Source organism: Triticum urartu, chromosome 1A, assembly GCF_056163025.1.
Source record: "Triticum urartu cultivar PI428250 chromosome 1A, HENAU_Tu73, whole genome shotgun sequence".
Taxonomy (NCBI): Eukaryota; Viridiplantae; Streptophyta; class Magnoliopsida; order Poales; family Poaceae; genus Triticum; species Triticum urartu.
Window position 1 is genome coordinate 14487899 of NC_141873.1, and position 72089 is coordinate 14559987.

Consider the following 72089-nt stretch of genomic DNA (forward strand, 5'->3'; position numbering starts at 1 on the left):
CGAAGGCCATTGTTCTCCAAATCTTACTGGTGCATCGTTCAAGTGATCTCTAATTAGTTCGTGATCCCTTCGTTCTCATGTATCTAGATTGTCTCAAGTATCTCCCTTCATTCAATTCTTCCCGGTTTTTCTTTATCTTCTCTTCGTTCATTTTCAATTCTTACGGTGGTTCATTCAACTTTTCTCTTCCTTTGTTTATCATATCAATTCATTCGTTCTTTCCAATCCTACCGGTGGATCATTAAAGACCTCTTCAAGTTTGCGCAATATCTATCTTAATCCTTTCTAAGAGAGTAAGTAGTATTCCAAATCCATTGTTTGTCATCAATTTAATTGGTGAAGGATACGCATAACGTAATTCTTATTTTTGTTTCAGCCAAGTGATTAATTCCTTATTTCGGAGGTTCATCAAAATTCTTGATCTCAATTATTCATCTTTCTTTTACCGGAGTTCTGAGTTCTCCCAATTATTTCATCACGAGGATCCATCTAATCATTGCAAGGATTAACCTTGTGTTTCCAACTTTTCTTTCCTTTTGTTTGATCATTCTTTTGTTTACCGGAGTTCTTCAAGAAGGTTATACATGATGGTTCATCAAAGAAATAATTCCTTCTCCAAGTGTTCATTGAGATTCTTTTCAAAGGAGCTCAAGCTTTCTTCATCTTGCTATCCAGAGTGCAATTCTTTCTTCCATATTATCGGAGGTGGTATTATGTCATTCTTGATAATTTGAGTTCATGTTTCATGATTCACATGTTGTTAAGAATGAGGTATTTTAAATCCATCAATCTCTTCGTTGGAGTTATCTTGGGTTATATTTCACCTAAAGCTCTTCCCTAAGGATCGTGCTAATTATGGTGCTCATAAAGGACCCAAGTTCTTCTTTATCCTTCCAGTGAACAAGTTTTCTCGTCTCCTTGTTCTTACCAATCCAATTCTTTTTTCCCGTGAGTGGCAGGTTGTCACCTCATAATAGAGTTGTATTCCATAAGACCATATCAAGCTTATTCTTTTCGTTGTTGGTTTCCAACAACTCGGTTCTAGCATTTGTTGTTAGTGTGCTCCTTCGAGATCTTGTTCCCTTTCGTTCATCCCATTCCATTTTTACTGTTGTTCCGGAGGCTTTGTGATGTTGCTCTCCTCTACCCTTCTTCTTGTTCTTGTCAGAACCTTGTTCTTTTCATGATTATCCATTTAACCGGAGTGTTGTGCCCTTTTTGCTCAAGTTCTTTTCGCCTTATCAAGCCTTGCATCTCTTTTCAACCGGAGTGCTGTCTGAGATTTTTCTTACCCCTTGTTCCATTCATTCAATAGTTCCGGAGGCAGTATGTTGTGATTTCATCAAGTATCTTCTCATCTTACCAAGTTCTTATGCAACTCCTTTTCCTTTTCAACCGGAGTGTTGCCCGAATTTGTTCTTCTTTGTTCCTCCTTTCTATCGGTGTGTTTTCAATTTTGTTCATCTCCGTTGTATTCTTTTCTCGTATTTGCTTAACCTCTTCAAGGTTCGTGGTTTCACTCGTTTGTCAATGAAGCAACTTAGTTTTACCTCTTCTCTTTCTCTTCCGTTTTCCCTACGGTGCCATTCTAGATCTCGGGACGAGATCCTCTCGTAGTGGTGGAGTGTTGTAACGCCCCAAGACCGGAGCTTCAGATGCCTTCCAGGGTTTCCGAGATTCGTTGTTGATTTGTTTCGTCGGTTGCATTCATCTCTGCATCTTGTGCATTGCATCATGTCATCATGCCACCCATTTTAAAGCTCAACTAAATAAATGGCATGGATCTTCGATCCATTAAAATCGAGGGATATTCACTATGGTGATTACTCTTTAAAACATATTCTCCCAATATTTTAGGGAGCTATATAAATTATATTCCAATAATTTGGAATCACCCATAACACACGTGCAGATAATCCCATGCCTTTCTGCTTCGAGTTGATCTCCAAACCTTGCCGAAAATTCTTTCTTCTTTTTTTGAGGCTCCTCCAAAAGTCTCAACATTTTTGGACCTTCCCAAACCTCACTTCCTATTCAAATCATTTGGAATTATTTTCAAATGAGTTTGAATTCAACTTCAACCGCGTGCCCACTTCTATTTTGCGGGATCAAGCTCATTTTTACAAGTCCGGGGAAATTATCCCTATGCGCAAAATCCTTTCCTAACCCACTCCTTCTTTTCCCTCTCTCGATTTTCTTTTCTGCTAAAGGAGATAAGAGAAGAGAGAGAGAGAGAGAGAGAGAGAGAGAGAGAAGCCCAGCCTAGGCCTAAGGCCCAGCCACCAGTCTCCCTAGGCGCCACCTCCCTCTCCACTAGGCCCACCTGCGGCCTGACCTAGCCGGCCCACAGCTAAGGCCCGAGCGAACCCTAGCCTATCTCCCTCTCGTTCCCTGCCCGATCCCCTTTCTCTCGTTCCCTCCTCCTCCCATCCGTTTTTCTCAGCGCCGCCACCACACGCATCGAGCTCCAGGAGAGCGCCCGCGCCTCCCGATCCGTGCCCCTCCTCCCTCTGCTGCCTAGATCCCGCGCCGGTCCCTCCTTCCATCGCGCCTGACCCTCTCCCTCTCGTCTCCTAGCGCCGCCGCACGCTTCGCACCAGGGAGAGGAGCTCCCGTGCTCGCCGCCGCCGCCTGGAGTGTCTCCATCGCCGCCTCCTTGCTCGGTAGAGCAAAGGCTCAATTCCGAGCAGCATGAGCGCTCCGCTTTCTCCACCGAAGCTTTTCTGCTGTTGCGCCATCGCGTCCAAGTCCAGCAAGCCGCCGCCGCGCCTTCTAGCCTCCTCCCGCGTCCTGCATCGAGCCGCCCGGGCCGCGCATCGCCAGACGCCGTCCCTGCTGCCGGGGAACCTCGGTTCCACCCGTTCCCCGTCTCCGGCGCCGCGCAAGGCCTCCCCATGCCTCGCTAGCTGCTGCTGCGCCGCCACGTTCCTGTTCGACCCTCTACATCCACCTCCAGCAGCTCTCCCTGCGACCTCCTCTTCATCACCGCCTCGTGCCGTCCCTACCGACTCCGACCAGGGAGCCCTGCCGCTCGCCGAACATGACATCCGCCTCCTGTTCGTGCTGCATCGTCTCATTCACGGGCACTTCTTTGCCACAAGTGCTCCTGACTGAGACCCTCAAGTCATCTACCCGGAGCCCAAGTCCGAAGACTACCATGGACATACGCCTGGTGTCACTTGGATCCGTCAAGATCGCCAAGGCCGTTTCAGATTATGACAAGTACCACTACACCTGGAGATGTAACGAGTACCCCTACGGAAGACCCGAACGTCTACGAATCATGTACGACTATAGCCGGTGTGCATTTTGTCAAGTCCGACTACGACAAACGACTACACGATGGGACGCCAAGTACCACTACACCCGGAGACCTCGAACCCGTCAAGTCCGACAACGATTGTGTACAACTACCGACGACGTGCATGTTGCCAAGTACCCTCTCCGGATCGTCATGTTCGACTACCGATAAACATGTACCACTACCGTCGCCGAGATCGCGAGAACCTCTACCGTCGACCCTAGAGCGTGCGAGAACGACTACTTCGACTACCGTCGCGTGAACCACTACTTCCCTCGACGTCCGAGAACGTCTACTTCCACTACTTCCTCTACACCGCTTGACCCGAATCGCTCTGATAACGCACGCTTCGAAGGTATAACCCCGAGACGACCGCCGTGAACGAATGCATGTGTGATGTATGAGATGCTCGTGCTTGCACCATGCTTGATTTGTCGGTGCATGTTGCCCTCTTTTACCTTGTCACCGTCATGTGGGAACCCGGTAACCGGGAGCACCCCACCTTCTATCGCATGTCACGCTCCCGTCGCACTTTCTTTGCACCGGGATCTCAATCGAGTTACCGGAACCGGAACATTGCCGTGGCACCGTTTCGTTATCGTTGCCGTGGCACCCCTTTCTTTCCGCCACGATGACAAATGCCTCATATCTTATCATGTCAACTTTTTCATAAAAATTGCATAAAACTTGCATGTCATCCGCATCATGATAACAACTTCAAGTTTGGTTAAAATTGTTGCTTGCTTTAAATTGCTAATGCATATGGGGTTTTACCGGATTTGTTGTTTGTTATATCCGGCCCCATTTAAAATGTTTAGTTTACTTATGCTCCACCTCTTGCCATGTTTAAACAACATTTAATATTGTTGAGTACCTAACCGGGAGAGAACTAAATAATTAATGTGGTGTTCCGTCAATATGCAACTCGTTGCATATTGAGCTCCACTTAATTTGTAGAATTTGCTTGTGTACTTTGCCATGCCATGCCATGCCTCTTTAAACCGGACATGCATCATACTTGTTGTGCATCATGCCATGATTTTGTGGTGGTTGTTTACTATGTTGTTTGCTCCTTTCCGGTGTTGCTTCTTCGGGTTGGTTCCGATAACGTCGCGTTTGTGAGGATTCGTTCATCTACGCCCGTTTGCCTTCTTCATGGACTCGTTCTTCTTCCTTGCGGGATTTCAGCCAAGATGACCATACCCTCAAAATCACTTCTATCTTTGCTTGCTAGTTGCTCGCTCTTTTGCTATGCCTATGCTGCGATACCTACCACTTGCTTATCATGCCTCCCATATTGTTAAACCAAGCCTCTAACCCACCTTGTCCTAGCAAACTGTTGATTGGCTATGTTACCGCTTTGCTCAGCCCCTCTTATAGCGTTGTTAGTTGCAGGTGAAGATTGAAGTTTGTTCCTCGTTGGAACATGGAGATGTTGTTCCTTGTTGGAATATGTTTGCTTGTTGGGATATCACAATATACCTTATTTAATTAATGCATCTATATACTTGGTAAAGGGTGGAAGGCTCGGCCTTAAGCCTGGTGTTTTGTTCCACTCTTGCCGCCCTAGTTTCCGTCATATCGGTGTTATGTTCCCGGATTTTGCGTTCCTTACGCGGTTGGGTTCTAATGGGAACCCCTTGATAGTTCGCTTTGAATAAAACTCCTCCAGCAAGGCCCAACCTTGGTTTTACCATTCTGCACCTAGCCTTTTTCCCTTGGGAGTCGCACATCCCGAGGGTCATCTTATTTTAACCCCCCCCCCCCCCGGGCCAGTGCTTGTCTAAGTGTTGGTCCGAACTGAGTAGACTGCGGGGCCACCTCGGGGAAACTTGAGGGCTGGTTTTACTCGTTGGATGTCTCATCCGGTGTTGCCCTGAGAACGAGATATGTGTAGGTCCCATCAGGATGTCGGCACATCGGGCGGCTTTGTTGGACTTGTTTTACCATTGTCGAGGATGTCTTGAAGAACCGGGATACCGAGTCTGATCGGAATGTCTCGGGAGGAGGTCTATTCCTTCGTTGACCGTGAGAGTTTGTCATGGGCTAAGTTGGGACACCCCTGCAGGGTTTTGAACTTTCGAAAGCCGTGCCCGCGGATATGGGCAGATGGGAATTTGTTAACGTCCGGTTGTAGAAAACCTGAAGTTGACCTTAATTAAAATGCATCAACCACGTGTGTAACCGTGATGGTCTCTTTCCGGCGGAGTCCGGGAAGTATACACGGTGTTGGAGTTATACTTGGCGTAGGTTGTTTTAGGATCACTTCTTGATCATATTTTTATCAACCGTGCTTTGCCTTCTCTTCTCGCTCTCATTTGCGTATGTTAGCCACCATATATGCTAGTCGCTTGCTGCAGCTCCACCTCATACCTTTTACCTTACCCATAAGCTTAAATAGTCTTGATCGCGAGGGTGCGAGATTGATGAGTCCCTGTGGCTCACAGATACTTCCAAAACCAGTTTGTAGGTGCCGATGAGACCGTGCAGTTGACGCAACCAAGCTCAGGAGGAGCTCGATGAAGATCTTGTCCTTTGTGTTGTTTTCGTTCTAGTTGATCAGTAGTGGAGCCCAGTTGGGGTCGATCGGGGACCTTTGTCGCATTTGGGGTTCTTCTTTTATTTTGGTTCCGTAGTCGGACCTTGATTGTATTTGGTTGATGTAATGCTTTATTCATGTATTGTGTGAAGTGGCGATTGTAAGCCGACTATGTAACTCTTTCTCTTATGTATTACATGGGTTGTGTGAAGATTACCTCACTTGCGACATTGCTTTCAATGCGGTTATGCCTCTAAGTCATGCTTCGACACGTGGGAGATATAGCCGCATCGAGGGTGTTACACCAACGGACCTCCCCGCCTGGTTGTGTTAGGTCAGCCCATAGGAACACTTTGGAGCAACAACCGGGCCAGACCCACAGCAAGATCCCCTCCGTGTAGACCCGACGCGTCCGTTTCCCCCCTCCAGGTGCCGGCGGCGGCGCCGTCCGCGAGGGAGGGGCACACCCCGGATACGCGTGCCGGGCGTTTGCAACCGTCACAACACTTCCAGACTTGTGAGAGGCCGCCTACACAAGATTTGGCGGTATGCTAGCCCCCGTAGACTGCCGGCCACAGCCGTAGACGCGCGAAGGGCAATCCGCGTAGAGGGAATTTTTCGAATACTTCTCCATCACCAAAAATTATGAAAAAACACCATCGTTCCTATAGCACATGTGCCCACGTCGTGCAAAAAAACTCATGATTTCATCGCGCTCCAAGTATTTAATAATATTCACGCCGCATCGTTACCGCAGAACGTCTACTACCGTGTCATCGCCGTCCGTGAGGGGGGGGCCATGCCCCGGAGACACGTGCCGCCTCTTCGGACATGCCACCACACCACCCCGCATGTATGAGGGCCCGGTGCGACGCTCCAGTGGCATTGCTACCCCCAGGGCCCCCGTCCCGCCTAACCCTGTAGCGTTTGACCACAGGATCTAGCCCTTTGACTTTGCACGGACGGGCTTTGACCAGCGGACCTCCCCGCCCGATTGTGTTAGGTCAGCCCATAGGAACACTTTGAAGCAATAACCGGGCCAGACCCACAGCAAGATCCCCTCCGTGTAGACCCGACGCGTCCGTTTCCCCACTCCAGGTGCCGGCGGCGGCGCCGTCCGTGAGGGGGGGCACACCCCGGACACGCGTGCCGGGCGTTTGCAACCGCCACAACACTTCCAGACTTGTGAGAGACTGCCTACGCAAGATTTGGCGGCATGCTAGCCCCCGTAGGCCGCCGGCCACAGCCGTAGACGCGCGAAGGGCAATCCGCGTAAAGGGATTTTTTCGGATACTTCTCCATCACCAAAAATTATAAAAAAAATACCATCGTTCCTATAGCACATGTGCCCACGTCGTGCAAAAAAACTCATGATTTTATCGCGCTCCGAGTATTTAATAATATTCATGCCGCATCGTTACCGCAGAACGTCTACTACCGTGTCATCGCCGTCCGTGAGGAGGGGCCACGCCCCCGAGACGCGTGCCGCCACTTCGGACATGCTACCACACCACCCCGCATGTATGAGGGCCTGGTGCGACGCTCCAGTGGCATTGCTACCCCCAGGGCCCCCGTCCCGCCTAACCCTGTAGCGTTTGACCACGAGATCTAGCCCTTTGACTTTACACGGACGGTCTTTGACCAACGGACCTCCCCGCCCGGTTGTGTCAGCCCATAGGAACACTTTGGAGCAACAACCGGGCCAGACCCACAGCAAGATCCCCTCGGTGTAGACCCGACGCTTCCGTTTCCCCACTCCAGGTGCCGGCGGTGGCGCCGTCCGTGAGGGGGGCCAAACCCGGAAGACGCGTGCCGCCTCTTCGAACATGCCACCACACCACCCCGCATGTATGAGGGGCCAGTGCGACGCTCCGGTGGCATTGCTACCCCCTCAGGGCCCCCATCCCGCCTAACCCTGGAGCGGTTGACCATGAGATCTAGCCTTTTGATTTTTCACGGACGGGCTTTGAACAGTGGACCTCTCCACCCGGTTGTGTAAGGTCAGCTCAGAGGGACACCTGGGAGCAACATCCGAGCCAAACCGACAGCTACATCCCCTCCATGTAGACCTGATGCGTCCGTTTTCCCCCTCCAGGTGCCGGCGGCGGCGCCGTCCGTTAGGGGGGCCATGCCCCGGAGATGCATGCCGCCTCTTCGAACATGCCACAACACCACCCAGTTGTGGTAGGTCATCCCATAGAAACACTTGAGAGCAACGTCCCCTCCGTATAGACCCGATGCGGTTGTTTCCGCCCTCCAAATGCTGGCGGCGGCGCCGTCCGTGAGGGGGGCACACCGCGGACGTGAGGGGGTCACACTCCGGAGACGGGTGCCGGGCGTTTGCAACCGCCACTCAACTTCTATTGCATAGCTGTTTTTGATTTTAATAAAATTTAAGGACCTATATTCAAAAGAACATGACAGCATATTATTAATGTGCTCGAAAAAAATACAAACTATATATATATATATATTCATAATCTATGGAAAAAATTACAAACTATATACATATTCATATAATACATAAAAAAGCATGAACACATAATAAAAACATATGCAAAAAAACGTTATGTAAAAAAAGCATTAAAACATATGGAAAAAAATGTATGTAAAAAAAATAGCTATGCCATAGATACGGCAGAGTTCTGATGGGCGCCGTGCCGCGGATCGGTGACGTGGCAGGTATGCCGACGGCTGCCGTCGGCATACCTACGCCGCGGATCAGTGACGTGGCATGCGGAGATATGCCGACGGCCGCCCGTCCAGACCGTTGGCATAGGTTTGACGGCGTTAGCCACTAGTCACGGGCGGGGTCGCCGGGCCCACAGTTATAGCGACGGCCTATCTATGCCGACGGCTGCTTTCGGCATGTCTGCGGCTAGGTCGACGGCCGTTCTGTGCCGACGGCGGCCGCCGGCATAGGTCCACGTAACCCGACGGCCAGGACTGGGCTGTCGGCATATCTCGAACTAGGCCGACGGCAGCCGTAGGCATAGCTTTGGCCGTCGGCGTATGCCCGTTTTCCGGTAGTGTGTGGGGGTAGGGCCTAGCACTATATGGGTTGCCACAAGGAAGGAGGCACCGGCCAGGCTTAGTGATAAGTCCTAGTTTGCTATGTTGCGCTCATGTCAATGAGACTTAAAAGAAGACGAATCCATTATAGACAAATAAAACCTGTCAAAAGCAATTCATCCCATACATGACTACACTGATCCTTTTGATGTTAATACATGTGAGTTCTGTAATGAACTGAACTTTTTAGACCAACTCGATCAGAGAGAAGATGGAAGTAACTAAACTAGTTCTTTTCTAATATAACTGGTTAGTAGCTAATGTTACAGAGTAAAGAGTTGTAGATGATAAATTGATAATTGCCTGCATTTTATGACATCTAACTATATAACTGAAACAATGTAAAGATGTGCACCTTTGGTTCGCTCAATGTTGGACCACTCGGCTGAACCTTTTTCTCCACAAATGTGTTTGAGAAACCAGGTGGGACAGGTAGGCCTCGCCGTGGGATGACACTGCACTCATGTCAATATAAGAGATTAAAATGCAACGCCTCATCAACTGATTGACAGCCATAACCCAATCGACAGTTCTGAATCGTTGTTGAATCAATTGATCTTGATTACAGGAAGTCCGAAACTGAAATTCATTTCCTCAATTGAACTTCAGTCAGTGAAATGCATTGTGGAGAATGAAGCTAATGAGCCACTTGGTCCATCTGAAAATATACTGACACTCAAACAACCAAGTAAACTTCATTCGTGGTGCCTGCTTCCACAGCAGAAATATTTGTTGCTTACCATGAACTCAATTCAGCTACAATCTCAGAAGCCCCAAGAATACTGAAATATTCAGACTCCTGAGCCAGTATATAAAATTGAATCCACAGATTCAACTCAGTTACAAATTGTTCTGGGGATGTGATCCACCACGACACAAACAAAGTTGAATATGGTCTTTGTAATTTACAGCAACATCGTTTCCAGCTTGAGTTGCATGCAACACGAAGTTGACCGAGCCAAAGGAACTCGGGAGGTAGGCAACAAAAACCACCGCTAACTGCTGAGCGGCATACTCTTCTCACCAGAACAGCACACCGACATTGTTGCCGAGCAAGAAGGCGTAGTTCCTGTTCTCCCTTGCAGCTAAGAAATCGTTGTGGAAGAACAGCACACTGACATAGTTGCGGGGTAAGAAGGAATAGCACAGGGTTTAATTGAGCAACAAGTGCAACACCTCACGGCCTGCCAAGCTTAAATTCTTCTTGCTCCATCGAAGTGATGAAAATGTTCTCGGCATTGCAGTGCAGAATCTGATAATTGTCACAAATTGTGTCAGTCAGTCAGTCAGAGGAGTGGATAAATCTTTGTATCTTTGTCAATGCTAGTTAAACGACAGAGCGCACATGTAGGAGAAACTGGAACTTATATGAACAGTGAACAAATAGGACTCAGATTTGAGTCCACGCTCGTAGGAGGAACAAGACCTTATATTAACAGAGAACAAATAGAAGTTGAACGGTTGAACCCCCACGCTGGAAAGCATAAATACCGTAAACGGGCTACGTAGTTGCATAATTCTAGCCTACATGAAGAAGATAGTAAGATACACATGAGCATGGAGAAAGGAAGCACTTTAGCTTCAGTAGACAAACTCATAACAAAATTTGCATCAGCCATTACTAGCTACCAATTGCTAATTTAATTCTACTAACCTAAAATATATGCACAAACGACGAAATAGCAAATGCTAACCTTGGAGCAGAGAGGATCACCTAATCCGTTTCGATAGTCCTTTCCGCGTCAGTCGAACTGTAACATTCCTTATGTGGCTAATCTTCATTATATCTTTGCTGCATTCATCTGAATCTCTCTTCAGCCAGAGCTTCTCTATCAGCTCTTCTAACGTGTCTTCCAGATATAATTTCTCAAGGGCTGCAAGGTGTTCGATCCCATCAGGAAGAAACTTTAGCTTGGGACAGTATGCGAACACTAGCTCAGCGAGGTTTTGCATCGCGCCCTCCTCTATTCTCACTTGGTTGCGCTGTGTCGCGCTTCATATGTGTAGAAGTAGAACCTGAAGTTTTGGAAACGAGCCTACGCAAAAATCCAACCTCTTCCCTTCAAAAGCCTTCGCTAGCTCAAGAGAGCATAGACCAAGTAACATGCACAGACAGGAAAAGGTTCCCTCATCAATATTGCAGAACGCCAGGGCCAAGCGAGTAAGGCTATTAAGGTGTGACCAAGAAGAGAAAAGCTGAGGCATTGATGTTTTTTCTAGCTGCCCTGCTAAACCAAGCCAAGAAAGGGTTGGAGGTAAATATAGTCCTTCCAGCTGCAGCACCTCCTTCTCAGTTGCAGCATGGATTTCTAGATGAACAAAATGGCTCATTCCATTGACATTGCTCAAGTCTGCTGAGTGTTTACTCCGAACGTTGCACACATCAAATGTTCTCAGCTCTATCAAAGCTCCAACTTCATGCAGAAACTCTGGAGTCGCGACAACGGACTGAAGAGCCCGCAATCCTGCCAAGCGTTGTATACCAAGGGGCGTCTTGACCCCACGTATACATCCAATTTGTGATCTGCTGGTAGGAAATGCGTACATGTATCTCAATTTTTGAAGTTCTACAACACGGTTTGGCAAATACGTCAGCTTAGAATGTGCAGCATCCAAGACTTCCAAATTTCGTAACCTCCCCACTGTTTCTTGCAGGATTTCAAGATCGGTATATCTAAGGCCCAGATAACGCAGATTAAACAAGTCAAATACCTCATTAAGCAGAATTTTGACATGAGTACCTTGCAGATCCAACATTGACAACAGATTTGAAGACGTTAGGATAGGTTTCAGCAAATCAATATCGATATACCTCTCAAATACATGGAGAGCACGGAGCTGTGTTGCACCAGATCCGCTCAGTTTTTCAAGATTTCTCCCCTGGACCAATATTTGACGTGCACCCTCTGTAGAGAATGTCCCAGCAGGAGAGCCATCATAAACCTTACCAAAGCATTCCTCCTTGGCTTTGTTGAGGGCAAGAAGGCGTATGACATCATGCATCCGACAGTGTTTCAGCCCTCCGGAATAATTCCTTTTTTCTACCTGTAGTAGGCTTCCGTTCACAAGCTCAGCCAAGTATCCTTCTGCCACTTCCTCCAATGTTCTGTTTCTTTCCTTTTCCCTAATAAATCCCGTGGCAATCCACTGCCTCATTGTCTTCCTCTGTAATACATAATCTTCTGGGGATAATGCGCAATGTAAGAAACAATGCTTCAAATCATATGGAAGGTCCTCCAAACTAACCTTCAGAATCATATGAGCATCAGGGATCACATCTTTCATCAACTGTGAATCCAAACCCATATACACACTCTCCCATTCGGCAGGAGTTGGGGCTTTGCAGGAGAGTAGGCGTCCAATGCATGCAATAGCAATAGGCAAGCCTTGACACTTTGGTAGGAACTTACAAGCAGTTAAAATCATATAACTTCGATTATAGTTGCAAACTTACAATATGTAATTATGGCTGATGTAACTCATGTAACTGAACATTAGTCTCCGATTTGGCTAGCGTACCATCTTAATATACTGCATTTTAGTATTGTTAGTATGATATCAAATATATGGTAGATAATCTACCTACAATATTGATACTTACCTCTCCAACTCCTAAATAAGTTTTGTTGATTATGTTGTCAATCTTGTGTGCCTTCTCACTCCAATTCTGGATCAGTGGCCTTAACCTTAACCTTGATACATTCGAGATTTTGGATTTCAATTGGTACACCATGAACTTCTCATAGTACCACGTTTGTTTGACAACAAAAGCGGTTTAGAAACTTATCCATAATGTATGGATCGTAACCGATAAATGTATTAGTGCAAATTACCTGCAACAATGGTAGCTTCCCCTCTCGATTTGCTCCACCAATTATAAATTTGTTGATGCTAGACATAATATGTTCAAGCATGAGCTGTCCAAGATTTGTGGCCTTTATTGTTTGAACGTTTCTAACAATCCCAAGGTATTTGTTATCGACATATTGCTATGTTATCAGGCATAGGTACTTGCCTATTGTATGGAAGACAAATGGTCTGACAAAAATTAGGAGTGGTGTCGTCCTTCATCTTGTCTAGCAATCCTTTCAAATTTATTTTTGTGTCATTGAGATCTTTCAGTTCCTTCCACAACTCCATAGTATAACTCAAATTTGAAGGGACGTGCTACCTCCCCATGCTGGGCAGGCCTGTTATATGCTCTACATCTTGTACTCCTTTCATCGATATAGAGCCTAATGCGTTTTTCAAGACCACCTTTTGACTATTGCATGAGATGCATAATATGAAAATTATATCATTGGAAGCTCCTTTCACATACGAATTTGACGGTATGCTTTGTGTAACTTGCATGTCATATATTATTGCTCTAAAATTTGGTCAAAGTTAGTCTCGAAAAACGCATTAGGCCCTATATAGATGGAAGGAAGGACTAGAGTGATCCTACAGGGTCTCCCATTAATGATAAAGGCATCATGCTCTAGATCATATGAATAAGTGATGGCCTGACACAGTAGATGTCTCATTTTCATGTTAGGTGTCTTGAGAAGTTCACCCAGTCCTATCAAGATGATGTACGTCTGTTGTTGCATACTCCCTCCGGTCTTTTTTACTTCGCATATAAGATTTGACTGAAGTCAAGCCTCGTAAAGTTTGACCAACTTTGTAGAAAAAAGTGCCAACATTCACAATCTAAAATCAATACCACTAGATGTGTCATGACTTAAAGTTTCATATTATATAACTTTAGCATGGTAGATGTTGATATTTTTTTATATAAATACGGTCAAACTTTGTGAAGTTTGACTTCAGAGAATTCTAATATGCAGACTAAAAAGGACCGGAGGGAGTATTTAATTCGTTTATGAACTTCTCATACTGCAGTAAAGAAGCAACCTGAGTTGCCTGAATGTGCAAATATTGTTATTAGATTCGGTTGGGTATATGTTTAACCACTGATAGAAACAACTACACTAATCTATACCAATATAGAAACATCCAAAGAGGCATCCCGATCCATTGGTTTAGATCGTCCTAATTGTGAGCACCTGAACATGTGTAGCGCTCAATAAAAAAGGAAATAGTAATCCAATAAAATTAATGCACTGATTTACTTCTCATCATTATTATCAGGGAAAAATGATTGTGCTATACGATAATTTTTTACCGGAAACCTTTAGGGAAACCCCATACGCATGTCATTTTCATTTATAAAAGGTCAGGGTAGTCTGTTACAATTGCAAATAAGAGAGTTGCACAATGTAAGAAACAATGCTTCAAATCATATGGAAGGTCCTCCAAACTAACCTTCAGAATCATATGAGCATCAGGGATCACATCTTTTATCAACTGTGAATCCAAACCCATATACACACTCTCCCATTCGGCAGGAGTTGGGGCTTTGCAGGAGAGTAGGCGTCCAATGCATGCAATAGGAATAGGCAAGCCTTGACACTTTGTTATGAACTTCCAATCCAATTCTTGCAATTCCAACGGGCACTCATTGACATTATCATTCCAAAAGGGCCCTTTGCAAAACAACACCCAGGAGTGATGTGGTTGTAACCGTTCCAAGTGAATTGCAGACTCCCTAGTTGCCAACAGTGACACATCATGGTTCTTTGATGTGATAACAAATCGTCCGGTACAGTTAGATGTTGGGAAGCCATTTCTTATCTCCGACCAAACGCGTGCAGCCCAAACATCATCCAGGACCAAGATGTACTTTTTACCTTGAAGGTAGTTGTGGATGGACTCTGCTAGGCCTCTCATCTCAATTTAAGCAACGTCGACTGCAATGCCGAACTCGGACACAATCTTCTTCAGCAGGTCCTCAATACCATAACTCTCCGACACGGTCACCCAGGCCATGGCATCAAAATCCAATTTCACAACTGTACACATGAGCAACCAGAGTGGTTTTACCAACGCCAGGCATCCACCACACTGTGATGACTTTGCTGCTGCACTGCTCCAGACCATCACCACTGCTGGTCAGCCACCGTATCAATATCACCTTGTTTTCATCGATCCCCACAAGGTCCTCATCCCTGGTGAAGTGCAGAGCTTGACCTTTACTCATCGATCTGGCAGCAGAAGCAGGTCTGCTGATGATGGCGTAATCCTTCTTCCTCCGCTTGGCATCCTGAAGCTTGGTTTCGATTTCTTGGAGCTTGGCCGTGAGGCGGTGCCAGGTCTTGATATCATTGAGCCTCTTCTTCATCTGGACAGCAAACCCTCCGTGCTTGTAGTCCTCCAGCTTGTAGGTGAACTCATCGACGACGTCCTCGATCTGGAAGGCAAGGCCCCTGATCTCGCTGCTGAAGATGGCGGTGGTCTTGTCAGTATCCTTGAACCGCTCCGCCTCCTGCAGGTAGGCCTGCATGCTCTCCAGCTCTGCCTTGGACTCGCGGATCTTGCCGAAGAGGCCCCTGAGGGCGGTGGCTTCCTTGCCAAGCAGCGACCCGCCAAAGATCGCCGCCTCTTTGGCCAGCGCGGCCCCGAGTGTGACTACCAGCTGCCCGACAACAGCCTCTGCCATAGTTGTTGAGGCTTCGAGCTCAGATGTAGAGGATTTTTGCTACTGCATCGAAGAAGAGGACGAATGGTTTGGTAAGGTTGGCTACAATGGGTGATCTAATATATTCTAAAGCAAATTCTGCGGAGAACTTTAGACGCAAGTGGAAATAATATTGGACGATAACTTTGATGTTCTCAGCTAAAATTATATTAGTTTGTGAGACCATATTGTTGGACATAATAAATGGAAAAAACAAAAAGAGAGGAAGTGTACAATATATACAGACGACATAATACTTATTTTCTTCAGAACATCCAAATGGACATATTGTTGGACGAGAACTCCAATGTTGTCAAGTTATAGGATGACTCACACAAGACCCGTTTCTTGTCCCCGCTTCCAAATTTAGTAGTTGCTGTCTACCTCAAACTTTTGGAATGCATCTTGGTAAATCCAAGATTCATATTACGTAGGAGTATATGACAGTCATACTAGCAAGAGGGGCACAGGTAAAATTATCTTGGTTTGAACTCCAAAAAAGATCTTAAACCAAAGTCATCAAAAAACACTTCCAAACTCTTCTGTTTTCCAAATCCCTCCCAAGATATACAGCACCAATGACACATCTAGTAGTAACTGTTAACTCCTGGAAGCACACGGCCACAGCCATATCAAAGAACCTAGCAAGGATTCAGTAGGAACAGTTGAGAAACGAAACGAATTGCCGAACCTCGGGAGGATTTGGAGATGCTTTCCTTTCATCCTCGCTGCCCCTGGAAAAGATCCGAACTGTTAGATAGAGGTGGTTTTAGCTTAGAGATATCTGCATGTAATCTCAACCTCCTATCCTCATCTTCCTCTCCCGCAAGTTTCTCTTTCTCTCAGCATCGACAAGAGTGGAGCTCTTCATCCTCATCCTCTTCAAGCAGGACAGCACCACCATGGCCGGGCTGCAGAGCAGGAAAATCACATTAGTAGTAGGATTACTTGGTCTAATACCTTAAGAAGATTTATTTCATTTTCTACACGACTTCCAGAGAAGGTAAATATTTTGTGCTGTGTGCCTCTGTGCCTAATCAAAGAACACAACGCCCATGTTCCCATTTTCACCCACGTGCAGCGTGTAGTGGTGCAGTTAGAAACAGTAGTGGTGCTCGGCACCTGAGGTTCTCTCCTGAATAAATAAGGCTCAGCAAGATCAATGCAAATGTGTGTTGTGTCCCACTCTTCTTCAGGAATGTTAATGTTAAAAATCCTCATCACGCCGACAAACACCTGCACGTGCATAATAGCAACCCCCGCCCAAATCAAGAGGGCAGTGTACGTTCCACCGGCATCCATAGGAACCGCAACCATCCATGTAGGTTTTCGGATCAGGCACCGTCCCTACATCAGGTACAACAGTATGCAGGTTTTCGGATCCTTTGTTTTGCATCTGCGTTCCTTTGCTGTCCCTACATTTTCTCACATTCCTGCATTTTACATTCCTGAGATCCGAACAGGGCCTAAAAGATCCATGAAGAAACTGACCTCTCTGATCCCCAAATTCTCGGATGATTTACATATGAACTCAGTGGAATGTGAACTTACATGCTAGGTGCCTGGTATCTGCTGAGCCTTCATTGCAGCTCCGAGGTGAGTCTGTGAAAAGTGCAGAAAAAATGGCACTTCCAGATGCACCATTTACCAAATCAAATATTGGGCGGCTACTGGCGAGGCAGCCAACAAGATCCGCAACAGGCCCTAGGCCCAAATAGCAGCTCCTTCATCAAATCAGTTGTATGTATGCAACCAGAAGCTGTCATTGTTCATTGTGCGGACAGCAAATATTATTACATGAAAAGAAAATGCTGGATGACAACCATATATGACTTGATCTGGAGAACGTCGTGCTTGCCGTTTTTTATTGCAAATCAGGGACCTCTTAATTGTGTGGCACCTTCCTTCCTTGGTTTTATGAAAATCTTTATGTCAACATCCACACCAAGTTTTGTGTTGAATAAGGAAGAGTAGTGCGCAGCAGGCAAGCAACTACCATGAGAATGACTTGTGCCAGCAGAGCTGGACAGTGACCTTTTGGAAGTAGTGAGACCCCTCAAGATGATACTCTACTGTATAGTGCCGAATATTAGATACTGTGAGAGGGAGACGCTAATCGATCAGTTGACCACACAGGATCCCTGGCACCACTGCACTGCCAAGATCATCTTTCCAGCGATCAAGCTCCATTGACCCGGTATCATATCTTCTTTCCCCTCTACAAGCTCATCCCTGCATCTATTCAGTTGCTTACTAGCTTCTCATGCATGCAGTCTTCATTTCCGTTCAACTTCAAGCACCATGTGTTGTCATGCTAGTCTCTTCTTCCTCGTACTTGCAACTGTGGCACCGTTGTTCTCCGCGGAACAGGGCTATGACTATCCGACAGCCAACCTCTCTACGCGGTGGATCAACAACAACGCCTCCCTCCCGCGCAGCGTACAATACAAAGGAGGTTCATCCCTGCGCCCCATCCTCCTCCGTTCACAACGTACCTACTATAGCCGGTCCTTTGCCACAGGATTCTTCTGTGCCCCACCTTGCGACATGTTCTACTTTGGCATGTTCATTGTCCAAACTGACCCTGACACCCGTATCATTGATGGGAATCCACCTGTGGTCTGGTCGGCCAACCGGGCTCGTCCTGTTAAGGAGAATGCCACCGTTGAGCTGACTTCAGATGGAGAACTGGTCCTTCGTGATGCTGATGGTAGCCTGATCTGGTCGACCGGTAGCTCAGGGCGGTCGGTAGCTGGCATGGTGATCACCAACATCGGCAATCTGGTGTTGTTTGATTTGATGAATGCAACTGTATGGCAGTCATTTGATCATCCTACCGACGCATTGGTCCCTGGACAATCACTTCTGGAGGGCATGAAGCTCACAGCAAGTACATCTGCAACAAATTGGACAGAGAATCAGCTGTATGCCACTGTACGCTCGGATGGTTTGTATGCTTATGTTGCATCTGCACCACCACAAAACTACTACATACTGGCAGCAAACGAAGAAAAGACGGGAAATGAAACAACAAAGGTTACATTCATGAATAGCAGCCTCTGCATCTTTCTCAACTCAACATTTAAAGATCCGAATAGCATATCATGGCCAATAACCACGTCCAACCAGTTCATAAGACTAGGATATGATGGTCACCTGAGGATGCATGAATGGGATATGGCAGAAGAAACTTGGAATGCTGTGGAGGAGGTAATGAAGCCAAAATTTGGTGACTATGGTTTCCCAACTGTGTGCGGGGAGTATGGAATATGCACAGGCAGGAAGTGCACCTGTCCCCTTCAGGATAATTATAGTTCAGGCTACTTCAAGCCGATTGGTGATCCCAAGGACAATCTTGGTTGCACACCCCTGACCCCAATCTCTTGTCAAGAAATGCAACGCCATAAGCTCTTAACCCTCGACGAAGTTTCTTACTTCGATGTAAACTACCCCGTTGAGAATGCAACCACCCCAGATGATTGTAAACAAGCCTGCTTGAAAAACTGCTCCTGCAGGGCCGTCAACTTCAGACAATACTTTGACCAGACTGGAACCGACGGCCATTGCTTGTGGGTAACCAAGGTCTTCTCCTTGCAATCAATAAAACTTGAATCTGTTAATTACAAGAGCTCAGTTTTCATCAAGGTGCAGCTTGGCCCTTCCAACTCAGCTGCTGCTTCTGCTCGTTCCGCAAACAACAGCAACCTCATTTTGGGCACTACAATTCCAGCTATTATTGTTGTTGTATTACTTACTATTGCTGTCACCCTTTATCTACAGAGGAGAGCATATTATGACAAGAAAGATGAAGACTTCAATTTTGATCAATTTGCTAGAATGCCGGCCAGGTTTTCTTTTCAGAAGCTGAGAGAATGCACTCAGGGGTTCAGTAAAAAACTTGGAGAAGGTGGATTTGGATCTGTTTATGAGGGGAAATTAGGTGATGAGAGAGTCGCAGTGAAACGTTTGGAAAGTGCTAGACAAGGAAAGAAAGAATTCTTGGCAGAGGTAGAGACAATTGGAAGCATTGAACACATCAATCTTGTCAGGCTGATTGGCTTTTGTGCAGAGAAATCTCAGAGGCTTCTAGTATATGAATACATGCCAAGAGGGTCACTTGATAGGTGGATTCATTACCGCCACAACAATGCCCCACTCGATTGGCGCACGCGGTGTAGAATCATTCTAGATTTGCCAAAGGCCTATGCTATCTTCATGAGGAGTGCAGGCGAAAGATAGCTCATTTGGACATCAAACCACAAAATATTCTCTTAGATGAGAAGTTCAATGCCAAAGTGGCTGATTTCGGACTATCTAAGCTAATAGACAGGGATCAAAGCAAGGTAATGACGGTGATGAGAGGCACACCTGGGTATCTGGCACCTGAATGGTTAACCTCGCAAATCACTGAAAAAGTTGACGTCTACAGCTTTGGAGTTGTTGTCATGGAGCTAATAAGTGGGAGAAAAAATATTGATAATTCTCTGCCTGAGGCGAGTTCCAACCTCATCAATTTGTTACGAGGAAAGGGTCGAGATAATCAATTGAGTGATCTGATTGACAAGCATAGTGAAGACATGCTCTCACACCAGGAGCAAGTGATTCAAATGATGAAGCTTGCAATGTGGTGCTTGCTAAATGATGGCTGTCAAAGGCCTTCCATGTCAACAGTGATAAAGGTATTAGAGGGTGGGACGAGCATAGAAACTGCAATTCTTCACAGATTTATCAATGCAAATTCAGTCATGCCTGTTCAAGATAATATATCCACATATTCAGTTCAACCTCAAGCATCAACCTTATCGGGACCAAGGTGAAATGGGCGCCTATTGAGAAGAAGACATCCAACTTGATTATACACTTGGTTTGTAATTGTTTTTATATCTTATCCATTTTGTAGTTTGGAAGTGTGTTTTAAATAGCGTGAAAAGAACAATTCCCAAATAGTTGCTCCATGTGATAAAATTTTGATTGTTCGGTGAAGTTATACCGCATAAATTTTCATCTGCGGAGTACCTGTCACCTCATCCGGTAGCCCCAAATTATATTTGTGAACTATGTTTTAAACAAGGAAATTATCTGTGATGTAACTAATCTCTCCCTAATAATAAAGCACGGATTGACTTTGTCGGTTCACCATCACAATACGCTTCTTCTCATGATTTTACGTTTTCAATTTAAATTTGAAACATATTCGAGGTGGTACTAAAAGGGCTATTGCTTCTTACCTTCCTAATTTCCGTTCACATCGACCGTGAAGTTTCGTATGTCGTCGTCCGTGTCGTACGTGGTCTGGAGCTTCGTAAGTCTCATGGGCCAGAATTTAAGTTTCTGTTATGGGCCGCTACCAAAATAGTTGCTCCATGTGATAAAATTTTGTACTCCTTTTTTAATCAATAGTCCCACCCTGCTCTTTTAAATCATATCTTAGCAACTTAAATACGTTCTCAAATTGCATGAATCAAACAAGCCAAAGCAGGAAAAAAGACGAGACCTGCAGCATGCATCATCAATCGAAAAATATCTCTGAGGAGGAAGGCTCACACATACATACATACATGCAGTCATGCAGAGACAGAGTCTTCTAGACCAGCTAACTCGGCGGCATGTTGACCTATGAAATGTCCGAGTCCATCACGAGGACGTCCACATATATGTGCATGTCTGTTCTCTGAACTATCTTTTGTTTTTTAAGGTTTAATTTGACTCACCTAAAAAAGGTTTAATTTTACTATATATATGTCCGGGAAAAACTCAGTGGAAAAACTAAAAAGACAACAAACATCATACATAGATGGATAAGGGCATCTCCAAAACGGACCCGCGTTCCTCCCGTATAAGCCCGGACCGTGGTGTCCGGACCAGTTTTGCCATCCAACGGGGACCGTCTACGGAGCATCTCCAAAATCTCTCTCCCGTTGCAACGCACGGGCATATGTGCTAGTACTATATCAAACTATGGAACATTGAATTCCAGAATTTTGCAAATAGCGTTACAAACCTGATGGGGATGAGCACCTTACGGAGATGGCTCAAGGCGAAGGGGTATAAGGAGAAAGATGAGATCAGGATGAGAATCTTTAGGCGTAGGGGCCATCACCATATGAGCCGCCACAGGGAGGGGGGAGGAGGAGCTGGAGAGGCTTAAAAGCAAAGAAAAAAGACTAATCCATTAGAGATGAATAAAAACTGACGGCGGTAATTCATCACATACTTCACTACACTGTGATTCTTCTGATGTTAATATGTAGGAGTCCAGCAGTGAAGTAACTAAACTTTATAGACCAGCGAACTTCAGTCAGAGAGAGAAGAAAGTAACTAAACTAATTTATTTTCTAATAAAACTGGTTAGTAGGTAATGGTGCCAACTACAGAGTTGGTACTTCGATGACAATTTCTTTTCTAATAAAACTGAAACAATGTCAGGATGTGCACCTTTGGTTCAAACGCAATGTTGGATGACTGGGACTGAACCTTTTTCTCCACAAATGCATTTGAGAAACCGGGCAGGGAAGGTGGACTCACCGTGGGAGCTGGTAGGGTTGAAGATGCTTAAGTGGTATCTTCTTGATAAATCGATGTCACTGCATATCAATATCAAGGCCAAGGCTTCAATGACACTGTATTTTGCTTCAGGATGACACTGCACTCATGTCAATAATAAGAGATTAAAATGCAACGCCTAATCAACTGATTGACAGTACTAACCCAATCGACAGTCCTGAACTAGTGAAATGCATCACTTGATTGGTCTTGAATCAATCGATCGTTATGAAGGAAGTTCGATCAGTCACAGATTCTTCATGAGCGGCAGAAACTGAAAACGCAACGCCTCTACTGAACTTCAATCAGTGACACATCATGCTGAATGAAGGTAATGAGCCACTTGGTCCATCATCAGGTTTAACTGTCAAGGGGTGGCCAACACTGCACTCTGAAAACATACTGACATTCAAACAACAGAGTGAACTTCACTCGTCGTGCCTGCCTCCACGGCAAAAATATTTATTTAGGATAGATAACACTCAGAGAGCAAGAACACTAATTGCTTACCATTAACTCAATTCAGTTACAACCTCAGAAGCCCCAAGAATACTCGAATATTCAGACTCCTGAGCCAGTAAATAAAATTGAATCCTCAAATTCAACTCACTCATGCTCTGGGGATGTGATCCACCACAACACTAACAAAGTTGAATACGGTCTGTATAATTTACAGCAACATCATTTCCAGATGTAGGTAGGCAACAGAAACCACCACTAACTGATGAGCTGAAGAACATCCCACTGACATCGTTGCAGAGCAAGAACACATGGTTATTGTTCTTCCTTGCAGCTCAGAAATCTTTGCGACCATCTGTCTTGTGTCATCTTTGATATAGAGTAAGTACAGTAAGAAAGAATGGCCAAGAATGCAACACCTCATGGCCTGCCCAGCTTGAATTCTTCTTGTCCCATCAGAGCCTTAATATGGGAGGACAGTCTGGCAGACCAATATAGGAGGGAGCAAAGTGTGCTTGACATTGCAGCACAGAATCTGAGAATTATCACAAATTATGTCAGCCAGTCGGTCAGTCAGAGTGGACGGATCTTTTTAAACGGAAGAGCATGCACAAGTATGTAAGCATGCATCCATTTTCTTTGTCAGACTTTAAACGAAAGAGCACGCTCAGTCCTACCAACTTAGTTGCATAATTCTAGTCTAGGTGAAAAAGATACACATGAACATGGAGAAGCGAATCACATTAAGTAGCTTTAGGAGGCAAATTCAGTAACAATTCACATCAGTCATTACTAGCTACCAATTGCTAATTTGATTCTGCCAACATATAATATGTATGCACGAAAAATGGAACAGCGAACCGTGACCTTGGGAATGGTGACGATCACCTAATCCTTTCCTCAAATCCTCTATGGCTCAGTGCAACTGTAACATTCCTTACGTGACTAATCTTCATTACATCTTCGCTGCATTCATCTGAATCTCTCTTCTGCCGGAGCTTCTTTACCAGTTCTTCTGACGTGTCTTTCAGAATTAATTTCTCAAGGGCTGCAAGGTGTTCGATGCCATCAGGGAGAAACTTTAGCTCAGGACAGTCTGTGAACCATAGCTCAGCGAGGGTTTTTATCGCACCATCTTCTATTCCAACTTGGTTGAGTTGTGCCGCGCCCCATATGTGTAGAAACCGAAGTTTTGGAAATGACCCTGCGCAAAATTCCAACCTCTTCCCTTCAAAAGCCTTCATTACCTCAAGAAAGCGTAGACCACGTAACATGCGCAGACAGGAAAAGGTTTGCTCATCAATATTGGAGAATGCCAGGTGCAATCGAGTGAGGCTATTAAGGTGTGACCAAGAAGAGAAAAGCTGAGGTATTGATCTTTTTTCTATCTGCCCTGCTAAACCAAGCGAAGAAAGGGTTGGAGGTAAATATAGACCTTCAAACTGCAGCAGCTCATTCTCAGTTGCAGCAACAATTTCAAGATGAACAAGATGGCTCATTTTGGTGATAGTGTTACTCAAGCAAGCAGAGTTTTCACTTCTCACGTTGCAGACACCGAATGTTCTTAGCTCTGTCAGAGCTGCAACTTCAAGCAGAAACTCTGGAGTGGCTTGGACAGACTGAAGAGCCCGCAGTCCTACCAACTGTTGTATGCCATTAGGCACCTTGACACCACCTAGATTTCCAATTTCAAATTCCTCAGATGCAACAACAGACCACGCATACAGGTATCTCAACTTCTTAAGTTTTACAACACTGTTTGGTAAATACGTCAACTTAGATTTGGAAGCATCCAAGACTTCGAGGCTTTGCAACCTCTCTACTGCCACAGGCAGGCTTTCCATCTTAGTATCTCTAAGACCCAAATAACGCAGATTAAACAAATTGAATACTTCATTGGGCAGCATTTTGATACAGGTACCTTGAAGATCTAACATCGTCAGCAGTTTCGAAGATGTTAGGATAGGCTTCAGCAAACCGACCTCGATATACCTCTCAAATACATGGAGTTCACGGAGATGTGTTGTGCCAGATCGGCTCAGTTGTTCAAGATTTCCCCCATGGACTGATACACGACGTGCACCCTCTACAGAGAATGCTCCAGTAGCAGAGCCATTATAAACTTTACCGAAGCATTCCTCCTTGGCTTTGTTGAGGGCAAGAAGGCGTATGACATCATGCATCATGCAGTATTTCAGTCGTCCGGCATAATTCCTTTGTACTACCTGTAAAAGGCTTCGGTTCACAAGCTCAGCCAAGTATCCCTCGGCCACTTCCTCCAATGTTTTGCTCTCATCTTTTTCCCTGATAAACCCCGCAGCGATCCAGAGTCTCATTGTCTTCCTCCTCTTTAATACATAATCTTCTGGAGACAATGCACAGTGTAGGAAACAATTCTTCAAATCATACGGAAGGTCCTCCAAGCTGACTTTTAGGATCATATGAGCATCGGGGATCACATCTTTCGCCAATTGTGAATCCAAACCCCTGTACACATCCTCCCATTCCGCAGAAGTTGGGGGTTTCAAGGAGAGTAGGCGGCCAATGCAAGCAATAGCAATAGGCAAGCCTTGACACTTTGTTATGAACTTACGAGCCAATTCCTGCAGCTCCACCGGGCACTCTTTGTCATCAGTATTCCAAAAGGCTCCATTGCAAAATAACAGCCAGGAGTGATGTTCTTGTAGCGGTTCCAAGTGAATTGCAGACTCCCTAGTTGCCAACAGTGACACTTCATGCTTTCTTGATGTGATAACAAATCGGCCGGTACAGTTAGACGTTGGGAAGACATTCCTTATCTCCGACCACACGCGCGCAGCCCAAACATCATCCAAGACCATGATGAACTTTTTACCTCGAAGGTAGTTGTGGATGGACTCTGCTAGGTCTCTCATCTCAATGCCGGCGACGTCGACTGTGATGCTGAACTGGGCGGCAATTTTCTTCAGCAGATCCTTGATACGGTAACTCTCCGACACAGTTACCCACGCTGCCGCGTCGAAATCCACTTTCACGGTGTTGTACACATGAGCAACCAGAGTGGTTTTACCAACACCAGGCATCCCCCACACCGTGGTGACTTTGCTGTTGCTCTGCTCCAGACCATCACCAACGCCACCTCCCATCAGCCACCGCATCAACCTCTCCTTATTCTCCTCGATGCCCACAAGGTCCTCATCCCTGGTGAAGTGCAAAGCTTGACCAGATCCTGCAGCAGAAGCAGATCCAACGGTGACGACGTAATGCTTCTTCCTCCTCTTGGCATCTTTCAGCTTGGCTTCAATTTCTTGGAGCTTGGCCGCCAGGCGGCGCCAGGTCTTGATATGCTTGAGCCTCTTCTTCATCTTGCCAGCGAACCGTCCGTGCTTGCACTCCTCCAGCTTGTAGGTGAACTCGTCAACGACATCCTCGATCTGGAAGGCGAAGCCCCTGACCTCGCCGACGAAGATGGCGGTGGTCCGGTCGGTGTCCTTGAACCGCTCCGCCTCCTGCAGGTAGGCCTGCATGCTCTCCAGCTCTGCCTTGGAGTCACGGATCTTGCCGAAGAGGCCCCTGAGGGCGGCGGCTTCCTTGCCGAGCAGTTCCCCGCCAAAGATAGCTGTCTCTTTCGCCAATGCCGCACCGAGGGAGACCACCAGCTGCCCGACAAGAGCCTCCGCCATGGTAGTTGATGTTTAATTTGCCAAATGATGGTTGCTTGCTGAGAGCAAGTCCAACCAAGTCACCAAATCTCACTCACTGGGTACTCATTCGAGCACCAGCATCCACAGACCGCCCCCTTTTATTTCTTTGTGCAGTCAAACCCATTTAGCAGATGTCACACACCTACATTTTTTATCAAATTGATTCCATATAGACATCAAACCTCTGTCTGTCTGTCTCTCCCCCCAAACACAAAATAGGCCGATGCCTCAATCATTTGGCTGTGATGAAGAAAGAAGCTGCAGAATCAGTAGAAACAAACAAGAGCATCAGGGACGATAGCATGAGCATCAAAACAAGTAGAGCAGCAGCACCGCCACCAATTTCTCCTCCTTCTCCTCTCATCAGCGGCATCAGTAGCAGACAAATCTGAAATCAAACCTCTCTCCACATGGATCGATGGCCCATTTGGCTGTGATGTGATGTGATGGAGAACCTGTAAAACCAGTACAAATAAGAGCATCAGGGACAAGAGCTACCGGCATTGAAACAAGCAGCGGCAGCAGCGGGCAAATCTGAAACCACCCCTCACACAGCACAAGCGCATCACCTAACACGAGCGGGCCGCCTTCCCTCGTCTCTCTCGGCCGCCGGGCTTGCAACCTCCCACTCTCCCAGATCGGGGCAGGCAGAGCAAGGCGGCGGCGGCGGCGCGGGTGAGGATGTTAACAGCTGCTACTGGCCCCCCGCTCCTACTCTCGCTCCCCGTCCGCATCCACGCCAGGGTGGGTGGGGGCGCAGATCCGGGACGACGCGGCGGGGAGGCCCGGGCGCCCACCGGACCGGCGTTGACGCAGAGCAGGACGGCGCGGCGGCCCGAGCGAGGAAGAAGGGAAGGGGAGAAGAGAACCAACCAGTCCGGACGACGCGCCAGATTAGATTAGCCTGCTCTTCCCCCATTATGCTTCTGCAGCGTCGAGGGTATTTTTCTGTTTCGCCCCTACAAAATTGTGGTTTCATTTGTCCATACAAAATTGTAACCCTCAATCCAGAAATACTTGTCATTGAAATGGATGTATCTACATGTATTTTTGTTTTAGATATATCCACTTTCATCCATTTTAATAACAAATATTTCTGGACGGAGTCAGAGAGGCTGAATCAAAGATTTTAATTATTTCTTTGAAGAAAACAGATTTATTATTTCTATCATCAAGAACATCTTGTTTCAAAGAGAGGAGGACGGGTTATTCACTTTTAGTTTGAATTTTAAAAACACTTAATTTGATGAGTCATCTTTTCTTTGACTTCCCTAGAGCCTTCGGTGTCACAGTCGACAGATAAGTCTTTTTTCGAGAACCAACAAAGGACAACTCCAACGACATGCATCAAATAACCCACAAATGCTTGGCCCGTGTGGTTCCGACACTTTTTGTCATTCAACGTCGTGCATTATATGTCCACGGATCGACCTGGACGTCCAGTACCCCACGAAACGAAAATAAAATGGTACGAGGTTTGCAGGCATCCCCCACGTAGGTGCTCGACTGAGCGGTCCCATCCAAAATTCTTGTCGCGTTTTCTGCTCCAAAAGCCTCATCGCACATTCACTTCAGCATAGAGCGGAGGCGGCCAGACGGCCACCTACATTCATGTCGGGCGGACCGATGTGACCGGACGGCTGACAGGAGCAACTTCAATGCGAACGCGTTGACAGAGAAGGCGGCCGATGTGCCTGCATTGAAGCGACGCCGGTTTGCCTATCCCAGTTATTTAAGTAGGTCGATCGCGCCGACAAATCCTATCACATCTCCTCCACACATCGCCGCCATGCTTCTCCTCTCCTCTCTACCACACACTGCCGCGATAGCCAAGTTGGCGCTGGCAACAGATCTGTATGGGAGCTTCGTATCATGGCACCGCCGCCCATAGTCCCAGGCCCATCAGGGTCCATCGTCCCTACGATCAAGACGGTGGTGCTGTTGTCCTCGTCGAGGTCGCGCGAACAAACAACACATACGTGCGGCAGCTCGAGTGGTCGCTCTTCAACGGCGGTCCGACGTTGCCCAGCTGCAGCGTCCAAATCAAAGTCGCGTCAAGAAGGAGCCGATGTCCCCACCGTGCCACCGCATCAAGGAGGAGCTGATGTCACCCCTTTGCACCATTTACGGCACGGCAAGGAGGTGGTGCCGCCATCCCTGCTTATGAGGTCATCATCCGGTACCTCACTTAGTTTAGATTAGCTTTAGTAATTTCCTTCTGTTTGGTTGAACTTTGTTAAATTTCAACATTTTGGTTATAGATACATTGAAATTTAACAAATATCACCTTGTTTCACTAGAGTTGTATCGACCCATGGAAGCTTGCAGATGGTCCAAGATCGGACACTAGCCAATTCACAACTCTCCAAGAGCACCTACCTCTTCTTCGGGAGCTATTCTTCGTCGCACTACGAATAGTTATTAAAACTACAAGAACATCATTTCTAAATATGTCAACATTTTAGATGTATGAACACTTTTTAAAAATAGCCGATTTTTTGAAAAGGCATGAACCCTTTTAAAATTGGACTAACATTTTAATATACATGAACATTTCTAATGCATTATTTAAAAAGTTGAAAATTATTTAATAGTTAACATTTTTCTATGGGTGGAAATATTTTATTTAGTACATGAATATTTTAACTTATTTTTATTGTTGGTTTGATTACATATATATTTTTAAACAAATCTTGAAAACAGGGAGAAAAATACGTACCTGTGTGAATGGGCGGAGGCCTATCAGCGAGGCAGTTACAAGGGCTGGGGGTGACGAGGACATGGCGGCCAACGTCGGCAGCTGGTGGAGGGAAACGGCGGCTCGACCGGTGTTTGCCAACAGATCGTCGGGGTGGATGACCGCTGCGGTGACGAGGGCAGACGGCAGGACGAGGTGTTTCTTTCCTCGACTATTTGACACCACTAATAAATATGCACGTGCAATGCAAGTCTCATTACAATTCAAAAGTCAAACCGTGTATTTGGATGCACTTGTAGAACTTCACACCGGATGCATCTAACCAATATCCAAGAATCATACCTGGAGCAATCGTTATGCATAAAAATATTATACGAAAAGTTGGTTAATGTGTTTTGATATACTTGCATGAGAAAAATATATAATCATTTGTTAGTGTAGTACCGCAAGATACAAAAATGACTTAAAACATGTGTCATCCAAGCTGACCACATGCATGACTCACGGTTGACAAAATATATGAAACCCCGATCGTTTTTGACACCGTCAATCTTATGTATCCATAATTACCAGATCTAATGGCTAAGAATTACACAAAAAAACATTGCATTGTTATTAACTACAAGCTCCCCATCACAATGTCTCAGACTAATGAAAACGTCCCCTCGGCTCTGCAGCCATACCCTCTCACGTCACATTTTCTTTACTTGTAGAGTCTGCCTAATTTAAAATGTATAGTTAGAAAGTGGAATGTCAAAGTTTATTTTACACTGTTTTTCCTATCAACAATATAGAAGTTGTATGGAACACTACAAGAATTTAGGCAGATGCCGACGGCCCCCGTCGGCATATATGGGCATACCCCGACGGCCCTACTAAAGCCGTCGGCGTAGAAAGGCCGTCGGCGTATAACCATCTATGCCGATGGGGGCCGTCGGCATAGATAAGCCATCGGCGATTCTCCGAATGTACCGACGGGGGCCGTCGGCATAGAGCAGGCTGTCGGCATATCAAGTGGGCCCGTCTACCCGGGCGGCGACGGCAGTTTGACGGCGTCAGGCTACGCCGACGGGCTAACGGTGGCCGTCGGCATAGCTATGCCGACGGCTTAGCCGTCAGCAAAGCTACGCCGACGTCATCGATCCGCCGCGCCGCCACGTCATCGATCCGCGTCGTTCGCCGGTCCCGTGGGGTGGCATTTCTATGCCGACGGCTAGGCCGTTGGCATAGGCATAGATTTCTAATAATATTTGTATATTTTTTGTATTTTCTCTTATTATTTTTTATTTTTTTCCCAATACTAATTTCATTAACTTAAATGTACAGAAAACATATATCGATTGCCCCCCACACGGGCCTTCTTCCGTCGTGTCACGGAGAGGTTAGACGGGACGGGACGGGTACCTGTGGGGGGTAGCAATGCCGCCAGGTGTTGCGGTGGGCCCTCCTACGGTTGTGGAAACGTGGTGGCAGGCGCAGGCACGCGGCTCCGGGGTGTGCCCCCTCCCCCCTCACGGGCGTCGATGCCGCCGTGCCCCGGGGGGGTGAAACGGCCACGTCGGGCCGACGCAGAGGGAATCTTGGGGTGGGTTGTGCCGGGACTGTGTTGGGGGGTGTACCTATGGCTGGGCTATGACAACAAGGTGAAAAGGTCCATCGGTCAAACTACGTCCAGCGAAAGTCAAAGGGATAGACCCGGCGGTCGTCTGTGTCAGGGTTAGACGGGACGGGGTACCTGGGGGATAGCAATGCCGCCAGGTGTTGCGGTGGCCCTCCTACAGTTATATAAGCCCGTCCGGCGAAAGTCAAAGGGCTAGATCTACTGGTCAACTGGGATTCGGGATGGCCTTCGGGGTGTAGCTATGCCACCGAAACATCGCATGGGTCGCGATGCATGTGTGAAAGTGTTCTGGCATGCGTAGACACCCGTCTTGGGGCTCCGTGGTGTGGCCCCCCTCCACGGAAGGCAGAGCAGCCGTTAGTTAGAGGGGGGGATGGTGCGGGTGCGGTGGAACCGGAGGGAATCTAGTGTTGGGTTGGGTCCAGACCGTGTTCGGGGATGTTGCTATGGGCTGACCTATCGCAACCAGGTGGAAGAGTCCACCGGTTAAAGCCCGTCCGACGAAAGTCAAAGGGCTAGATCTACTGGTCAACTAGGATTCGGGGTGGCCTTCGGGGTCTAGCTATGCCACCGAAACATCGCACGGGTCCCGATGCATGTGTGAAAGTGTTCTGGCATGTGTAGACGCCCGTCTTGGGGCTCCGTGGTATGGCCCCCCTCCACGGAAGGCAGAGCAGCCGTCACTTAGAGGGGGGATGGTGCGGGTGCGGTGGAACCAGAGGGAATCTAGTGTTGGGTTGGGTCCAGACCGTGTTCGGGGATGTTCCTACGGGCTGACTTATCGCAACCAGTGGAAGAGTCCACCGGTCAAAGCCCGTCCGGCGAAAGTCAAAGTGCTAGATCTACTGGTCAACTCGGATTCGGGGTGGCCTTCGGGGTGTAGCTATGCCACCGAAACATCGCACGGGTCCCGATGCATGTGTGGAAGTGTTCTGGCATGCGTAGACGCCCGTCTTGGGGCTCCGTGGTGTGGCCCCCCTCCACGGAAGGCAGAGCAGCCGTCACTTAGAGGGGGGGATGGTGCGGGTGCGGTGGAACTGGAGGGAATCTAGTGTTGGGTTGGGTCCAGACCGTGTTCGGGGATGTTGCTATGGGCTGACCTATCGCAACCAGGTGGAAGAGTCCACCGGTCAAAGCCCGTCCAGCGAAAGTCAAAGGGCTAGATCTACTGGTCAACGGGGATTCGGGGTGGCCTTCGGGGTGTTGCTATGCCACCGAAACATCGCACGGGTCTCGATGCATGTGTGAAAGTGTTCTGGCATGCGTAGACGCCCATCTTGGGGCTCCATGGTGTGGCCCCCCTCCATAGAAGGTAGAGCAGCCGTCACTTAGAGGGGGGATGCGCGAAAGAGTATTGAGGGTCACGGCAAAAACTGGACGCACTTCGTGTACAAACTGGACAAACTCTTTCCGAGTATCAGGGTTTCGGAGTCCGGAGTGGGTACTAATGTGCATCCCACCAATCAGGAAGAATCACACGGATCGTGTGTTTCTTTCTAGCTCTTGCGAGTCGTTGGATCAAGGGTGTGTTTCTTCCTAGCTCATGTGAGTCGTTGGATCGAAACTACCACAATCACTTTGTGAGCCAGACGACCCTATATATAGCCCACCTCTCACCTTCCCTGCATAAGTCTTTCAGTTCATCGACTACATACATCTACCAGTTCATCGACTGCATACATCTACCAATTCATCGACTGACTACAAATCATTCGGATTCGCCATCATACGACCAACCGTGCATTTGATATGCATATATATGCATCACGAGCCACGGTTGGGCTGTATGATGGCGATACCGATTGGTTTGTTCTAGATCCGACATAAAAGGTTCGATACAACTTCTTTTTTGTGAAATAAGAGCTATCTCTCCTCCTACCTATTTTAGTTACACAACTACCTATTTGTGCCATGTCCGGAGCGTCGCACCGGGCCCTCATACATGCGGGGTAGTGTGGTGGCATGTCCGAAGAGGCGGGACGCGTCTCCGGGGCGTGGCCCCCCTCACGGACGGCGATGACACGGTAGTAGACGTTCTGCGGTAACGATGCGGCGTCAATATTACTAAATACTCGGAGCGCGATAAAATCATGATTTTTTATAGCACATGTGCCCACGTCATGCAAAAAAAATCATGTCTACTACCGTGCTATAAAAAATCATGATTTTATCGCGCTCCGAGTATTTAGTAATATTGACGCCGCATCGTTACCGCAGAACGTCTACTACCGTGTCATCGCCGTCCGTGAGGGGGGCCACGCCCCGGAGACGCGTCCCGCCTCTTCGGACATGCCACCACACCACCCCGCATGTATGAGGGCCCGGTGCGACGCTCCGGACATGGCACAAATAGGTAGTTGTGTAACTAAAATAGGTAGGAGGAGAGATAGCTCTTATTTCACAAAAAAGAAGTTGTATCGAACCTTTTATGTCGGATCTAGAACAAACCAATCGGTATCGCCATCATACAGCCCAACCGTGGCTCGTGATGCATATATATGCATATCAAATGCACGGTTGGTCGTATGATGGCGAATCCGAATGATTTGTAGTCAGTCGATGAACTGGTAGATGTATGCAGTCGATGAACTGGTAGATGTATGTAGTCGATGAACTGAAAGACTTATGCAGGGAAGGTGAGAGGTGGGCTATATATAGGGTCGTCTGGCTCACAAAGTGATTGTGGTAGTTTCGATCCAACGACTCACATGAGCTAGGAAGAAACACACCCTTGATCCAACGACTCGCAAGAGCTAGAAAGAAACACACGATCCGTGTGATTCTTCCTGATTGGTGGGATGCACATTAGTACCCACTTCGGACTCCGAAACCCTGATACTCGGAAAGAGTTTGTCCAGTTTGTACACGACGTGCGTCCAGTTTTTGCCGTGACCCTCAATACTCTTTCGCGCATCCCCCCTCTAAGTGACGGCTGCTCTACCTTCTATGGAGGGGGGCCACACCATGGAGCCCCAAGATGGGCGTCTACGCATGCCAGAACACTTTCACACATGCATCGAGACCCGTGCGATGTTTCGGTGGCATAGCAACACCCCGAAGGCCACCCCGAATCCCCGTTGACCAGTAGATCTAGCCCTTTGACTTTCACTGGACGGGCTTTGACCGGTGGACTCTTCCACCTGGTTGCGATAGGTTAGCCCATAGCAACATCCCCGAACACGGTCTGGACCCAACCCAACACTAGATTCCCTCCAGTTCCACCGCACCCGCACCATCCCCCCCTCTAAGTGACGGCTGCTCTGCCTTCCGTGGAGGGGGGCCACACCACGGAGCCCCAAGACGGGCGTCTACGCATGCCAGAACACTTCCACACATGCATCGGGACCCGTGCGATGTTTCGGTGGCATAGCTACACCCCGAAGGCCACCCCGAATCCGAGTTGACCAGTAGATCTAGCCCTTTGACTTTCGCCGGACGGGCTTTGACCGGTGGACTCTTCCACTGGTTGCGATAAGTCAGCCCGTAGGAACATCCCCGAACACGGTCTGGACCCAACCCAACACTAGATTCCCTCTGGTTCCACCGCACCCGCACCATCCCCCCTCTAAGTGACGCCTGCTCTGCCTTCCGTGGAGGGGGGCCATACCACAGAGCCCCAAGACGGGCGTCTACACATGCCAGAACACTTTCACACATGCATCGGGGCCCGTGCGATGTTTCGGTGGCATAGCTAGACCCCGAAGGCCACCCCGAATCCCAGTTGACCAGTAGATCTAGCCCTTTGACTTTCGTCGGACGGGCTTTAACCGGTGGACTCTTCCACCTGGTTGCGATAGGTCAGCCCATAGCAACATCCCCGAACACGGTCTGGACCCAACCCAACACTAGATTCCCTCCGGTTCCACCGCACCCGCACCATCCCCCCCTCTAACTAACGGCTGCTCTGCCTTCCGTGGAGGGGGGCCACACCACGGAGCCCCAAGACGGGTGTTTACGCATGCCAGAACACTTTCACACATGCATCGCGACCCATGCGATGTTTCGGTGGCATAGCTACACCCCGAAGGCCATCCCGAATCCCAGTTGACCAGTAGATCTAGCCCTTTGACTTTCGCCGGACGGGCTTATATAACCGTAGGAGGGCCACCGCAACACCTGGCGGCATTGCTATCCCCCAGGTACCCCGTCCCGTCTAACCCTGACACAGACGACCGCCGGGTCTATCCCTTTGACTTTCGCTGGACGTAGTTTGACCGGTGGACCTTTTCACCTTGTTGTCATAGCCCAGCCATAGGTACACCCCCAACACAGTCCCGGCACAACCCACCCCAAGATTCCCTCTGCGTCGGCCCGACGTGGCCGTTTCACCCCCCCCCCCCCCGGGGCACGGCGGCATCGACGCCCGTGAGGGGGGAGGGGGCACACCCCGGAGCCGCGTGCCTGCGCCTGCCACCACGTTTCCACAACCGTAGGAGGGCCCACCGCAACACCTGGCGGCATTGCTACCCCCCACAGGTACCCGTCCCCCGTCTAACCTCTCCGTGACACGACGGAAGAAGGCCCGTGTGGGGGGCAATCGATATATGTTTTCTGTACATTTAAGTTAATGAAATTAGTATTGGAAAAAAAATAAAAATAATAAGAGAAAATACAAAAAATATACAAATATTATTAGAAATCTATGCCTATGCCAACGGCCTAGCCGTCGGCATAGAAATGCCACCCCACGGGACCGGCGAACGACGCGGATCGATGACGTGGCGGCGCGGCGGATCGATGACGTGGCGGCGCGGCGGATCGATGACGTCGGCGTAGCTTTGCTGACGGCTAAGCCGTCGGCATAGCTATGCCGACGGCCACCGTTAGCCCGTCGGCGTAGCCTGACGCCGTCAAACTGCCGTCGCCGCCCGGGTAGACGGGCCCACTTGATATGCCGACAGCCTGCTCTATGCCGACGGCCCCCGTCGGTACATTCGGAGAATCGCCGATGGCTTATCTATGCCGACGGCCCCCATCGGCATAGATGGTTATACGCCGACGGCCTTTCTACGCCGACGGCTTTAGTAGGGCCGTCGGGGTATGCCCATATATGCTGACGGGGGCCGTCGGCATCTGCCTAAATTCTGGTAGTGTTCCATACAACTGCTATATTGTTGATAGGAAAAACAGTGTAAAATAAACTTTGACATTCCACTTTCTAACTATACATTTTAAATTAGGCAGACTCTACAAGTAAAGAAAATGTGACGTGAGAGGGTATGGCTGCGGACCCGAGGGGACGTTTTCATTAGTCTGAGACATTGTGATGGGGAGCTTGTAGTTAATAACAATGCAATGTTTTTTTGTGTAATTCTTAGCCATTAGATCTGGTAATTATGGATACATAAGATTGACGGTGTCAAAAACGATCGGGGTTTCATATATTTTGTCAACCGTGAGTCATGCATGTGGTCAGCTTGGATGACACATGTTTTAAGTCATTTTTGTATCTTGCGGTACTACACTAACAAATGATTATATATTTTTCTCATGCAAGTATATCAAAACACATTAACCAACTTTTCGTATAATATTTTTATGCATAACGATTGCTCCAGGTATGATTCTTGGATATTGGTTAGATGCATCCGGTGTGAAGTTCTACAAGTGCATCCAAATACACGGTTTGACTTTTGAATTGTAATGAGACTTGCATTGCACGTGCATATTTATTAGTGGTGTCAAATAGTCGAGGAAAGAAACACCTCGTCCTGCCGTCTGCCCTCGTCACCGCAGCGGTCATCCACCCCGACGATCTGTTGGCAAACACCGGTCGAGCCGCCGTTTCCCTCCACCAGCTGCCGACGTTGGCCGCCATGTCCTCGTCACCCCCAGCCCTTGTAACTGCCTCGCTGATAGGCCTCCGCCCATTCACACAGGTACGTATTTTTCTCCCTGTTTTCAAGATTTGTTTAAAAATATATATGTAATCAAACCAACAATAAAAATAAGTTAAAATATTCATGTACTAAATAAAATATTTCCACCCATAGAAAAATGTTAACTATTAAATAATTTTCAACTTTTTAAATAATGCATTAGAAATGTTCATGTATATTAAAATTTTAGTCCAATTTTAAAAGGGTTCATGCCTTTTCAAAAAATCGGCTATTTTTAAAAAGTGTTCATACATCTAAAATGTTGACATATTTAGAAAGGATGTTCTTGTAGTTTTAATAACTATTCGTAGTGCGACGAAGAATAGCTCCCGAAGAAGAGGTAGGTGCTCTTGGAGAGTTGTGAATTGGCTAGTGTCCGATCTTGGACCATCTGCAAGCTTCCATGGGTCGATACAACTCTAGTGAAACAAGGTGATATTTGTTAAATTTCAATGTATCTATAACTAAAATGTTGAAATTTAACAAAGTTCAACCAAACAGAAGGAAATTACTAAAGCTAATCTAAACTAAGTGAGGTACCGGATGATGACCTCATAAGCAGGGATGGCGGCACCACCTCCTTGCCGTGCCGTAAATGGTGCAAAGGGGTGACATCAGCTCCTCCTTGATGCGGTGGCACGGTGGGGACATCGGCTCCTTCTTGACGCGACTTTGATTTGGACGCTGCAGCTGGGCAACGTCGGACCGCCGTTGAAGAGCGACCACTCGAGCTGCCGCACGTATGTGTTGTTTGTTCGCGCGACCTCGACGAGGACAACAGCACCACCGTGTTGATCGTAGGGACGATGGACCCTGATGGGCCTGGGACTATGGGCGGCGGTGCCATGATACGAAGCTCCCATACAGATCTGTTGCCAGCGCCAACTTGGCTATCGCGGCAGTGTGTGGTAGAGAGGAGAGGAGAAGCATGGCGGCGATGTGTGGAGGAGATGTGATAGGATTTGTCGGCGTGATCGACCTACTTAAATAACTGGGATAGGCAAACCGGCGTCGCTTCAATGCAGGCACATCGGCCGCCTTCTCTGTCAACGCGTTCGCATTGAAGTTGCTCCTGTCAGCCGTCCGGTCACATCGGTCCGCCCGACATGAATGTAGGTGGCCGTCTGGCCGCCTCCGCTCTATGCTGAAGTGAATGTGCGATGAGGCTTTTGGAGCAGAAAACGCGACAAGAATTTTGGATGGGACCGCTCAGTCGAGCACCTACGTGGGGGATGCCTGCAAACCTCGTACCATTTTATTTTCGTTTCGTGGGGTACTGGACGTCCAGGCCGATCCGTGGACATATAATGCACGACGTTGAATGACAAAAAGTGTCGGAACCACACGGGCCAAGCATTTGTGGGTTATTTGATGCATGTCGTTGGAGTTGTCCTTTGTTGGTTCTCGAAAAAAGACTTATCTGTCGACTGTGACACCGAAGGCTCTAGGGAAGTCAAAGAAAAGATGACTCATCAAATTAAGTGTTTTTAAAATTCAAACTAAAAGTGAATAACCCGTCCTCCTCTCTTTGAAACAAGATGTTCTTGATGATAGAAATAATAAATCTGTTTTCTTCAAAGAAATAATTAAAATCTTTGATTCAGCCTCTCTGACTCCGTCCAGAAATATTTGTTATTAAAATGGATGAAAGTGGATATATCTAAAACAAAAATACATGTAGATACATCCATTTCAATGACAAGTATTTCTGGATTGAGGGTTACAATTTTGTATGGACAAATGAAACCACAATTTTGTAGGGGCGAAACAGAAAAATACCCTCGACGCTGCAGAAGCATAATGGGGGAAGAGCAGGCTAATCTAATCTGGCGCGTCGTCCGGACTGGTTGGTTCTCTTCTCCCCTTCCCTTCTTCCTCGCTCGGGCCGCCGCGCCGTCCTGCTCTGCGTCAACGCCGGTCCGGTGGGCGCCCGGGCCTCCCCGCCGCGTCGTCCCGGATCTGCGCCCCCACCCACCCTGGCGTGGATGCGGACGGGGAGCGAGAGTAGGAGCGGGGGGCCAGTAGCAGCTGTTAACATCCTCACCCGCGCCGCCGCCGCCGCCTTGCTCTGCCTGCCCCGATCTGGGAGAGTGGGAGGTTGCAAGCCCGGCGGCCGAGAGAGACGAGGGAAGGCGGCCCGCTCGTGTTAGGTGATGCGCTTGTGCTGTGTGAGGGGTGGTTTCAGATTTGCCCGCTGCTGCCGCTGCTTGTTTCAATGCCGGTAGCTCTTGTCCCTGATGCTCTTATTTGTACTGGTTTTACAGGTTCTCCATCACATCACATCACAGCCAAATGGGCCATCGATCCATGTGGAGAGAGGTTTGATTTCAGATTTGTCTGCTACTGATGCCGCTGATGAGAGGAGAAGGAGGAGAAATTGGTGGCGGTGCTGCTGCTCTACTTGTTTTGATGCTCATGCTATCGTCCCTGATGCTCTTGTTTGTTTCTACTGATTCTGCAGCTTCTTTCTTCATCACAGCCAAATGATTGAGGCATCGGCCTATTTTGTGTTTGGGGGGAGAGACAGACAGACAGAGGTTTGATGTCTATATGGAATCAATTTGATAAAAAATGTAGGTGTGTGACATCTGCTAAATGGGTTTGACTGCACAAAGAAATAAAAGGGGGCGGTCTGTGGATGCTGGTGCTCGAATGAGTACCCAGTGAGTGAGATTTGGTGACTTGGTTGGACTTGCTCTCAGCAAGCAACCATCATTTGGCAAATTAAACATCAACTACCATGGCGGAGGCTCTTGTCGGGCAGCTGGTGGTCTCCCTCGGTGCGGCATTGGCGAAAGAGACAGCTATCTTTGGCGGGGAACTGCTCGGCAAGGAAGCCGCCGCCCTCAGGGGCCTCTTCGGCAAGATCCGTGACTCCAAGGCAGAGCTGGAGAGCATGCAGGCCTACCTGCAGGAGGCGGAGCGGTTCAAGGACACCGACCGGACCACCGCCATCTTCGTCGGCGAGGTCAGGGGCTTCGCCTTCCAGATCGAGGATGTCGTTGACGAGTTCACCTACAAGCTGGAGGAGTGCAAGCACGGACGGTTCGCTGGCAAGATGAAGAAGAGGCTCAAGCATATCAAGACCTGGCGCCGCCTGGCGGCCAAGCTCCAAGAAATTGAAGCCAAGCTGAAAGATGCCAAGAGGAGGAAGAAGCATTACGTCGTCACCGTTGGATCTGCTTCTGCTGCAGGATCTGGTCAAGCTTTGCACTTCACCAGGGATGAGGACCTTGTGGGCATCGAGGAGAATAAGGAGAGGTTGATGCGGTGGCTGATGGGAGGTGGCGTTGGTGATGGTCTGGAGCAGAGCAACAGCAAAGTCACCACGGTGTGGGGGATGCCTGGTGTTGGTAAAACCACTCTGGTTGCTCATGTGTACAACACCGTGAAAGTGGATTTCGACGCGGCAGCGTGGGTAACTGTGTCGGAGAGTTACCGTATCAAGGATCTGCTGAAGAAAATTGCCGCCCAGTTCAGCATCACAGTCGACGTCGCCGGCATTGAGATGAGAGACCTAGCAGAGTCCATCCACAACTACCTTCGAGGTAAAAAGTTCATCATGGTCTTGGATGATGTTTGGGCTGCGCGCGTGTGGTCGGAGATAAGGAATGTCTTCCCAACGTCTAACTGTACCGGCCGATTTGTTATCACATCAAGAAAGCATGAAGTGTCACTGTTGGCAACTAGGGAGTCTGCAATTCACTTGGAACCGCTACAAGAACATCACTCCTGGCTGTTATTTTGCAATGGAGCCTTTTGGAATACTGATGACAAAGAGTGCCCGGTGGAGCTGCAGGAATTGGCTCGTAAGTTCATAACAAAGTGTCAAGGCTTGCCTATTGCTATTGCTTGCATTGGCCGCCTACTCTCCTTGAAACCCCCAACTTCTGCGGAATGGGAGGATGTGTACAGGGGTTTGGATTCACAATTGGCGAAAGATGTGATCCCCGATGCTCATATGATCCTAAAAGTCAGCTTGGAGGACCTTCCGTATGATTTGAAGAATTGTTTCCTACACTGTGCATTGTCTCCAGAAGATTATGTATTAAAGAGGAGGAAGACAATGAGACTCTGGATCGCTGCGGGGTTTATCAGGGAAAAAGATGAGAGCAAAACATTGGAGGAAGTGGCCGAGGGATACTTGGCTGAGCTTGTGAACCGAAGCCTTTTACAGGTAGTACAAAGGAATTATGCCGGACGACTGAAATACTGCATGATGCATGATGTCATACGCCTTCTTGCCCTCAACAAAGCCAAGGAGGAATGCTTCGGTAAAGTTTATAATGGCTCTGCTACTGGAGCATTCTCTGTAGAGGGTGCACGTCGTGTATCAGTCCATGGGGGAAATCTTGAACAACTGAGCCGATCTGGCACAACACATCTCCGTGAACTCCATGTATTTGAGAGGTATATCGAGGTCGGTTTGCTGAAGCCTATCCTAACATCTTCGAAACTGCTGACGATGTTAGATCTTCAAGGTACCTGTATCAAAATGCTGCCCAATGAAGTATTCAATTTGTTTAATCTGCGTTATTTGGGTCTTAGAGATACTAAGATGGAAAGCCTGCCTGTGGCAGTAGAGAGGTTGCAAAGCCTCGAAGTCTTGGATGCTTCCAAATCTAAGTTGACGTATTTACCAAACAGTGTTGTAAAACTTAAGAAGTTGAGATACCTGTATGCGTGGTCTGTTGTTGCATCTGAGGAATTTGAAATTGGAAATCTAGGTGGTGTCAAGGTGCCTAATGGCATACAACAGTTGGTAGGACTGCGGGCTCTTCAGTCTGTCCAAGCCACTCCAGAGTTTCTGCTTGAAGTTGCAGCTCTGACAGAGCTAAGAACATTCGGTGTCTGCAACGTGAGAAGTGAAAACTCTGCTTGCTTGAGTAACACTATCACCAAAATGAGCCATCTTGTTCATCTTGAAATTGTTGCTGCAACTGAGAATGAGCTGCTGCAGTTTGAAGGTCTATATTTACCTCCAACCCTTTCTTCGCTTGGTTTAGCAGGGCAGATAGAAAAAAGATCAATACCTCAGCTTTTCTCTTCTTGGTCACACCTTAATAGCCTCACTCGATTGCACCTGGCATTCTCCAATATTGATGAGCAAACCTTTTCCTGTCTGCGCATGTTACGTGGTCTACGCTTTCTTGAGGTAATGAAGGCTTTTGAAGGGAAGAGGTTGGAATTTTGCGCAGGGTCATTTCCAAAACTTCGGTTTCTACACATATGGGGCGCGGCACAACTCAACCAAGTTGGAATAGAAGATGGTGCGATAAAAACCCTCGCTGAGCTATGGTTCACAGACTGTCCTGAGCTAAAGTTTCTCCCTGATGGCATCGAACACCTTGCAGCCCTTGAGAAATTAATTCTGAAAGACACGTCAGAAGAACTGGTAAAGAAGCTCCGGCAGAAGAGAGATTCAGATGAATGCAGCGAAGATGTAATGAAGATTAGTCACGTAAGGAATGTTACAGTTGCACTGAGCCATAGAGGATTTGAGGAAAGGATTAGGTGATCGTCACCATTCCCAAGGTCACGGTTCGCTGTTCCATTTTTCGTGCATACATATTATATGTTGGCAGAATCAAATTAGCAATTGGTAGCTAGTAATGACTGATGTGAATTGTTACTGAATTTGCCTCCTAAAGCTACTTAATGTGATTCGCTTCTCCATGTTCATGTGTATCTTTTTCACCTAGACTAGAATTATGCAACTAAGTTGGTAGGACTGAGCGTGCTCTTTCGTTTAAAGTCTGACAAAGAAAATGGATGCATGCTTACATACTTGTGCATGCTCTTCCGTTTAAAAAGATCCGTCCACTCTGACTGACCGACTGGCTGACATAATTTGTGATAATTCTCAGATTCTGTGCTGCAATGTCAAGCACACTTTGCTCCCTCCTATATTGGTCTGCCAGACTGTCCTCCCATATTAAGGCTCTGATGGGACAAGAAGAATTCAAGCTGGGCAGGCCATGAGGTGTTGCATTCTTGGCCATTCTTTCTTACTGTACTTACTCTATATCAAAGATGACACAAGACAGATGGTCGCAAAGATTTCTGAGCTGCAAGGAAGAACAATAACCATGTGTTCTTGCTCTGCAACGATGTCAGTGGGATGTTCTTCAGCTCATCAGTTAGTGGTGGTTTCTGTTGCCTACCTACATCTGGAAATGATGTTGCTGTAAATTATACAGACCGTATTCAACTTTGTTAGTGTTGTGGTGGATCACATCCCCAGAGCATGAGTGAGTTGAATTTGAGGATTCAATTTTATTTACTGGCTCAGGAGTCTGAATATTCGAGTATTCTTGGGGCTTCTGAGGTTGTAACTGAATTGAGTTAATGGTAAGCAATTAGTGTTCTTGCTCTCTGAGTGTTATCTATCCTAAATAAATATTTTTGCCGTGGAGGCAGGCACGACGAGTGAAGTTCACTCTGTTGTTTGAATGTCAGTATGTTTTCAGAGTGCAGTGTTGGCCACCCCTTGACAGTTAAACCTGATGATGGACCAAGTGGCTCATTACCTTCATTCAGCATGATGTGTCACTGATTGAAGTTCAGTAGAGGCGTTGCGTTTTCAGTTTCTGCCGCTCATGAAGAATCTGTGACTGATCGAACTTCCTTCATAACGATCGATTGATTCAAGACCAATCAAGTGATGCATTTCACTAGTTCAGGACTGTCGATTGGGTTAGTACTGTCAATCAGTTGATTAGGCGTTGCATTTTAATCTCTTATTATTGACATGAGTGCAGTGTCATCCTGAAGCAAAATACAGTGTCATTGAAGCCTTGGCCTTGATATTGATATGCAGTGACATCGATTTATCAAGAAGATACCACTTAAGCATCTTCAACCCTACCAGCTCCCACGGTGAGTCCACCTTCCCTGCCCGGTTTCTCAAATGCATTTGTGGAGAAAAAGGTTCAGTCCCAGTCATCCAACATTGCGTTTGAACCAAAGGTGCACATCCTGACATTGTTTCAGTTTTATTAGAAAAGAAATTGTCATCGAAGTACCAACTCTGTAGTTGGCACCATTACCTACTAACCAGTTTTATTAGAAAATAAATTAGTTTAGTTACTTTCTTCTCTCTCTGACTGAAGTTCGCTGGTCTATAAAGTTTAGTTACTTCACTGCTGGACTCCTACATATTAACATCAGAAGAATCACAGTGTAGTGAAGTATGTGATGAATTACCGCCGTCAGTTTTTATTCATCTCTAATGGATTAGTCTTTTTTCTTTGCTTTTAAGCCTCTCCAGCTCCTCCTCCCCCCTCCCTGTGGCGGCTCATATGGTGATGGCCCCTACGCCTAAAGATTCTCATCCTGATCTCATCTTTCTCCTTATACCCCTTCGCCTTGAGCCATCTCCGTAAGGTGCTCATCCCCATCAGGTTTGTAACGCTATTTGCAAAATTCTGGAATTCAATGTTCCATAGTTTGATATAGTACTAGCACATATGCCCGTGCGTTGCAACGGGAGAGAGATTTTGGAGATGCTCCGTAGACGGTCCCCGTTGGATGGCAAAACTGGTCCGGACACCACGGTCCGGGCTTATACGGGAGGAACGCGGGTCCGTTTTGGAGATGCCCTTATCCATCTATGTATGATGTTTGTTGTCTTTTTAGTTTTTCCACTGAGTTTTTCCCGGACATATATATAGTAAAATTAAACCTTTTTTAGGTGAGTCAAATTAAACCTTAGAAAACAAAAGATAGTTCAGAGAACAGACATGCACATATATGTGGACGTCCTCGTGATGGACTCGGACATTTCATAGGTCAACATGCCGCCGAGTTAGCTGGTCTAGAAGACTCTGTCTCTGCATGACTGCATGTATGTATGTATGTGTGAGCCTTCCTCCTCAGAGATATTTTTCGATTGATGATGCATGCTGCAGGTCTCGTCTTTTTTCCTGCTTTGGCTTGTTTGATTCATGCAATTTGAGAACGTATTTAAGTTGCTAAGATATGATTTAAAAGAGCAGGGTGGGACTATTGATTAAAAAAGGAGTACAAAATTTTATCACATGGAGCAACTATTTTGGTAGCGGCCCATAACAGAAACTTAAATTCTGGCCCATGAGACTTACGAAGCTCCAGACCACGTACGACACGGACGACGACATACGAAGCTTCACGGTCGATGTGCCCACGTCGTGCCTAACCCTGTAGCGTTTGACTATGGGATCTACCCGTTTGACTTTGCACGGACGGGCTTTGACCAGTGGACCTCCCAACCCGGTTGTGTTAGGTCAGCCCATAAGAACACTTTGGAGCAACATCCGGGGCAGACCCACAGCAAGATCCCCTCCGTGTAGACCCCACGCGTCCGTTTCCCCCCTCCAGGTGCCGGCGGCAGCGCCGTCCGTGAGGGGGGCACACCCCGGACACGCGTGCCGGGCGTTTGCAACCGCGACAACACTTCCAGACTTGTGAGAGGCCGCCGGCGCAAGATTTGGCGGCATGCTAGCCCCCGGAGGCCGCCGGCCACAGCCGTAGACGCACGAAGGGCAATCCGCGTAGAGGGAATTTTTCGGATACTTCTCCATCACCAAAGATTATGAAAAAATACCATCGTTCCTATAGCACATGTGCCCACGTCGTGCAAAAAAATCATGATTTTATCGCTCTCCGAGTATTTAGTAATATTGACGCCGCATCGTTACCGCAGAACGTCTACTACCGTGTCATCGTCGTCCGTGAGGGGGGCCACGCCCCGGAGACGCGTGCCGCCTCTTCGGACATACCACCACACCACCCCGCATGTATGAGGGCCCGGTGCGACGCTCCGGTGGCATTGCTACCCCCCCAGTGCCCCCGTCCCGCCTAACCTTGTAGCGTTTGACCACGGGATCTAGCCCTTTGACTTTGCACGGACGGGCTTTGACTAGTGGACCTCCCCACCCGGTTGTGTTAGTTCAGCCCATAGGAACACTTTGGAGCAACATCCGGGCCAGACCCACAGAAAGATCCCCTCCGTGTAGACCCCATGCGTCCGTTTCCCCCCTCCAGGTGCCGGCGGCGGCGCCGTCCGTGAGGGGGGGCACACACCGCACACGCGTGCCGGGAGTTTGCAAACGCCACAACACTTCCAGACTTGTGAGAGGCCGCCTACGCAAGATTTGGCGGCATGCTAGTCCCCGGAGGCCGCCGGCCACAGCCGTAGACGCGCGAAGGGCAATCCGCGTAGAGGGAATTTTTCGAAGACTTCTCCATCACCAAAAATTATGAAAAAATAACATCGTTCCTATAGCACATGTGCCCGCGTCATGCAAAAAAACTTATGATTTTATCGCGCTCCGAGTATTTAGTAATATTGATGCCACATCGTGACCGCAGAACGTCTACTACCGTGTCATCACCGTCTGTGAGGGGGGGCCACGCCCCGGAGACGCGTCCCGCCTCTTCGGACATGCCACCACACCGCCCCGCATGTATGAGGGCCCGGTGCGACGCTCCGGTGGCATTGCTACCGCCCTAGTGCCCCCGTCCCGACTAATCCTGTAGCGTTTGACCACGGGATCTAACCCTTTGACTTTGCACGGACGGGCTTTGACCAGTGGACCTCCCCACCCAGTTGTGTTAGGTCAGCCCATAGGAACACTTTGGAGCAACATCCGGGGCAGACCCACAGCAAGATCCCCTCCGTGTAGACCCCACGCGTCCGTTTCCCCCCTCAAGGTGCCGGCGGCAGCGCCGTCCGTGAGGGGGGCACACCCCGGACACGCGTGCCGGGCGTTTGCAACCGCGACAACACTTCCAGACTTGTGAGAGGCCGCCGGCGCAAGATTTGGTCGGCGGATGAACGTTGCAAACCGCCGCCAGTGTTGTCGCGGTTGCAAACGCCCGGCACACGTGTCCGGGGTGTGCCCCCCTCACGGACGGCGCTGCCGCCGGCACCTGGAGGGGGGAAACGGACGCGTGGGGTCTACACGGAGGGGATCTTGCTGTGGGTCTGCCCCGGATGTTGCTCCAAAGTGTTCTTATGGGCTGAGCTAACACAACCAGGTGGGGAGGTCCACTGGTGAAAGCCCGTCTGTGCAAAGTCAAACGGGTAGATCCCGTCAAACGCTACAGGGTTAGGCGGGACGGGGGCACGGGGGGGTAGCAATGCCACCGGAGCGTCGCACCGGGCCCTCATACATGCGGGGTGGTGTGGTGGCATGTCCGAAGAGGCGGCACGCGTCTCCAGGGCGTGGCCCCCCTCACGGACGACGATGACACGGTAGTAGACGTTCTGCGGTAACGATGCGGCGTCAATATTACTAAATACTCGGAGCGCGACAAAATCATGATTTTTTTGCACGATGTGGGCACATGTGCTATAGGAACGATGGTATTTTTTCATAATTTTTGGTGATGGAGAAGTATCCGAAAAATTCCCTCTACGCGGATTGCCCTTCGCGCGTCTACGGCTGTGGCCGGCGGCCTCCGGGGGATAGCATGCCGCGACAACACTTTGCAACGTGCATCCGCCGACCAAATCTTGCGCCGGCGGCCTCTCACAAGTCTGGAAGTGTTGTCGCGGTTGCAAACGCCCGGCACGCGTGTCCGGGGTGTGCCCCCCTCACGGACGGCACTGCCGCCGGCACCTGGAGGGGGGAAACGGACGCGTGGGGTCTACACGGAGGGGATCTTGCTGTGGGTCTGCCCCGGATGTTGCTCCAAAGTGTTCCTATGGGCTGACCTAACACAACCCGGTGGGGAGGTCCACTGGTCAAAGCCCGTCCGTGCAAAGTCAAAGGGTTAGATCCCGTGGTCAAACGCTACAGGATTAGTCGGGACGGGGGCACTAGGGCGGTAGCAATGCCACCAGAGCGTCGCACCGGGCCCTCATACATGCGGGGCGGTGTGGTGGCATGTCCGAAGAGGCGGGACGCGTCTCCGGGGCGTGGCCCCCCCTCACAGACGGTGATGACACGGTAGTAGACGTTCTGCGGTCACGATGTGGCATCAATATTACTAAATACTCGAAGCGCGATAAAATCATAAGTTTTTTTGCATGACGCGGGCACATGTGCTATAGGAACGATGTTATTTTTTCATAATTTTTGGTGATGGAGAAGTCTTCGAAAAATTCCCTCTACGCGGATTGCCCTTTGCGCATCTACGGCTGTGGCCGGCGGCCTCCGGGGACTAGCATGCCGTCAAATCTTGCGTAGGCGGCCTCTCACAAGTCTGGAAGTGTTGTGGCGTTTGCAAACTCCCGGCACGCGTGTGCGGTGTGTGCCCCCCCTCACGGACGGCGCCGCCGCCGGCACCTGGAGGGGGGAAACGGACGCATGGGGTCTACACGGAGGGGATCTTTCTGTGGGTCTGGCCCGGATGTTGCTCCAAAGTGTTCCTATGGGCTGAACTAACACAACCGGGTGGGGAGGTCCACTGGTCAAAGCCCGTCCGTGCAAAGTCAAAGGGCTAGATCCCGTGGTCAAACACTACAAGGTTAGGCGGGACGGGGGCACTGGGGGTAGCAATGCCACCGGAGCGTCGCACCGGGCCCTCATACATGCGGGGTGGTGTGGTGGAATGTCCGAAGAGGCGGCACGCGTCTCCGGGGCGTGGCCCCCCTCACGGACGGCGATGACACGGTAGTAGACGTTCTGCGGTAACGATGCGGCGTCAATATTACTAAATACTCGGAGAGCGATAAAATCATGATTTTTTTGCACGACGTGGGCACATGTGCTATAGGAACGATGGTATTTTTTCATAATCTTTGGTGATGGAGAAGTATCCGAAAAATTCCCTCTACGCGGATTGCCTTTCGCGCGTCTACGGCTGTGGCCGGCGGCCTCCGGGGGCTAGCATGCCGCCAAATCTTGCGCCGGCGGCCTCTCACAAGTCTGGAAGTGTTGTCGCGGTTGCAAACGCCCGGCACGCGTGTCCGGGGTGTGCCCCCCTCACGGACGGCGCTGCCGCCGGCACCTGGAGGGGGGAAACGGACGCGTGGGGTCTACACGGAGGGGATCTTGCTGTGGGTCTGCCCCGGATGTTGATCCAAAGTGTTCTTATGGGCTGACCTAACACAACCGGGTTGGGAGGTCCACTGGTCAAAGCCCGTCCGTGCAAAGTCAAACGGGTAGATCCCGTGGTCAAACGCTACAGGGTTAGGCGGGACGGGGGCACTGGGGGTAGCAATGCCACCGGAGCGTCGCACCGGGCCCTCATATATGCGGGGTGGTGTGGTGGAATGTCCGAAGAGGCGGCACGCGTCTCCGGGGCGTGGCCCCCCTCACGGACGGCGATGACACGGTAGTAGACGTTCTGCGGTAACGATGCAGCGTCAATATTACTAAATACTCGGAGCGCGATAAAATCATGATTTTTTTTGCACGACGTGGGCACATGTGCTATAGGAACGATGGTATTTTTTCATAATTTTTGGTGATGGAGAAGTATCCGAAAAATTCCCTCTACGCGGATTGCCCTTCGTGCGTCTACGGCTGTGGCCAGCGCCCTCCGGGGGCTAGCATGCCGCCAAATCTTGCGCCGGCGGCCTCTCACAAGTCTGGAAGTGTTGTCGCGGTTGCAAACGCCCGGCACGCGTGTCCGGGGTGTGCCCCCCTCACGGACGGCGCTGCCGCCGGCACCTGGAGGCGGGAAACAGACGCGTGGGGTCTACACGGAGGGGATCTTGCTGTGGGTCTGCCCCGGATGTTGCTCCAAAGTGTTCTTATGGGCTGACCTAACACAACCCGGTGGGGAGGTCCACTGGTCAAAGCCCGTCCGTGCAAAGTCAAAGGGTTAGATCCCGTGGTCAAACGCTACAAGATTAGTCGGGACGGGGGCACTAGGGGGGTAGCAATGCCACCGGAGCATCGCACCGGGCCCTCATACATGCGGGGTGGTGCGGTGGCATGTCCGAAGAGGCGGGACGTGTCTTCGGGGCGTGGCCCCCCCTCACAGACGGTGGTGACATGGTAGTAGACGTTCTGCGGTCACGATGTGGCGTCAATATTACTAAATACTCGGAGCGCGATAAAATAATAAGTTTTTTGCTCGACGCGGGCACATGTGCTATAGGAACGATGTTATTTTTTTCATAATTTTTGGTGATGAAGAAGTCTTCGAAAAATTCCCTCTACGCGGATTGCCCTTCGCGCGTCTACGGCTGTGGCCGGCGGCCTCCGGGGGCTAGCATGCCGCCAAATCTTGCGCCGGCGGCCTCTCACAAGTCTGGAAGTGTTGTCGCGGTTGCAAACGCCCGGCACGCGTGTCCGGGGTGTGCCCCCCTCACGGACGGCGCTGCCGCCGGCACCTGGAGGGGGGAAACGGACGCGTGGGGTCTACACGGAGGGGATCTTGCTGTGGGTCTGCCTCGGATGTTGCTCCAAAGTGTTCCTATGGGCTGACCTAACACAACCGGGTGGGGAGGTCCACTGGTCAAAGCCCGTCCGTGCAAAGTCAAAGGGGTAGATCCCGTGGTCAAACGCTACAGGGTTAGGCGGGACGGGGGCACGGGGGGGGGGGGGGGTAGCAATGCCACCGGAGCGTCGCATCGGGCCCTCATACATGCGGGGTGGTGTGGTGGCATGTCCGAGGAGGCGGCACGCGTCTCCAGGGCGTGGCCCCCCTCACGGACGGCGATGACACGGTAGTAGACGTTCTGCGGTAACGATGCGGCGTCAATATTACTAAATACTCGGAGCGCGACAAAATCATGATTTTTTTGCATGATGTGGGCACATGTGCTATAGGAACGATGGTATTTTTTCATAATTTTTGGTGATGGAGAAGTATCCGAAAAATTCCCTCTACGCGGATTGCCCTTCGCGCGTCTACGGCTGTGGCCGGCGGCCTCCCGGGGCTAGCATGCCGCCAAATCTTGCGCCGGCGGCCTCTCACAAGTCTGGAAGTGTTGTCGCGGTTGCAAACACCCGGCACGCGTGTCCGGGGTGTGCCCCCCTGACGGACGGCGCTGCCGCCGGCACCTGGAGGGGGGAAACGGACGCGTGGGGTCTACACGGAGGGGATCTTGCTGTGGGTCTTCCTCGGATGTTGCTCCAAAGTATTCCTATGGGCTGACCTAACACAACTGGGTGGGGAGGTCCACTGGTCAAAGCCCGTCCGTGCAAAGTCAAAGGGGTAGATCCCGTGGTCAAACGCTACAGGGTTAGGCGGGACGGGGGCACTGGGGGTAGCAATGCCACCGGAGCATCGCACCGGGCCCTCATACATGCGGGGTGGTGTGGTGGCATGTCCGAAGAGGCGGGACGCGTCCCGGGGCGTGGCCCCCCTCACGGACGGCGATGACACGGTAGTAGACGTTCTGCGGTAACGATGCGGCGTCAATATTACTAAATACTCGGAGCGCGATAAAATCATGATTTTTTTTGCACGACGTGGGCACATGTGCTATAGGAATGATTGTATTTTTTCATAATTTTTGGTGATGGAGAAGTATCCGAAAAATTCCCTCTACGCGGATTGCCCTTCGCGCGTCTACGGCTGTGGCCGGCGGCCTCCCGGGGCTAGCATGCCGCCAAATCTTGCGCCGGCGGCCTCTCACAAGTCTGGAAGTGTTGTCGCGGTTGCAAACGCCCGGCACACGTGTCCGGGGTGTGCCCCCCTCACGGACGGCGCTGCCGCCGGCACCTGGAGGGGGGAAACGGACGCGTGGGGTCTACACGGAGGGGATCTTGCTGTGGGTCTGCCCCGGATGTTGCTCCAAAGTGTTCTTATGGGCTGACCTAACACAATCGGGTGGGGAGGTCCACTGGTCAAAGCCCGTCCGTGCAAAGTCAAACGGGTAGATCCCGTCAAACGCTACAGGGTTAGGCGGGACGGGGGCACGGGGGGGTAGCAATGCCACCGGAGCGTCGCACCGGGCCCTCATACATGCGGGGTGGTGTGGTGGCATGTCCGAAGAGGCGGCACGCGTCTCCAGGGCGTGGCCCCCCTCACGGACGGCGATGACACGGTAGTAGACGTTCTGCGGTAACGATGCGGCGTCAATATTACTAAATACTCGGAGCGCGACAAAATAATGATTTTTTTGCACGATGTGGGCACATGTGCTATAGGAACGATGGTATTTTTTCATAATTTTTGGTGATGGAGAAGTATCCGAAAAATTCCCTCTACGCGGATTGCCCTTCGCGCGTCTACGGTTGTGGCCGGCGGCCTCCGGGGGATAGCATGCCGCCAAATCTTGCGCCGGCGGCCTCTCACAAGTCTGGAAGTGTTGTCGCGGTTGCAAACACCCGGCACGCGTGTCCGGGGTGTGCCCCCCTGACGGACGGCGCTGCCGCCGGCACCTGGAGGGGGGAAACGGACGCGTGGGGTCTACACGGAGGGGATCTTGCTGTGGGTCTTCCTCGGATGTTGCTCCAAAGTATTCCTATGGGCTGACCTAACACAACTGGGTGGGGAGGTCCACTGGTCAAAGCCCGTCCGTGCAAAGTCAAAGGGGTAGATCCCGTGGTCAAACGCTACAGGGTTAGGCGGGACGGGGGCACTGGGGGGGAGCAATGTCACCGGAGCATCGCACCGGGCCCTCATACATGCGGGGTGGTGTGGTGACATGTCCGAAGAGGCGGGACGCGTCTCCGGGGCGTGGCCCCCCTCACGGACGGCGATGACATGGTAGTAGACGTTCTGCGGTAACGATGCGGCGTCAATATTACTAAATACTCGGAGCGCAATAAAATCATGATTTTTTTTGCACGACGTGGGCACATGTGCTATAGGAACGATGGTATTTTTTCATAATTTTTGGTGATGGAGAAGTATCCGAAAAATTCCCTCTACGCGGATTGCCCTTCGCGCGTCTACGGCTGTGGCCGGCGGCCTCCGGGGGCTAGCATGCCGCCAAATATATCGTCGGCGGCCTCTCACAAGTCTGGAAGTGTTGTCGCGGTTGCAAACGCCCGGCACGCGTGTCCGGGGTGTGCCCCCGTCACGGACGGCGCTGCCGCCGGCACCTGGAGGGGGGAAACGGATGCGTGGGGTCTACACGGAGGGGATCTTGCTGTGGGTCTGCCCCGGATGTTGCTCCAAAGTGTTCCTATGGGCTGACCTAACACAACCGGGTGGGGAGGTCCACTGGTCAAAGCCCGTCCATGCAAAGTTAAAGGGGTTGATCCCGTGGTCAAATGCTACAGGGTTAGGCGGGACGGGGGCACTACGGGGGTAGCAATACCACCGGAGCGTCGCACCGGGTCCTCATACATGCGGGGTGGTGTGGTGGCATGTCTGAAGAGGCGGGACGCGTCTCCGGGGCGTGGCCCCCCCTCACGGACGGTGATGACACGGTAGTAGACGTTCTGCGGTAACGATGCGGCGTCAATATTACTAAATACTCGGAGCGCGATAAAATCATGATTTTTTTGCACGACGTGGGCACATGTGCTATAGGAACGATGGTATTTTTTCATAATTTTTGGTGATGGAGAAGTATCCAAAAAATTCCCTCTACGCGGATTGCCCTTCGCGCGTCTACTGCTGTGGCCGGCGGCCTCCGGGGGATAGCATGCCGCCAAATCTTGCGCCGGCGGCCTCTCACAAGTCTGGAAGTGTTGTCGCGGTTGCAAACGCCCGGCACTCATGTCCGGGTTGTGCCCCCCTGACGGACGGCGCTGCCGCCGGCACCTGGAGGGGGGAAACGGACGCGTGGGGTCTACACGGAGGGGATCTTGCTGTGGGTCTGCCCCGGATGTTGCTCCAAAGTGTTCCTATGGGCTGACCTAACACAACCCGGTGGGGAGGTCCACTGGTCAAAGCCCGTCCGTGCAAAGTCAAAGGGGTAGATCCCGTGGTCAAACGCTACAGGGTTAGGCGGGACGGGGGCACTGGGGGTAGCAATGCCACCGGAGCATCGCACCGGGCCCTCATACATGCGGGGTGGTGTGGTGGCATGTCCGAAGAGGCGGGACGCGTCTCCGGGGCATGGCCCCCCTCACGGACGGCGATGACACGGTAGTAGACGTTCTGCGGTAACGATGCGGCGTCAATATTACTAAATACTCGGAGCGCGATAAAATCATGATTTTTTTTGCACGACGTGGGCACATGTGCTATAGGAACGATGGTATTTTTTCATAATTTTTGGTGATGGAGAAGTATCCAAAAAATTCCCTCTACGCGGATTGCCCTTCGCGCGTCTACGGCTGTGGCCGACGGCCTCCGGGGGCTAGCGTGCCGCCAAATCTTGCGCCGGCGGCCTCTCACAAGTCTGGAAGTGTTGTCGCGGTTGCAAACGCCCGGCACTCATGTCCGGGGTGTGCCCCCCTCACGGACGGCGCTGCCGCCGGCACCTGGAGGGGGGAAACGGACGCGTGGGGTCTACACGGAGGGGATCTTGCTGTGGGTCTGCCCCGGATGTTGCTCCAAAGTGTTCCTATGGGCTGACCTAACACAACCCGGTGGGGAGGTCCACTGGTCAAAGCCCGTCCGTGCAAAGTCAAAGGGTTAGATCCCGTGGTCAAACGCTACAGGATTAGTCGGGACGGGGGCACTAGGGCGGTAGCAATGCCACCGGAGCGTCGCACCGGGCCCTCATACATGCGGGGCGGTGTGGTGGCATGTCCGAAGAGGCGGGACGCGTCTCCGGGGCGTGGCCCCCCCTCACAGACGGTGATGACACGGTAGTAGACGTTCTGCGGTCACGTTGTGGCGTCAATATTACTAAATACTCGGAGCGCAATAAAATCATAAGTTTTTTTGCATGACGCGGGCACATGTGCTATAGGAACGATGTTATTTTTTCATAATTTTTGGTGATGGAGAAGTCTTCGAAAAATTCCCTCTACGCGGATTGCCCTTCGCGCGTCTACGGCTGTGGCCGGCGGCCTCCGGGGACTAGCATGCCGCCAAATCTTGCGTAGGCGGCCTCTCACAAGTCTGGAAGTGTTGTGGCGTTTGCAAACTCCCGGCACGCGTGTGCGGTGTGTGCCCCCCCTCACGGACGGCGCCGCCGCCGGCACCTGGAGGGGGGAAACGGACGCATGGGGTCTACACGGAGGGGATCTTTCTGTGGGTCTGGCCCGGATGTTGCTCCAAAGTGTTCCTATGGGCTGAACTAACACAACCGGGTGGGGAGGTCCACTGGTCAAAGCCCGTCCGTGCAAAGTCAAAGGGCTAGATCCCGTGGTCAAACGCTACAGGGTTAGGCGGGACGGGGGCACTGGGGGGGTAGCAATGCCATCGGAGCGTCGCACCGGGCCCTCATACATGCGGGTGTTGGGTTTCGTAGTAATTTCAAAAAATTTCCTACGCACACGCAAGATCATGTGATGCATAGCAACGAGGGGGAGAGTGTTGTCTACGTACCCAACGCAGACCGACTGCGGAAGCGCTGACACGACGTAGAGGAAGTAGTCGTACGTCTTCACGATCCAACCGATCAAGCACCGAAACTACGGCACCTCCGAGTTCGAGCACACGTTCAGCTCGATGACGATCCCCGGACTCTGATCCAGCAAAGTGTCGGGGAAGAGTTCCGTCAGCACGACGGCGTGGTGACGATCTTGATGTACTACAGCAGCAGGGCTTCGCCTAAACTCCGCTACAGTATTATCGAGGAATATGATGGCAGGGGGCACCGCACACGGCTAAGGAATAGATCACGTGGATCAACTTGTGTGTTTCTGGGGTGCCCCTGCCTCCGTATATAAAGGACTAGAGGGGGGAGGCTGGCCGGCCACAGGTGGTGCGCCAGGAGAGTCCTACTCCCTCTCGGAGTAGGATTCCCCCCCCCCCAATCCTAGTTGGAATAGGATTCGCGGAGGGGGAAAAGAGAAAGGGGGGGCCGGCCACCTCTCCTAGTCCTAATAGGACTAGGGGAGGGAGGGAGGCGCGCAGCCCATCTTGGGCAGCCCCTTCTCTTTTCCACTAAGGCCCATATAGCTCCCGGGGGGTTCCGGTAACCTCCCGGTACTCCGGTAAAATCCCGATTTCACCCGGAACACTTCCGATGCCCAAATATAGGCTTCCAATATATCAATCTTTATGTCTCGACCATTTCGAGACTCCTCATCATGTCCGTGATCACATCCGGGACTCCGAACAACCTTCGGTACATCAAAATGCATAAACTCATAATATAACTGTCATCGTAACCTTAAGCGTGCGGACCCTACGGGTTCGAGAACAATGTAGACATGACTGAGACATGTCTCCGGTCAATAACCAATAACGGGACCTGGATACCCATATTGGCTCCTACATATTCTACGAAGATCTTTATCGGTCAGACCGCATAACAACATACGTTGTTCCCTTTGTCATCGGCATGTTACTTGCCCGAGATTCGATCGTCGGTATTGCAATACCTAGTTCAATCTCGTTACTGGCAAGTCTCTTTACTCGTTCTGTAATACATCATCCCGCAACTAACTCATTTAGTTGCAATGCTTGCAAGGCTTAAGTGATGTGCATTATCGAGAGGTCCCAGAGATGCCTCTCCGACAATCGGAGTGACAAAACCTAATCTCGAAATACGCCAACCCAACATGTACCTTTGGAGACACCTGTAGTACTCCTTTATAATCACCCAGTTACGTTGTGATGTTTGGTAGTACCCAAAGTGTTCCTCCGGTAAACGGGAGTTGCATAATCTCATAGTTATAGGAACATGTATAAGTCATGAAGAAAGCAATAGCAACATACTAAACGATCGGGTGCTAAGCTAATGGAATGGGTCATGTCAATCAGATCATTCTCTTAATGATGTGATCCCGTTAATCAAATAACAACTCATTGTTCATGGTTAGGAAACATAACCATCTTTGATTAACGAGCTAGTCAAGTAGAGGCATACTAGCGACACTTTGTTTGTCTATGTATTCACACATGTATTATGTTTCCGGTTAATACAATTCTAGCATGAATAATAAACATTTATCATGATTATAAGGAAATAAATAATAACTTTATTATTGCCTCTAGGGAATATTTCCTTCAGTCTCCCACTTGCACTAGAGTCAATAATCTAGTTCACATCGCCATGTGATTTAATAGCAATAGTTCACATCACCATGTGATTAACACCCATAGTTCACATCGATATGTGATCAACACCCAAAGGGTTTACTAGAGTCAGTAATCTAGTTCACATCGCTATGGGATTAACACCCAAAGAGTACTAAGGTGTGATCATGTTTTGCTTGTGAGATAATTTTAGTCAACGGGTCTGTCACATTCAGATCCGTAAGTATTTTGCGAATTTCTATGTCAACAATGCTCTGCACGGAGCTACTCTAGCTCATTGCTCCCACTTTCAGTATGTATCTAGATCGAGACTTAGAGTCATCCAGATCTGTGTCAAAACTTGCATCGACGTAACCTTTTACGACGAACCCTTTTTGTTCACCTCCATAATTGAGAAGTATTTCCTTATTCCACTAAGGATAATTTTGACCGCTGTCCAGTGATCTACTCTTAGATCACTATTGTACTCCCTTGCTTAACACAGTGTAGGGTATACAATAGATCTGGTGCACAGCATGACATACTTTATAGAACCTATGGCTGAGGCATATGGAATGACTTTCATTCTCTTTCTATCTTCTGCCGTGGTCGGGCTTTGAGTCTTACTCAACTTCACACCTTGTAATACAGGCAAGAACTCTTTCTTTGACTGCTCCATTTTGAACTACTTCAAAATCTTGTCAAGGTATGTACTTATTGAAAAAACTTATCAAGCGTCTTGATCTATCTCTATAGATCTTGATGCTCAATATGTAAGCAGCTTCATCGAAGTCTTTCTTTGAAAAACTCCTTTCAAACACTCCTTTATGCTTTACAGAATAATTCTACATTATTTCCGATCAACAATATGTCATTCACATATACTTATCAGAAATGTTGTAGTGCTCCCACTCACTTTCTTGTAAATACAGGCTTCATCGCAAGTCTGTATAAAACTATATGCTTTGATCATCTTATCAAAGCGTATATTCCAACTCCGAGATGCTTGCACCAGTCCATAGATGGATCGCTGGAGCTTGCATATTTTGTTAGCACCTTTAGGATTGACAAAACCTTCTGGTTGTATCATATACAACTCTTCTTTAATAAATCTATTAAAGAATGCAGTTTTGTTTATCCATTTGCCAGATTTCATAAAATGCGGCAATTGCTAACATGATTTGGACAGACTTAAGTATAGATACGAGTGAGAATTTCTCATCGTAGTCAACACCTTGAGCTTGTTGAAAACCTTTTGTGACAATTCTAGCTTTGTAGATAGTAACACTACTATCAGCGTCCGTCTTCCTCTTGAAGATCCATTTATTTTCTATGGCTTGCCGATCATCGGGCAAGTCAACCAAAGTCCATACTTTGTTCTCATACATGGATCATATCTCAGATTTCATGGCTTCAAGCCACTTTGCGGAATCTGGGCTCACCATCGCTTCTTCATAGTTCGTAGGTTCGTCATGATCTAGTAGCATGACTTCCAGAATAGGATTACCGTACCACTCTGGCGTGGATCTTACTCTGGTTGATCTACGAGGTTCAGTAGTATCTTGTTCTGAAGTTTCATGATCATCATCATTAGCTTCCTCACTAACTGGTGTAGGTGTCACAGAAACATTTTTCTGTGATGTAATACTTTCCAATAAAGGAGCAGGTACAGTTACCTCGTCAAGTTCTACTTTCCTCCCACTCACTTCTTTCGAGAGAAACTCCTTCTCCAGAAAGTTTCCGAATTTAGCAACAAAAGTCTTGCCTTCGGATCTGTGATAGAAGGTGTATCCAATAGTTTCCTTTGGATATCCTATGAAGACGCACTTCTCCGATTTGAGTTTGAGCTTATCAGGATGAAACTTTTTCATATAAGCATCGCAACCCCAAACTTTAAGAAACGACAACTTTGGTTTCTTGCCAAACCACAGTTCATACGGTGTCGTCTCAACAGATTTAGATGGTGCCCTTTTAACGTGAATGCAGCTGTCTCTAATGCATAACCCCAAAAACGATAGTGGTAGATCGGTAAGAGACATCATAGATTGCACTATATCCAATAAAGTACGGTTATGACGTTCGGACACACCATTATGCTGTCGTGTTCCATGTGGCATGAGTTTGTGAAACTATTCCACATTGTTTTAATTGAAGACCAAACTCGTAACTCAAATATTTGTCTCCGCGATCAGATCGTAGAAATTTTATTTTCTTGTCACGATGATTTTCCACTTCACTCTGAAATTCTTTGAACTTTTCAAATGTTTCATACTTATGTTTCATCAATTAGATATACTCATATCTGCTCAAATCATCTGTGAAGATCAGAAAATAATGATACCTATCGCGAGCCTCAATATTCATCGGACCACATACATCAGTATGTATGATTTCTGACAAATCTGTTGCTCGCTCCATTGTTCCGAAGAACAGAGTCTTAATCATCTTGCCCATGAGGCATGGTTCGCAAGCATCAACTGATTCATAATCAAGTGATTCCAAAAGCCCATCAGCATGGAGTTTCTTCATGCGCTTTACACCAATATGACCTAAACAGCAGTGCTACAAATAAGTTGCACTATCATTATTAACTTTGCATCTTTTGGTTTCAATATTATGATTATGTGTATCACTACGATCGAGATCCAACGAACTATTTTCATTGGGTGTGTAACCATATAAGGTTTTATTCATGTAAACAGAACAACAATTTATTCTCTTACTTAAATGAATAACCGTATTACAATAAACATGATCAAATCATATTCATGCTCAACGTAAACACCAAATAACACTTATTTAGGTTCAACACTAATCCCGAATTTATAGGGAGTGTGCGATGATGATCATATCAATCTTGGAACCACTTCCAACACACATCGTCACTTCACCCTTAACTAGTCTCTGTTTATTCTGCAACTCCCGTTTCGAGTTACTAATCTTAGCAACTGAACTAGTATCAAATACTAAGGGGTTGCTATAAACACTAGTAAAGTACACATCAATAACATGTATATCAAATATACTTATGTTCACTTTGCCATCCTTCTTATCTGCCAATCACTTGGGGTAGTTCCGCTTCCAGTGACCAGTCCCTTTTGCAGTAGGAGCACTTAGTCTCAGGCTTAGGATCAGACTTGGGTTTCTTCACTTGAGCAGCAACTTGCTTGCCGTTCTTCTTGAAGTTCCCCTTCTTCCCTTTGCCCTTTTCTTGAAACTAGTGATCTTGTCAACCATCAACACTTGATGCTCTTTCTTGATTTCTATTTTCATCGATTTCATCATCATGAAAAGCTCGGGATTTGTTTTCATCATCCCTTGCATACTATAGTTCATCACGAAGTTCTACTAACTTGGTGATGGTGACTAGAGAATTCTGTCAATCACTATCTTATCTGGAAGATTAACTCCCACTTGATTCAAGCGATTGTAGTACTCAGACAATCTGAGCACATGCTCACTAGTTGAGCGATTCTCCTCCATCTTTTAGCTATAGAACTTGTTGGAGACTTCATATCTCTCAACTCGGGTATTTGCTTGAAATATTAACTTCAACTCCTGGAACATCTCATATGCTCCATGACGTTCAAAACGTCTTTGAAGTCCCGATTCTAAGCCATTAAGCATGGTGCACTAAACTATCAAGTAGTCATCATATTGAGCTAGCCAAACGTTCATAACGTTTGCATCTGCTCCTGCAATAGGTCCGTCACCTAGCGGTGCATCAAGGACATAATTATTCTGTGCAGCAATGAGGATAAACCTCAGATCATAGATCCAATCCGCATCATTGCTACTAACATCAACATAAATAACCTAGGCTCGGATGCCACTGTAGGGTTTCGTAGTAATTTCAAAAAATTTCCTACGCACACGCAAGATCATGTGATGCATAGCAACGAGGGGGAGAGTGTTGTCTACGTACCCAACGCAGATCGACTGCGGAAGCGCTGACACGACGTAGAGGAAGTAGTCGTACGTCTTCACGATCCAACCGATCAAGCACCGAAACTACGGCACCTCCGAGTTCGAGCACACGTTCAGCTCGATGACGATCCCCGGACTCCGATCCAGCAAAGTGTCGGGGAAGAGTTCCGTCAGCACGACGGCGTGGTGACGATCTTGATGTACTACAGCAGCAGGGCTTCGCCTAAACTCCGCTACAGTATTATCGAGGAATATGGTGGCAGGGGGCACCGCACACGGCTAAGGAATAGATCACGTGGATCAACTTGTGTGTTTCTGGGGTGCCCCTGCCTCCGTATATAAAGGACTAGAGGGGGGAGGCTGGCCGGCCACAGGTGGTGCGCCAGGAGAGTCCTACTCCCTCTGGGAGTAGGATTCCCCCCCCCCCCCCCAATCCTAGTTGGAATATGATTCACGGAGGGGGAAAAGAGAAAGGGGGGGCCGGCCACCTCTCCTAGTCCTAATAGGACTAGGGGAGGGAGGGAGGCGCGCAGCCCATCTTGGGCAGCCCCTTCTCTTTTCCACTAAGGCCCATATAGCTCCCGGGGGGTTCCGGTAACCTTCCGGTACTCCGGTAAAATCCCGATTTCACCCGGAACACTTCCGTTGTCCAAATATAGGCTTCCAATATATCAATCTTTATGTCTCGACCATTTCGAGACTCCTCGTCATGTCCGTGATCACATCCGGGACTCCGAACAACCTTCGGTACATCAAAATGCATAAACTCATAATATAACTGTCATCGTAACCTTAAGCGTGCGGACCCTACGGGTTCGAGAACAATGTAGACATGACCGAGACACGTCTCCGGTCAATAACCAATAGCGGGACCTGGATACCCATATTGGCTCCTACATATTCTACGAAGATCTTTATCGGTCAAACCGCATAACAACATACGTTGTTCCCTTTGTCATCGGCATGTTACTTGCCCGAGATTCGATCGTCGGTATTCCAATACCTAGTTCAATCTCGTTACTGGCAAGTCTCTTTACTCGTTCTGTAATACATCATCCTGCAACTAACTCATTTAGTTGCAATGCTTGCAAGGCTTAAGTGATGTGCATTACCGAGAGGGCCCAGAGATGCCTCTCCGACAATCGGAGTGACAAATCCTAATCTCGAAATATGCCAACCCAACATGTACCTTTGGAGACACCTGTAGTACTCCTTTATAATCACCCAGTTACGTTGTGATGTTTGGTAGTACCCAAAGTGTTCCTCCGGTAAACGGGAGTTGCATAATCTCATAGTTATAGGAACATGTATAAGTCATGAAGAAAGCAATAGCAACATACTAAACGATCGGGTGCTAAGCTAATGGAATGGGTCATGTCAATCAGATCATTCTCTTAATGATGTGATCCCGTTAATCAAATAACAACTCATTGTTCATGGTTAGGAAACATAACCATCTTTGATTAACGAGCTAGTCAAGTAGAGGCATACTAGTGACACTTTGTTTGTCTATGTATTCACACATGTATTATGTTTCCGGTTAATACAATTCTAGCATGAATAATAAACATTTATCATGATTATAAGGAAATAAATAATAACTTTATTATTGCCTCTAGGGCATATTTCCTTCAGCGGGGTGGTGTGGTGGCATGTCCGAAGAGGCGGAACGCATCTTGGGGTGTGGCACCCCTCATTGATGGTGCCGCCGCCGGCACCGGGAGGGGGGAAACAGACGCGTCGGGTCTACACAAAGTGGATGTAGCTGTGGGTTTCGCCCGGATGTTGCTCCTAGGTGTCCCTCTGGGCTGACCTGACAAAATCGGGTGGAGAGGTCCACTAGTCAAAGCCCGTCCGTAGGAAGTCAAAGGGCTAGATCTTGTGGTCAACCGCTCCAGGGTTAGGCGGGACGGGGTCCCTAGGGGGTAGCAATGCCACCGGACTGTCGTACCGGGCCTTCATACAAGCAGGGTGATGTTGTGGCATGTCCGAAGAGGCGGCACGCATCTGCGGGGTGTGGCCCCCTAACGGACGGCGCCGCCGCCGGCACCGGGAGGGGGGAAACGGACGTGTCGGGTCTACACGGTGTGGATATGTAGTAGTGGGTTTGGCCCGAATGTTGCTCCTAGGTGTCCCTCTGTCGATGACCCCCTCCCCCTTCACTCACCTGACGAACTAAGCTACCCCCTCCCCCACCCCCACCCTCACCGTCGACGACCCCCTCCCCCTTCACTCACCTGACAAACTAAGCTCCAGATCGAGCACGTGATCGAGGGTGGCCATGGCGCTCCCATACCCGCGACCAGGCCATGGCCTTGGCGGACGAAGCTGCTCGAATTCGGCGCCCCCCCTCCCCTCCCCTCTGTGTGGTTCCGGGAGAGGAGAGGGCTGAGCGGTTTAAAAAAATAAAAAATCTATATGAAATAATAATACATAAAAAAGGAAAATTATAACTATAAAAAAATTAAAAAATCTATATAAAATAAAAAAGAATAAATATATAACTATGAGAAAACATTAAAAAAATTATATAAAATAAAAAAAACTATGCCTACGGCTAAGCCGTCGGCATAGGTGCCACGTGGCATCACTACATATGCCGACGGCTTAGCCGTTGGCATAGTTGCCTTATCCATATCCAGTCAACCCCCCCCCCCCACTCGTTCGTCCCCGGCCAGATCCCGCGCGCCCCCGAGCCCGACCCGCGCTGCCGCCGCCGCCCGCCGCTGCTCCCCGCCGCCCGCCCGCCGCCCGCCCGCCGCCGCTCCACCCGCGCCACTCTCCCCTTCCCTCGCCCGTCCCCCCTCCCCGCCGTCCTCACCGTCTCCACCCCTGCCTCCCCCGTCACCGTCTGAAGCCACCGTCGCCCCGGCCTCCCCCTACCGCACTGCGCCGCCCCGGCCTCCCCCGACCCCAACACCGCACCGGCCTCCCCCCGACCGTGAGCCGGCCGCGGCTCCTGCCGGCCCGTGCGCCCGGCCCTCCCGTGCCCGGCCGCCCCTGCCTCGGCCCTCCACCGCCGCCCCTGCTCGCCCGCTGCCCCGGCCGCCCCTGCCTCAGCCCTCCACCACCGCCCCCTGCTCGCCCGCTGCCCCGGCCGCCCTGCCTCGCCGTCCCGGCTGGCCCGGTGAGCTTTTTTTCATTTTTTTTGCATTTTTTACTGCTTGTTATGTGATAGATGCATGTTGTATGGATGAATGGATGGATTGATGTATATTGGTTAGTTATTTTATCATGATGATCTTGCTAAAAAAATGTTGTCAAATGTATGTGATAGATGCATGTTGTGAAATGTTGTCAAATTTGAAGAACAAAATTGGTATATTTGAGATGTTGTCAAATAGCTATAGTTTCATTTTGTGATGTTGACAAAATTGGTATCTGATGAGTAGTTATTTTATCATGATGATCTTGCTAAAATAAATTGAAGAACAAAATTTGACACTTGATGAAAATTAGGATTTGAAGTATCATGATGATCTAAAACCTTGACTAGATGTCATTAGCAATATGATTTTTTTTCATAGTTTGAAGTGTCAATGCTTTATGTGATGTGGTGCCGTCAAATTTTTTGACTTAGTAAAATTTACAGGCTTTGTGGTAATTCATCTCCCTGGAGCCTTCGTCGTCTGGGTTTGGTCCGTGATCCTGCCGCTGCTCGACTACTTCCTCTACAGCGGAGGGTGAGCTACGAATCCACCTTCACCTCCTAGCCTCTTTTAACTAGATTAAATTTTCACATCAAGTCGTGTAACCTAGGTCTCCCGTCCGAAAGGGTTGCATCGATAAATATGCATTCAATTGCATATTTATCACTGCAGCTCTTTCGAATTGTCCAGCGCTTTCCACGGACAGCCCGAGGATGTGTAGATTGGGTATGTTGTCCATGCTCTACCCCGTTCCGAGACAAGATTTCGGCGGCGCCTCCCTGTTGTTCTCCAGATGCACATTCTCTCAGCATTTTGCCGAGACGTGTATTTGGAGAACAGCGGGGAGGTGCTGCCGAAATTTTGTCTCGGAACGGGGTAGAATGGAGAACGTACTCAATCTACACATCCTCAGGTGGGATTAGGACCCATCTTTACCTATTAGAGATGTAGGTGGATTCAACGCGGTAGAAACTGAAAATTTGATGTGATTAATTTAAGAGAATCCTTAATTATGTTGTGTGGCTTGCAAAAAAGCAGAGGATGGCAGATAATCAGTGGATGTACAGTGGTTTTATCCGTCGGAATCGAGTAACATCAGAGTGGATCGCGAAAACCGATGTGTATTTGAAGGAGATATTCCGTCGTCCAATGAGAATTATCCCACCATGCCCCTGTGCGAGATGTGGCAGACGTCACCGTAGAAATCAGACGGACATGAGTGAGCACCTTCGCACACACGGATATATGCCAAACTTTGACATGCCGCCGATAAACATAGCCGAGCAGGACCGTGGTAGAGAGGAGGTGATGCGACAACGCATCGATGGATATGAGGACGACGGGGTCAGGGACATGCTAGATGATGTCATTGTTGCAGAAACGGCAAATGCGACACCTTCAGAGAATGAACCGGAGGAGCCGGAGGCAACCGCAAAGGCCTTCTTGGAGGTCTTGGCCTCGTCGAAGAAACCTCTTTATGCGGGTGCGAAAATATCTCAGCTGGATGCCATCTCGCAACTGATTGCAATCAAGGCTGAGTACGGCTGTAGCCAGAAATGCTTCGAAGCATTCCTGGGAGTATGGGCTAACAGCCTCCCTGAGGGTCATGAACTGCCGAAAAGCATGTACGATACAAAGAAAATCATGAAGGTACTCTCTATGGATTATGAGAAAATAGATGTTTGCCCGAAGAATTGCCTTTTGTTTAGGCACGAGTATGCGGATGACAAGTACTGTAGGAAGTGCGGTTCATCTCGGTACATTGAGGTGGTCGGTGAGGATGGTGAGAAAAAGCAGCTAACCATCCCCGTTAAGGTTCTTCGGTATCTTGATTTTATAAAAAGACTGCAGCGCCGTTTCATCACGAAGGAGTCTGCCAAAATGATGAAATGGCACAAGGAAGGTATAAGGTACAATCCAAAAAAATCATACATCCATCGGGAGGGGAAGCATGGAAGTCATTCGATGAAGAATACCCCGAGGAAGCAGCCGAGGCTGGGAATGTCAGAATAGCCATATCAGGTGATGGGTTGAATCCATATGGTATGTCGTCCAATCCATACAGCTGCTGGCCTGTGTTTGTAATTCCGCTCAATCTTCCTCCCGGTGCCCTAATGCAACGGAAGACCATGTTCTTGTCGCTCATCATTCCGGGGCCTGACTACCCGGGGAAGCAATTGGGTGTGTTTATGCAGCCGCTTGTGGATGCTTTGCACCATTCTTGGTACTTTCCGAGGTTGACATACGACCGGGATCTGCAGAGAAATTTCTTGATGAAAGTTTGGTTGCACTATTGCATGCATGACTTTCCCGGCTATGCTCTATTCTGCGGATGGTGTACAAGTGGTAAGATGCCATGCCCAGTGTGCATGCAGGCTCTGCGAATGATTTGGCTGAGTAAGGGTGGCAAGTATGTAGCCTTTGACTTGCATCTACAGTTCCTCCCTCCAGACCATCCAGACAGGGAAGACAAGAAGAACTTCACGAAAGGCCGGGTTGTTCATGAAGTAACCAAGATTCCAACATTTTCGGGGGCAGATGTTCTTGCTCAGCTAAAAGCTCTCAAGCCTAAAGTCAAAGGCAAAGGCAAAGCCAAAGCCAAAGGCTTCGAGGGATATGGTGAGACGCACAACTGGATGCACATTACCCCCTTCTCGCAGCTTCCCTATTTCAAGGACCTCAAACTTCCTTACAATATTGATGTGATGCACACCGAAAAGAATGTGGCAGAGTCCCTTTTCCACACGATCCTCAACATTCCTGATAAGACGAAGGATAACGTAAAAGCTAGAGCCGATCAACAGAGAATTTGTGATAGACCACGCCTGAACATGAAGCCTCCCACAGGCGGTCGAAAAAACTGGTTCAAGCCAGATGCTGACTTTGTCCTTAAACTGCCAGAAAAAAAAGAAGTACTTATCTGGCTGAAACAAATTTTGAAGTTCACCGATGGTTATGCATCGAATATAAGTAAGGGAGTCAATCTTTCAACGGGCAAAGTGACCGGCCTGAAGAGTCATGACTACCATGTATGGATTGAGCGGATAATGCCGGTGATGGTTCGAGGCTATGTCCCCGAGCATGTCTGGCGAGTGCTTGCCGAGCTTAGCCATTTCTTCCGCACACTCTGTGCTAAAGAAGTAAGTAAAGAGGTGATTGAAAAATTGCATAAGAAGGCACCGGAGTTGATAGTCAAGCTAGAGAAGATCTTTCCGCCAGGCTTCTTTACTCCGATGACACATCTCATTCTGCACCTCGCGAACGAGGTATTGTTGGGGGGCCCTGTGCAAAATCGCTGGCAGTACGGCCCTGAGAGGCAGAACAAGCATCTCCGACGGAAATGTGGAAACAAAGCTAAGATTGAAGCTTCCATAGCTGAGGCAGTTATCCTAGAGGAGGTGTCAGACCTCAGGACATCATACTATCCGGACCACGTTCCCCATCTGCATAGCAAGGTGCCTCGATACAATATAGAAGAGCCCAAGTATCAACCCAGACTCGATCTATTCAACGCGCAAGGTGGGAGGGCTGGGGCCTCGAAATCTTATAACATGCCACGACAAGAGTGGGAGGACCTCATGTTCTATATCTTGCACAACATCAAGGAAATTGAGGAAGTGTGGATGAGGTAATACCACTACACCATTCCTTTATGTCTTCCACATCATCATGTTTCATGTTCACTTAGTCCCGGTCTAACACCGCTTATCTTTTTTTAGTGATTTCGTTCAAGAGGAATGGACGGGAGTGAATCCTCCTACTGAGGCGGAGGCACTTACTCTTCTCCGTCATGGAAACCCTGGACGTAAAAATTTTGTTGCTTGGTTCATGGACAAAGTAATTTTCCACACTCCCCTATGAAATACCTACTTCAACATTTATTAGTTAACCGAACTAATGCACGCAACAATTTCCATTATACTTGTAGGGAAAAGATCCGAACATATCTATGGATGATGAATTGAGATGGGTTTCCATGGGTTTTGACCCTGCCGTCATGACATGTAAAAAGTATGATGTGAATGGGTATCGCTTCCATACAAAGGAGCACCAAAACAGCCGCCCCGATCCCAAAACTATAAATACTGGAGTGTACACCCCCGGTCAAAATTCAGTAGACTACTACAGAAGGGTACAAAATATATACGAGGTTAAATTCCGCCAGGGGCGTGAGACCCTAAGTCTGCCTGTGTTCAAATGCCGATGGTTTGATCCGCGGGAGGGGGTAAAACATACGCCTTCCATTGGTTTGGTCGAAGTTAAACCATCAACCGTCTATGCCGGAGCCGATCTCTTCATTGCGGCTACCCAAGCTACACAAGTATATTATCTGCCTTACCCATGCCAGAAAGTGTATCTAAAGGGTTGGGAAGTTGTGTTCAAGGTGTCGCCACATGGTAAGCTACCAGACCCGAATGAAGACGATTACTGCAACATTAACCCCATGACATACGAGGGAGTGTTCTATCAAGAGCAACCTGATGATGATGATGATGATGTGGTTAGAAACGATGACGCTAGACCATTGGGTGATGATGATGTGGACCCAAACATCGACGATGCACGGAATGATGGTGAGACCATTGTCAATGAAAATGACATACTTATGCTAGAAAAGTTAAACGAAGACGCTGATGACGAGGAAGAGCCTCCACCTCCGTCGGACAACGAAGATGATATGATTGATAGTGATGATGAGACAGACCGAGAAAGAGGTTACAACAGTGATGATTCATATGGGTTCTAGCAGATGTATGTTTCAAGTATTTTTTTTCTATAGTTTAGGAATATGCCTTTTTATGCATTTTTATTAATGTGTTTATTATCATGCCTTTTCCTTCATTTTATTAATTTACTAATTGCCTTTTCTCTTTTCAATGCAGGTTCGTGGAACATGGGCAAGGGGGAGGCCGACAGCGTGGGTTTCCTACGCAAGGTCGTCGGCCTGCCTAGTCGGAGTGGTCGAGCACGTAATCCTCCCCCTCGGTTACTTGACGATGACTCCTCACAGGGAGGTCGAGGGAAAGGTGCCCCTAGAGGAGGAGGGGGTGGGGGGAGAGCCTCTAGAGGACGAGGTGCTGGGGGGAGAGCCACTACAGGGGGTCGCGGCCAGAAACAGCGCACCCTCACCGACTTAGGGGTGTTGTCTTCGAGGCCCTCCTCTAGTGAGGTACCCTCCTCTAGTGAGGTACACTCTAGGGAGGAGGAGGAGGAGGAGGTGGAGGAGGAGGCAGGCGAGGAGGAGGAGGAGGAGGAGGTTGGGGAGGAGGTTGGGGAGGGGGAGGCAGGCGAGGAGGAGGGTGGTGGCGGGGATGATGGTGGTGACGGGAAGGGGGTTGACACGAAGGGGTGGCTGCGTGGCAACGCAAAGCTACCAAAGCAGGTTCCTGCTACTGAGGAGCAGAAGTGGCTCATTGAGCCCACGGGAAAAGAGTAAGTGGTTCATTATGTTTCTTGTCACATGCTTATTCCGGTTGTTATTTATTTTTCTTGTCACATGCTAATAGTTCATTCTTTTGCAGCAACTGGATATATTCTAAAGGGGTCCGTATTCCCAATGGCCTCATCACCGTCTTGCTGAAGTTATATTGGCCGGGGTTGTACTGTCCTGATCCAGTCAGGCAGCCGGACCGTCGGGTTTTGGCCACGAGCTGGGACCACTGGGAAGCGGCCTGCCACGCGGACCATGAGACCCATGCCAAGGCCGTGATCACTACTTTCTGGGTGAGTTCTCTTCAGAAGCACAAGTCCATTCTAGTTTCATGAATGATTTAACTCATGGCTTCTCCCATTCTTGTTTCATGCATGATTGTAGAAATTCTATCGAGTTCTTCCGGAGCACAGGGCTAGAGCGGACCAGATCGTGCTGCGCCAATGCAAGAAGAAGGCCCGCCAGATGCAGTACGAGGTGCGCTATGTGGCCATCTCCACATACTACCACGACTATCTTGGTGTGAAGATGACCAAGGAAGAAGCGCGGAGGATGGGCATTACCTTGGAGAGGCCCGAGTTCTTGGCGGTAAGTATAAAAGATTTTTCATTATGCTTTCATTACCTTGTGGTACATTATGCTTTATGCTTTATGCTTCCATAACACCAATTTGGACACACCTACATGCCATTATGCTTTTATTATGTAGGTGTGTCCAAATTGGTGTTATGGAAAAGACGAGTCCTGGGCGGCATTGGTGGATCTTTGGTGTGATGAGGCTGGAGCCTGGGCGGCTATGAGAACCCAAAATAAGGCTAACCGAGGGACGGAGGGAGCACATGCTCAGGGAAACCGAAACCACTATCTCCATAAGGCAGTTAATGTATGACTAACCCCATTAAACATTCTTCTTCTTCTATTTACCATCACTTTCTTATGTATGACTAACCTCTGTTTGGTGGTGCAGGAGGAGAAACTGAAGCGGCCGCTCTCACACATGCAGGCGTGGGAGATCACCCATACGCGGAAGGACCCCAAGCCTGGCGAGCCCAAGTACTACGGCAAGAAGACCGCAGGTAGGAAGAAGGCCTAATCCGAAGCGTATCTGGAGTTACATCCTGACACACCTGACCCCATTGCGGCGCCTCTGGACGACATGGCGGTGGTGAGGATGGGGCCCAAGGAGCATGGTCGGGATGCGGTTCTCGATGCTGTGATCACTCCTAGTATCTCCTACACACAGCTTCATCGGATCGACCCGAGCCTGAGCCAGCGCACGAGCCAGCCAGTGACTAGTACACAGTCCCTCTTTCAGGAGCAACAATCTGTAAGTATTTTCCCTCTTATCTTCATTTCTCACTTCATTTTCCGCATTTAGTAGTTTTATGAGTTCCATCATGTCATACCGTAGGCCTACATGGAGTACAGACGCCAGGAGACCATGGCATGGCATCAGAGGCTTTATGAACACCAAGTGCATAGGGATAGCCAGATGCAGCAGGCTTTTCAGGATATGGCGGCCGGCAGGTGTCCTCAATTCCCTACAGCACAATGCCCTCCAGCACAACCAGTGCTGATGAGCTTTGAGGAGTTTGTGGCACAGAACGCTGGCCCCTCGCCGGTTAGTTCATCCCAATCTATTCACCCAAAGCATGTCATGCCTTTGAACACAGTCATAGATCCCGTGCATATGTCTTTTCAACATGCAGGGAACAGGTGGATCTACCGTTGGCGGTGGTCTTCGTAGCACTCCGGAGACACGGAGCCTGACCACTCCGATCCACGGAGGCGGAGGAGGAGGTGGAGGCGGAGGCGGTCTTGGCAGTAGCGCTGCCGCTAGCAGTGACGACCTGGGCTTTGGCCGCCTTGGCGGTGACGACCTTCGCGGTGCTCGATGATCCTTGTGTGGTGATGATGCTTGAGATGACTTGTGTGTGGTGATGATCATTTAGATGACTTGTGTGCTTCTCTATATGCTTATGCTTATGTTGGTTGTGATGATGTTCATTTAGAGACTTGTGTGTGATGATGCTTATGCATATATTGTTGTGATGGTGCCGGATGATATCCCGTTGTGTTTTATATGTCTATCCCATCATATATATCTGCTGATATGTGCTGCTATTTGAATTGAATTGATCTGAAAAAAAACAGAAAAAAGAAAAAAAGAGCAAAAGCAAACTATGCCGACGGCCTAGGGCTAGCGTGAGCTCCCAGTTGCTGACACGTGGGCACCTATGCCGACGGCCTAGCCGTCGGCTTAGTTTAAAAACTGTGCCGACGGCTAGACCGTCGGCATAGGCGCCCACGTGTCAGCTACTGGGAGCTCTGTATGAAGGACTATGCCGACGGTCTGGCCGTCGGCTTAGTTTCAAACTATGCCGATGGCCCAGCCGTCGGCATAGCCCTGGTCCACGAGCAGCGGCTGGTCGGCACGTGCCACACCTATGCCGACGGTCTACCCGTCGGCACAGTTTTTGCCTAAGCCGACGGCTAGGCCGTCGACATAGGGGTGCCACGTGGCGACAAGTCGTTGGGCAGACTTGACGGCGGCCGCCGTTAGGCGATAACGTTGCCGACGGCCGTGGACGTCGGCATAGATGTACGGACACCGTCGGGATAGGTCATATGCCGACGGCCTTCCTATGCCGACGGCATTCCTGGCTACGCCGACGGATATGTTGCCGACGGCCCTATGCCGACGGGGGCCGTCGGCATAGGCCTGTCCCGACGGCCATTCAGGGCTATGCCGACGGCCCTGGCCGTCGGCATAGGGTGCGATTCCGGTAGTGGAAGCAACTCTTCAGAACAAGAGGAAAGGGACCGAAACATCTCGGTCAGTTCTATCTGTTAGAATAGGATAGTTTCATTCAAATTGTAATCTATCTCTATCTTGTTTTCCTCTCCTCGTTAACCTCCTGTACCGAACTAACTTGAGATGGATCTCCTGATCTCTATCTTGTACTCCAAGGCATTGCCACTATATATATACATGCGGCCCGAGACAAAGGGTTCAACGCTTCCAACCCTATTTACATGGTAATCAGAGCATCTTCCTCTCAGATCGAAGATCGCATCTAGCTACCTTCCCGCGGCTAAGAGCATGTCTTCCTCCGCGGCCCTATCTTCCACCACGAGCGCACTTTCCTCCTCCACGGCCTCCACCTTCGCCTCATCATCTAGCAGTAGCTCTATCCCTCTCGGACCGCCCCCACAGGAGAAGCTAACAAGGGGAAACTTCCTCTTATGGAAGGCCGTCGTGCTCCCGCAAATCCGAGGCGCACAGATGGAGCACCACCTTGATGGGA

General features: G+C 49.0%; 2 protein-coding genes and 2 pseudogenes across 16 annotated transcripts; 2 read left to right on the forward strand and 2 right to left on the reverse strand.

The window, feature by feature from the left end:
* Positions 1-9614: 9614 nt before the first annotated feature.
* On the reverse strand, positions 9615-22726 carry LOC125533440 (disease resistance protein RPM1-like; annotated as a pseudogene). The gene is made up of 7 exons (XR_015616749.1): positions 22525-22726; positions 21997-22416; positions 20700-20878; positions 16273-16382; positions 16163-16205; positions 14220-15495; positions 9615-10164 (listed from the first exon to the last, which is right to left on the reverse strand). The product of XR_015616749.1 is annotated as a disease resistance protein RPM1-like (transcript).
* LOC147988399 (G-type lectin S-receptor-like serine/threonine-protein kinase SD2-5) lies at positions 16594-20689 on the forward strand (annotated as a pseudogene).
* On the reverse strand, positions 22506-27080 carry LOC125542567 (disease resistance protein RPM1). Its single transcript, XM_087544125.1, has 3 exons — positions 26726-27080; positions 23341-26611; positions 22506-23008 (listed from the first exon to the last, which is right to left on the reverse strand). The coding sequence occupies exon 2, from the start codon at positions 26133-26135 to the stop codon at positions 23358-23360; it is 2778 nt and encodes a 925-aa protein (XP_087400251.1). The 5' UTR covers positions 26136-26611; positions 26726-27080; the 3' UTR covers positions 22506-23008; positions 23341-23357.
* Positions 27081-38147: 11067 nt separating this feature from the next.
* On the forward strand, positions 38148-44502 carry LOC147988400 (disease resistance protein RPM1-like). 14 transcript variants are annotated; one of them, XR_015616767.1, is made up of 6 exons: positions 38148-38504; positions 38619-41889; positions 42222-42705; positions 42814-43050; positions 43175-43233; positions 44352-44501. XR_015616767.1 is itself a non-coding variant. In XM_087544128.1 (3 exons), the coding sequence occupies exon 2, from the start codon at positions 39095-39097 to the stop codon at positions 41870-41872; it is 2778 nt and encodes a 925-aa protein (XP_087400254.1). In that variant the 5' UTR covers positions 38148-38504; positions 38619-39094; the 3' UTR covers positions 41873-41889; positions 42222-42724. The 14 variants fall into 14 exon arrangements, 1 of the variants encoding a protein (XP_087400254.1); XR_015616763.1 differs by lacking the exon at positions 44352-44501 and adding an exon at positions 43616-44287 and having other exon boundaries at positions 43116-43233; XR_015616765.1 differs by lacking the exon at positions 44352-44501 and adding an exon at positions 43616-44286.
* The last annotated feature ends 27587 nt before the right edge of the window (positions 44503-72089 follow it).

Bases quoted from the DNA above. Each gene is read 5' to 3' on its own strand.
- LOC147988400 (XM_087544128.1), top strand. From the start codon at position 39,095: ATGGCGGAGGCTCTTGTCGGGCAGCTGGTGGTCTCCCTCGGTGCGGCA.
- LOC125542567 (XM_087544125.1), bottom strand. From the start codon at position 26,135: ATGGCGGAGGCTCTTGTCGGGCAGCTGGTGGTCTCCCTCGGTGCGGCA.